General features: G+C 40.6%; 3 protein-coding genes across 8 annotated transcripts in view; all 3 read right to left on the bottom strand.

Moving 5' to 3' along the window:
* LOC133608508 (uncharacterized) overlaps positions 1 to 3,635 on the bottom strand; it is a 69,549-nt gene extending 65,914 nt beyond the window's left edge. For both annotated transcript variants that reach the window (XM_061963778.2, XM_061963779.2), the window contains exon 1: positions 3,475 to 3,635. In XM_061963778.2, the coding sequence (XP_061819762.2) occupies positions 3,475 to 3,477 (3 nt within the window). In that variant the 5' untranslated portion in view covers positions 3,478 to 3,635. The remainder of the gene's footprint in view (positions 1 to 3,474) is intronic.
* A 21,088-nt stretch (positions 3,636 to 24,723) lies between these two features.
* On the bottom strand, positions 24,724 to 63,634 carry slc9a5 (solute carrier family 9 member A5). Of its 2 annotated transcripts, XM_061963777.2 has the most exons (16): positions 63,370 to 63,634; positions 51,887 to 52,189; positions 50,033 to 50,196; positions 43,331 to 43,409; positions 43,089 to 43,266; positions 42,794 to 43,014; positions 42,488 to 42,690; positions 39,229 to 39,318; positions 39,005 to 39,075; positions 36,180 to 36,306; positions 35,979 to 36,097; positions 32,203 to 32,329; positions 31,983 to 32,132; positions 31,846 to 31,915; positions 25,511 to 25,630; positions 24,724 to 25,452 (listed from the first exon to the last, which is right to left on the bottom strand). In XM_061963777.2, exons 1-16 carry the CDS (start codon positions 63,632 to 63,634, stop codon positions 24,911 to 24,913), a joined length of 2,829 nt encoding a protein of 942 aa, XP_061819761.1. In that variant the 3' UTR covers positions 24,724 to 24,910. The 2 variants fall into 2 exon arrangements, with proteins under 2 accessions (XP_061819761.1, XP_072769446.1); XM_072913345.1 differs by lacking the exon at positions 51,887 to 52,189.
* Positions 63,635 to 70,003: 6,369 nt separating this feature from the next.
* The window catches only part of fhod1 (formin homology 2 domain containing 1), a 53,225-nt gene continuing 51,139 nt past the window's right edge, over positions 70,004 to 72,089 (bottom strand). For all 4 annotated transcript variants that reach the window (XM_061963774.2, XM_061963775.2, XM_072913344.1 and 1 more), the window contains one exon: positions 70,004 to 70,500. In XM_061963774.2, coding sequence (XP_061819758.2) covers positions 70,424 to 70,500 — 77 coding nt within the window. In that variant the 3' untranslated portion in view covers positions 70,004 to 70,423. The remainder of the gene's footprint in view (positions 70,501 to 72,089) is intronic.

Raw genomic sequence — 72,089 nt, 5'->3', positions numbered from 1 at the left:
TCTAAGTCACAGCAGCTCAGACGAGGCACCAAGCAGTGTGGGTGGGGAGCGTTTCCACAGTGTTTTCAGAGCGGCCAGCCTGAAATGCGGGTGTCAAGGAGATTTTTACAACTAAAGCTTAGTGATCAGATATATCAGATTGTCGTTCATATTTCGCTGTTTGTTGCGTTTTGCTTGATTGTAAAATATGTCGATCGAGAGGGGGTGTGACGTTCATGTTGTCAATATTCAGTGTTTTATTCTTCATAGTTAATATTGTAAATCCCACATTCTTTATCCTCATGTACAGTCTGGGTGTCTTATTCAATAAAAAAATAAAAAAATTCCATTCCGTTTTTAAGGCGGTTTGTCATAACGTTTTTAGCATTCAATCAGACATTATTGTGATGTTTTGTATTAGTGTTCCTAAAAATCAAATATACCGACCCCCAGACACATGTTTTTCTCTAAATTTGCCCCACTGTCAAAATAATTGCCCAGGCCTGCTTTAGCCAGGTTTAATAATGATGAACAATTCGCAATATGAATCAAATAAAACAACCTAGAACAGGGGTCGGCAACCCGCGGCTCCGGAGCCGCATGCGGCTCTTTGATCACTCTGATGCGGCTCAGCAGCTTACTTGCCGAACCCCCCGATTTTCCCGTGAGACTTCCGGAATTTAGTGACTCTCGCAGAAAACTCCCGGGATTAATATTCACCGATTTTCCCCCCTTACATCTATAATAAGGGCGTGCCATGATGGTACAACATTTGACGCCCTCTACAATCTGTATTAATAGTGTGCCAGCCCAACCACTTGTTATACAGTATGCATCTTCTGCTTGCACACATACGTAACAGCAATGCATACTTGGTCAACAGCCACACAGGTTACACTGACGGTGACCATATAAAAAAACTTTAACACTCTTACTAATAATGCGCCACACTGTGAACCCACACCAAACAAGAATGACAAACACATTTCGGGAGAACATCTGCACCGTAACACAACATAAACACAACAGGACAAATACCCAGAATCCCATGCAGCCCTGACTCTTCCGGGCTACATTATACACCCCTGCTACCACCAAACCCCGCCCCAACCCCAACCCTGCTCCCTCATACATCAACCCCCCCCCCTCCCTCTCTCTGTGCGTCGGTTGAGGTGGGCGGGGTTTGGTAGCGGGGGTGTATAATGTATCCCGGAAGAGTTAGGGCTGCATGGGATTCTGGGTATGTGTTCTGTTGTGTTTATGTTGTGTTACGGTGCAGATGTTCTCCCGAAATGTGTTTGTCATTCTTGTTTGGTGTGGGTTCACAGTGTGGCGCATTATTAGTAAGAGTGTTAAAGTTTTTTTTTTTATACCGCCACCGTCAGTGTAACCTGTGTGGTTGTTGACTAAGTATGCCTTGCTGTCACTTACGTGAGCAAGCGGAAGCCCACACTACGTGTGGCTGATCAAGCACGCTGGTTGTAGTGGGTGTTATATGCTTTACCATCTCGGCACGCATGACGCTGACAATCGCCATTCATATAAAACCCGCGTGCCGCACCAGCATTCAAATTCCTTATTAAGGTGTGGGCAGCGTGTCTGAGACCCCTAGTTTATACATAGCACAAAGCAAAAAAAAAAACTTCGTATGCAGTGTTATTTCATTTTAAATTTCAAAAATTTTTTGCGACTCCCATTGTTTTCTATAATTTGTGAAACTGATCAAAGTGGCTCTTTGACTGGTAAAGGTTGCCGACCTCTGACCTAGAATAATCTAAAATTCCTTTTGAGTGTAATATCATTTAATTGATGCGAAAATACTTACACCAGCAATCTGGCGACCCTATGATGACAATGTTGAACTGCATACTGTAAATAATATTCCAAAAAGCCAGAGAAATTAAACACGGGCCATGGCTTGAATGCTCCGTGCGAGTGCTGGCCAGTGGGGTCAAAGAGACGAAGGGTGATATGCAGATGGCCTAATAGTGTGAGTGCGCGTTTAAAACATCTAATTTGATTTCAGTGAACAGACAGAGATGATTGCCACCAGGCAGAGCTCATCTGTGCATTGTGGAACCTACCGTGTCCATCTGGGGACGGGTTGCTGGGGGTCTACAGGAGGATGCAAAATAACCCAATCAGTATTAGGCCTTTGACAAGAGGTCATGCGACTGTGGTCAAGGTTCCACAGTACATATTCCTTGTGTCAAAATGTCAACATCAATCCATGCAGCAAGGTTGAACTGGGTCAGTCACTTTAGGACTCCCAAGGGAGTCCTTCAGGTGTGAGTGCTTTCCCAGACAGACTGGGGCATGGGGGAGGAGAAAATTAAGGGTGGTGTCAGCTTACAGGATCATGGACAGAGTCCAGTCCTCAACAAGTCCCAGTCTTGAGGAGCCATGAACAACTCTATGGGTTCTGTCCCCTGACCTTTAGGCCCACACAAAGTGTTAAATGTGAGACAGATGTACACAAATGTCTCCGCTACTTCAAGTCCCCTCAAAAGTTTCCGTCTGGTCCGGTTCACGTGTTTTCTTCATTTTGTTGAGCTGCTACTTGTGATGCTCTAATCTATAAGAATGTTTCCACTGCGGGACTATAAAAAAAAAAACGGAGGACTGTGTTTAGGTTACTGAAGGTCCAAAAGTAACAGCTGGAAAAGAGTTCCAAGTGTGTGTGAGGTTTGAACATGTTGGAGCACATGAAAGCAGGTTGCAGTGGACAAGGTGCTTGTGAAGACAAAAGTCTACATGTTGGGACAAGATCGTTACCCTGCATGCCAAGCAAAAGCACCCGAGCCACTTCATTTGTCAAAGTAAAGTCAGGAGATGACACCGCATGATAACTCTTTAGCGAGAAGGCTGAAAAAGTCCTCTGCTTTGATTGCTGTATCGTCCTTCAGTATCATGAGTATCGTCCATACCTCCCCATTTAGTCCCAGCACATGGCTCAGCACACCTACCAATCACTGTTTACCAACACTGTGTAATTTGATGGAAGTTTATCTTATTTTTACGTGTGCTTGCTGTCACCGACGACTTCCACTGACATGTTCCAGATGTACATGAGCTTTAATGACTTACTACAAGGCTTCGCCCACAAACTGATAACGACGCCAATCAGCAGCATCCCTTCCTGTGTTCACACCAACGCAAAACAAACAAGTAGGGTGACGATGAGGCCACTGTGAGGACAGCATGAAGACCATGGGGATATTGCAACGACCAAAGTGTACATATTTTCATATCACGTGTCATGAAGTCAAATATCAACATGGAAAAAGCTGCAACAGTACTAATTCACACATCTGCACATTTTTACACACATGTAGACCAATGTTGGGAGGACTACCCCTTGGTGGGAAGCATGCACCTCCCCCAACACAGCAAATGGTTTTAGCAAACACACACAACTGCTCTACATGTGGTCAAAGCCAGAGGGAGTTAGTGACAGATGTGTGTGTGTGTGTGAGAGAGAAAGAGATCCTATACCATGGTGCAAGTTGCATGTCCTCGGTTGTTGTGTAATCCGGTTACTAGTTGGAGGAGTCCTGCATTCCAGTGTATTCCATTAAAGAGCTACATAGTCCGGTCAGGAGTTGTGTATTCCATTTGGACAACAGCATGTCTTATCTTGTGTGTGTCCATTCATGTCTGACTCTGCTGTAGTTCTTGTACTCTCACATGGGAAGCTCTGCCCCCCCAGCTGTCAGTCATTATTTGGTACAACCCCCTTATTTTAGCCACGCCTACTTCTGCACTCTTCATGTTAGAGGACTCTTCTATATGTGCTAACTAATGTTGTCCCGATACCAATGTTTTGGTACCGGTACCCAAATGATTTCGATACTTTACGATACTTCTCTAAATAAAGGGGACCACAAAAAATTGCATTATTGGCTTTATTTTAAAAAAAAATCTTACCGTACATTAAACATATGTTTCTTATTGCAAGTTTGTCCTTAAATAAAATAGTGAACATACAAGACAAATGTCTTTTATCAGTAAGTAAACAAACAAAGACTCCTAATTTGTCTGCTGACGTAGGCAGTAACATATTGTGTCATTTATCATTTTATGATTTTGTCAACATGAGGGACAAACTGTAAAAATGAAATATTAATCTACTTGATCATTTACTGTTAATGTCTGCTTACTTTCTCTTTTAACATGTTCTGTTAAAATGTAATAATCACTTATTCTTTTGTTGTTTTGATACTTTACATTAGTTTTGGATGATACTTTGAGTCACTAGAGAAAAGCGCTATATAAATATAATTCACAATATACCACAAATTTGGGTATCTGTCCGATACCAAGTAGTTACAGGATCATACATTGGTCATACTCAAAGTCCTCATGTGTCCAGGGACATATTTCCTGAGTTTATAAACATAATAAAAGAAGATGTTGTGATGCCAAAAAATATCGACGTAATCATATTAGTATCGACTAGATACGCTCCTGTACTTAGTATCATTACAGTGGATGTTAGGTGTAGATCCACCAATGGCGTTTGTTTACATTTTGACACCGGTGAGCTACGGTGTGTAGTGAAGCATGTTTAGCTATTCCTCGTCCTGCAGGGATGATACTTGTAAGAAACTTTATTTGTCGCCATGGAGACAAGGATTAGTCATTTAGAAGTAGCTAGCCATGTCTTAAAGCACCTCTTCCTGAGGGCGTTTCAGTGTTATAATTTCACCTTTATCTTTAGTTTTCAAGCCAAAATGCGTTCGTTCTCCCTTTTCTGTCTACACACTGTGTCGGTTTGTAAGTACTCCGTGATTGTGTGCCGCCGAACATGCTCGTCTGCTCCTTAACCAGCAATGACACGACGTGGCGACGACTAGGGTGGCAGACCGGTACTTTTCAGAGGCTGTATAGTACCGAATATGATTCGTTAGTATCGCGGTACTATACTGCTACCGGTAAACCGTACAACCCTAGTGCTAACATTACAATGCAGTGTGTGGGGTGGGTATCAGTAAAGTAAACCATGCACTAACACGGCTCGTTAATAATGTGTCGTTCGCGAACGATTCGTTCGAACGAACAAATCTTTTGAGTGAACGTACTGAACCGAATCACTTCATGAACTGATTCGTTCCTTTCTCAGTTCAGTTGAGCTTCGCCGCGACCATGCCGGTGTGAGTAAAACTGGCGCATTCTGTGACTCACTGAACCCTCGACGTCGGCGAACGACGCAGCCAGCTACTCATCATGGGGGCGGGGGGAGGGACTGAGCGAACGATTCGTTCACCGCGGATTAACGACATGAATCACTCAGTGAACGACAGAATCAGGACTCGCGAACCTACTGACACAGAGAACTGACTGTGTCGCGGAGGAGGACGTCACATTGAGGCTCTCGTTCAGTCACTGTGCGCGTCGTTCATTGGGTGCTGAGGGCTTGTGTCGTTCGCGAACTGACACACACCGAGATCTGCCGCCGGGGAAGCTGTTTTTGACTGACTCATGATTCGCCGACCTGCACACAGAACTGCTGCTGCAGAAGTGATCCAGGTTCACGTACTGAACTGTGCTGACTGTGGCGCTGTGTCAGTCACTCACTGCCTGGTGTACTGCATGCACAGAGCTGTGTAGGGACTCGAGTTCACCCTATTTGCTGCTTCTCCCGCGAATGTCTGCACTGTACTGTACTACGCACGCCCCCCCCCCTCCTATTTTTTTTGGGGGGGGGGGGATTCGGTGAACGAATTTATTGAACGACTCAATTTAAGGAACTGATTCTAGTGATTCAGTACAGTCAAAAGAACTGCCGATCCCATCACTACGGCTCGTGTGGGCAAGAGAGATGATCTCTGACCCCCAGTAGAAAATCCCTTTTTCACAGAGGTTCATTAGCATTACGTATTCAAAATGCACAAAGTGACCTTCTGTTGTAAGCTGGGAACAAGAACTCAGTGATGTCCAACACAATGCCTCAGCTGCATGTCTAACAAGGACCAGTGGACAGGTCCTGTAAGGGACATCAGGTTACTCAAAACAGACCACCTGTAGAGGTCAAAGGTTGGCAGGGGTCTCACCCTTTCAAGTTTGGATGGGGTTTATCGAAATGACCTCTTAGTGACTAGTGACATGACTTCTGACTGGAATGGATGGTATGTCCATTTAGTTGGTAGCTGAAAGGCTAGTGCTAGTCGAGTTCATGTGGTATTCTAATCATTTCAGAACATGAGAGCGAGAAGAGAGTGCCGGCTGTGTGGCCGCCGGGAGTCAGGAGTGCTAGAAGAAAAGGGGTGCTAGCTTTCACTCGGTCACAGCAGGAAAAAAGAGGCCACTGGCACAGTCACAATGTACTAACGTTTCAATGGCTGACATTTTGTATTAAACGCTTGTCCTCACTTTGCCCCTTCTCAACGCCAGCCCTCGGAACACTTCCTGTCAGAGTGCAGACTGCATTCTTTCAGGAACATTCTGGTGCGCTGTCTTACAACTCTTCAACAGCGCCACCAGCAGGCCAATGTTGCCATTCAGTGTAGCAAGGTTGCAACATGTCAGTAGCTTAACTTCATTTAGCATGTATGAACCTGACATCTGATATTTCATACCTGGATGAGGACCACAATCTGCTTCAGACAAGATGTCCTTTGATCTTTAAGTAGGATCTGTGCCTTTCCTCTTCAACAGGGTCTGCTTTAATACTATGAGGTCAAAGGTCAAGACAGTCTAATCAGGCTGAAAGCTCGGGAGACACAAGGTCATTCACACAATTGACAGAAGAGAATCTTCAGATGGAGGAGGCTCTGCAGCTGTACATGAAGAGGAGCAAGACCTGATCCATCATTTGAAGTCTTCCCACTAATCTCTAGGACATTTCTGAAAAAATGTTGACATCCCGGTCCATGTTTCTACTATTAATTCCAGTCCAAGCTTTGACTTCCTGGTCTATGTACCTGTACCTAAACCCAGTCTAAGCTTTGAATTTCTGGTCTATGTTCCTGCATCTACACCCACTCCAAGCTTTCACTTGCATGTCCATTTTCCTACTCTTAAAACGAGTCCAAGCTTTGACCACCTGGTCCATGTTCCTACTCTTAATCCTACTCAGTCTAAGCTTTGATTTTCTGGTCCATGTTCCTACTCCTAAACCAAGTCCAAGCTTTGACTTCCTGGTCCATGTTCCTGTTCCGAAACCCAGTCCGAGCTTTGATTTTCTGGTCCATGTTCGTACTCCTAAACCGAGTCCAAGCTGTGACTTCCTGGTCCATGTTCCTGTTCCGAAATCCAGTCCAAGCTTTGATTTTCTGGTCCATGTTCGTACTCCTAAACCAAGTCCAAGCTGTGACTTCCTGGCCCATGTTCCTTCTCCTAAACCCAGTCCAAGCTTGGACTTCGAAGGCAATGTTTATATTTCTAAAACAAATCCAAGATTGAACTTCTTTGTCCATTTTCCTACTGTTGAAACTAGTCCAAGGTTTGACTTATTTGTCCATGTTCATACTCCTAAACCCAGTCTATATTTTTGACTTCCTTGTCCATGTTCTTGCTCCTAAACCCAGTCCAAGTTTTAAATTGCAGGTCTATGTTTCTGCTCCTAAACCTCGTCCAAGTTTTGAGTTGCAGGTCCATGTTCCTGCTCCTAAACCCAGGTTAAGCCTTCATCTTCTGGTCCATGCTCCTATTCCTAAAGCCAGTCCTCATTTTGACTTTCTAGTCTATGTTCCTGCTCCTAAATACAAGCGGACGAATTGAGTTTCCTCAGAAGGGTGGCTGACATCTCCCTTAGAGATAGGGTGAGAAGTTCAGGTCGCCCGAGAGAGACTCGGAGTAGAGCCGCTGCTCCTTCGCTTGGAAAAGAGCCAGCTTAGGTGGTTCGGGCATATCGTGCGGATGCATCACGAGCGTCTCCCTAGGCAGGTCCACGTTGCACGTCCCACTGGTAGGAGATCCCGGGGCAGGCCAAGGACCAGATGGGGGTTTTACATCTCCTCTCTGGCCTGGGAACGCTTCGGGAATCCCCCAGGAGGAAGTTGCTAATGTTGCTCTGGAGAGGGAAGTCTGGGGGTCCCTGCTGGAGCTGTTGTCCCCGCGACCCGATTCCGGATAAGCGGTTGAAGATGGATGGATGGATGGTCCATGTTCCTGCTCCTAAACCCAGGTTAAGCCTTCATCTTCTGGTCTATGCTCCTATTCTTAAACCCAGTCCTTATTTTGACTTTCTAGTCTATGTTCCTGCTCCTAAACCCATGTTTATACTCCTAAACCCAGTCCATAATTTGACTGGTCTATGTTCCTGCTCCTGAACCCAGTGCATGCATTCATCTTCTGGTCCTGAACTAAACCGAATCCAAGCTACGACTTTCTCGTCCGTGTTTCTACAGTACTCCTAAACCCAGCTTTGACTTCCTTGTTCATCTTTCTATACCTAAACCCAGTCCGTGACTGTTTAATGTGATCTAAGATCTAAATAAAAATGACAAGAGGTGTTTTCTGTGTCTGAAACGCTGCTCAGAGCGAAGCGTCTTCGCTCAGACGACATTTTGATGACAATGTTGAGACATGTTAAGCATTTCAGGAGCCTCTTGTCGAAGAGAAAACATACACACGCAGCAAACGGTGGAGGGAACGTTCTCGAAGAAGAACACGGCCAAGCAAGCAAACATTCCAACGAGGACACACCTGAAGTACATCCTGCTCTTTTCTAATGATCCACCATGTCCTGTTGACCTTTGAACTCTGTGAGTTAACATCCATCAGCTCTGCCGCTCAGTCATCTCACACACACACACACACACACACACACACACACACACACACACACCGACAAGCAGCCACCTGCACAAGTTCCCCCCCCCTCCAGCAAACTGGCCTCCTCACATTCTTTACAAACCTAGCTGAGCGTGCCCGTGTGTGTGTGTGTGTGTGTGTGTGTGTGTGTGTGTGTAGGAGAGCGTGAGAAATATTTTCACTGATATAGCATATAAGGTAAAACATGTTGACACGGAGAAAACCTGCACACACATCCTCATCTTCAAGTCTGATGCTGACATTGAAACGGTTCTTCAGACTGCTCTGATAAAGACCAATAAAATGATAAGAATTCCAGCATCAGTGAGTTATGCAGAAGGAATTCCTTCATGTCTTGATAAGCAGCTTTGTTTTACAGCACAAGCAGCTCCACCGACTCACACGCACCGGAATTCCTGAGGACTTTTCTGGAACAATCCCACATAAAACACGACCGGCGAGTGGAAACATGGAATGCGAGCGTGCAAAACTGATGTTACACACTTCACTGTGACCAACGACAAAAACAACAACTTACCCACGGCACTCACTGGTCCACACTAGAAATATTCCAAGATGAATCTGAGCACGAGGCAGCCAAGTTCACACAGACACACGCACACCTAGATAGAGGTCAGAGAGAAAATCCAGCATGTGTTCACACAGAAGCTGCTTGACAAAATATCAGTCTGCGCCCTCAGACAGCGAGGCCCCCTTTTTCTCCCTCTCTCCCTCTCTCACTCACTCACACACACACACACACACACACACACACACACACACACACACACACACACACACACATTCTTGTACTTGTCAACTTCTTGAGACCTCCGAAAAATGCCTGCCTCTTTAGGACCACCCTTTCTAGATATATAAAGATTTGTATTTTCAACATTAATAATATATACATACTATGCAAAAATAAAAAAGCTTGTTGTGAAAAATTTGTTGGAATTTCACAATAAAAAGGTCACAATTTCACAAGAAAAACTTAAAATGTTGGCAGTATTATAATAAAAGTCGTCATTTTACTCGACGCAAGTCAAAATTATACAAGAAAAACTGAACATTTGTGCATTATTATGATAAAAGTTGGACTTTTACTCAATAACAGTCGCAATTTTACAAGAAAAGCTTAAAATGTTGGCAATTTTATGAAAAGAGTCAAAATTTTACTCGACAAAAGTCACAATTTTATAAGAAAACTTTAACATTTTTGCAATATTAGAATAATAATCGTAATTTTACCCAGCAAAAGTCATACTTTTACTGAAAATATGTCAATATTTTACAAGATCAATAATGCCATTTTTGTTGTTCTTGTGACTTTTATCACAATATTGTGATAAAAGTCGGAATTTTATATGACAAATATCACCATTTTGCATTAAAAAGTAATCATTTTGTATATAAAGAAAAAAATTATAATTTTACGAAAAAATATTGCATTACAGAAACAGAGAACATGAGAAATGTTTCCTAATTTTATAAGAAAAAAGTCGACACATTGTGAGAAAAAGACTGCTTTTACTTAATTTTAATTTTTTGTTTGTAATTGTTTTTTAATCTTCATTATTTACTTTGTTTTTACAGTATGTCTCTATATACATATTTATTTTATTTTTGTAATTAATTTTGGCCAAAGGGAGCGCATTTAAAAAAAAATATTTTTTTTTTTTTTTTTAATTGACATCCAGCATCAGACCTTCCAATCCATTACATTATATTCACATAAATCATATATCTATTGTCTGTCCTAAATGTCAAAATATTTTTGTTTATATCCCATCCATACCACCCCCCAAAAAGAAAGAAACAACAAAAAAAACAAAGTAATATCCAACAACTTCATTTCAATTTCTTACACACACTTGTTATTTCATATGTTGGCCAGAGGGGCAGCACTTTTAAAACCGACACACGGTCAATTTGAAAAATCCCTCCTTTTTGGGACCACCCTAAGTTTGATATATTTCACCACCAGGGGTGCAAATGAGACATTCTCTATTAGATGCAATGGTTTTCCGTATTGGGACCATGATTTATGTCCGTCCTAACTTGTTCACCGGTCCTCATATGGAAGGTACTTTTCCTTGCTGATGTCTCAAGAAGGGTAGAAATACAAGAACACACACACACACACACACACACACGCACTCGCACTGTGTTGGCAAGAGTGAAGAGGACATTCTTTAGAAAGCAGAGCAGATCTTTTAATAGTTCCATCAGAAATAAACCTGACACTAATTCTTTTGTTCATCCTCATAGACACAACAAGCATCCAGGTTCCTGCTCCTAAAGTCCAATCTTTGACTTCCTGGACCACGTTTGCACCCCTAAACCCAGTCCATGATGTGACTTCTTGTCTATGTTCCTGCTCCTAAACTCAGTCCAATCATTGACTTCCTGGACCACGTTTGCACCCCTAAACCCAGTCCATGATTTGACTTCTTGTCTATGTTCCTGCTCCTAAACCCAGTCCAATCTCTGACTTCCTGGACTACGTTCGTTCACACTCGCAAAACGCGTCCATGATTTGATGTCTTGCTCCTTGTACCTGCTTTTAAATCCCCACTTAAGAACTTTCAGTTTTGGTTGATTTTGACGGCACCAGTGGAACAAAAATGATAGTGTTTTGCCAGAAAGAAAACCATATATAGCGGATGTCCGCTGTAATATTGGCACAAATATTACGTCACTGATGGCTATCTTGCTGTTAAATAGCCGACACTATCAAGAAATGATCTTGGATTGCGCTAAAACATGACGTGACTACCAAGAATGCATCGGGGCGGATGCAGGTCCGAAGCAAAGAAAGACCGGGGGAGATTTTTCTCGAAGTAAGTAGTCGTGAAACTATCACGCTGGTGGCTTTTTATTGCTTCCGTGCAAATTTCCGATAGCTAACATTAACATAATAATTTTGATTTGAGCATTGAAAGCCATTTACTAGTCCAGCGGTAACAGACCGTAGGCAGCATTGGTCTGGAATTCCTCGTCTTTGAGCTCACGCCAGCGAGTGAAAGCTGGGGCAATGTTGATCCTGACTGTCCTTTCATCCGGGTAAGCGCCATTTTGTCTCCTCAGACAACATTTTTTGTTTCTTTGGTTGTTTTTGGAGCTTCGGCAATGATAGCAGTAATTGCACGTATGCCTTTTGATTGATTGATTGATTGAGACTTTTATTAGTAGGTTGCACAGTGAAGTACATATTCCGTACAATTGACCACTAAATGGTAACACCCGTATAAGTTTTTCAACTTGTTTAAGTCGGGTTTATATACTATCATATATACTATCATCATAATACAGTCATCACACAAGATAATCATCAGGGTATATACATTGAATTATTTACATTATTTACAATCCGGGGTGTGGAGGGGGTAGGTTTGGTTGTTATCAACAGTCATCAACGATTGAGAACAGAGAAATGGATATTGAAACAGTGTAGGTCTGACTTGGTAGGATATGTACAACAAGTAGTGGACATAGCGCGAGAGAGAGAGAGAGAGAGAGAGAGAGAGAGAGAGAGAGAGAGAGAGAGAGAGAGAGAGAGAGAGAGAGAGAGAGAGATCAGAAGGCATAAGAAAAGTATCTACATTTGATTGTTTACATTTGATTATTAACAATCCGAGGAGGGTGTTAGTTTAGGGTTGAAGTTCCCTGGAGGTGTACTTTTATTGCGGTTTTGAAGGAGGATTCTTTTATACCTGTTGGGAGTGCATTCCACATTGATGTGGCATAGAAAGAGAATGAGTTAAGACCTTTGTTAGATCGGAATCTGGGTTTAACGTGGTTAGTGGAGCTCCCCCTGGTGTTGTGGTTATGGCGGTCATTTACGTTAAAGAAGTAGTTTGACATGTACTTCGGTATCAGGGAGGTGTAGCGGATTTTATAGACTAGGCTCAGTGCAAGTTGTTTTACTCTGTCCTCCACCCTGAGCCAGCCCACTTTGGAGAAGTGGGTAGGAGTGAGGTGGGATCTGGGGTGGAGGTCTAGAAGTAATCTGACTAGCTTGTTCTGGGATGTTTGGAGTTTAGATTTGAGGCCTTCCTCCTCTCCTTCTTTTTGTTTTCTGGTGGCATGTCGGCTTTCGCATCAACTTCCGTTTTCTTAACGAATGGGGAAAGTCAGCACATTGGTAGTTTTTTGTGTGGCAAAGTCGCTAAGTGCCATGTAAATGAGCTTGGGCTTTCAAGATGATTGACAGGCCGGACGTTAATGAAGAAGAATCCAAGTCAATTAGCAGAGTGTGTCATGAAGAACCTCTCACCCTGGACATCTTCAGAAACTGCTGAGCTCCTGTGTGTGTATGATCTATAAACCCCCTTTCATGGCGTGGCTTGCGTAACCTTTTTCAGAGTGGTCCATTACCCAGAATGCCTCGCTGCCGGGACACTTGCTGTGCCAGCTGACATGACGTCTATAAAAAGGCGGAGGTGGATATATACTGTTGTTGCGTGATGAAGCACGGCTCATCTCACAAGAATGTTTCCACCTCACAGGACCATTTGAAGCGGACCAATCAGGAGCCTCTCTGCCACACACAGTGTAGAGACTGACTCCTGCAGGCCAGCAGAAGAATGACAAGAAGCTGACAAGCATCTTTTAAAGTATGGCTATTTTGTGTGTGTCCTTAGCAAAACATCAACATGATCCTGAACATTCCTAAGAGACAGAGGAAAATGGAACACATATTTTAGCCCCAATGGAAAAAGAATATAGTCAGAACTAGACCAACTTATTCTGCAAAGGAGGGACGGCCTCAGTAACAGCATTTATCCACATTTACATCAAGTAATGAGACAAAAATTGTCACGTTATCACAGGGGTGTCTAAACTTTTTCCACGGAGGGCCGCTCACTAAAAATAAGTCAAAGGATGCAGGGGGCCATTTAGATATGTTTCTATTTTAAAACTAACACAATATATAGATGTTTAACACCTTCGAGCTCCCCTCAAGGTTAGTCACCCAAAATGGTCTCAGTCATAAAAGTTTTAAAAGTAAGTCATATAACTATATTCTTTTTTCACTTTCAACACTTAAATAATCTCTTAAGCAACTGCAGATGTATCCTTTGATATAAACTTTTTTTTTAATAAAAATGTCAACGAAAACCCTCTTTTTAATGGCAAAAACACCCACAAAATATGCAATATTTGAGATGAAGTGATTGGACCCTTTAATAGGTCAATAATTAATAACGTCAATTTTTATTAATTATTATTTTTCAAGTAATGTGTTTAAAAAAAAAAAATCACACTAAATGGTCTCAAGGATCCAAACATAAAAGTGTTAAAAATAAGTCATATATGTATATTTTTTACCTTCAATGCTTGAATGTCGAGATCAACTTTCAGATTATATTTTTGTCATTATTTTTATGTTGTTTTTTTGTTTTTTTTAAATAATGACAGGTAAAAAAAACGATTCTGTTCATAACTTTTATGGACATAATTTCTAGGCGCAGTCAAGGCGTTGAGGGGATCTGGTTTGGTGGCTGCAGGATTAGGTCTCTGCTTTTTGCAGATGATGTGGTCCTGATGGCTTCATCTGACCAGGATCTTCAGCTCTCACTGGATCGGTTCGCAGCCGAGTGTGAAGCGACTGGGATGAGAATCAGCACCTCCAAGTCCGAGTCCATGGTTCTTGCCCGGAAAAGGGTGGAGTGCCATCTCCGGGTTGGGGAGGAGATCTTGCCCCAAGTGGAGGAGTTCAAGTACCTCGGAGTCTTGTTCACGAGTGAGGGAAGAGTGGATCGTGAGATCGACAGGCGGATCAGTGCGGCGTCTTCAGTAATGCGGACGCTGTATCGATCCGTTGTGGTGAAGAAGGAGCTGAGCCGGAAGGCAAAGCTCTCAATTTACCGGTCGATCTACGTTCCCATCCTCACCTATGGTCATGAGCTTTGGGTTATGACCGAAAGGACAAGATCACGGGTACAAGCGGCCGAAATGAGTTTCCTCCGCCGGGTGGCGGGGCTCTCCCTTAGAGATAGGGTGAGAAGCTCTGCCATCCGGGAGGAGCTCAAAGTAAAGCCGCTGCTCCTCCACATCGAGAGGAGACAGATGAGGTGGTTCGGGCATCTGGTCAGGATGCCACCCGAACGCCTCCCTAGGGAGGTGTCTAGGGCACGTCCGACCGGTAGGAGGTCGCGGGGAAGACCCAGGACACGTTGGGAAGACTATGTCTCCCGGCTGGCCTGGGAACGCCTCGGGATCCCCCGGGAAGAGCTGGACGAAGTGGCTGGGGAGAGGGAAGTCTGGGCTTCCCTGCTTAGGCTGCTGCCCACGCGACCCGACCTCGTATAAGCGGAAGAAGATGGATGGATGGATGGAGGTAAAAAAAAAATCATGCTAAACGGTCTCGAGGATCTAAAAAGGGCCCACACATAAAAGTGTTCAAAATAAGTCATACATATATATTTTCTTACGTTCAATGCTTGAATCTCTGGATCAACTTCCAGATTCTGATTGTTTTTTGTTTTTTTAAATAATTTTTTTAAGCAATGACGAATTAAAAAAATAAAATAAAATACACTAAAAGGTCTCGAGGATTCAAAAAGGGCCCACTCACAAAAGTGTTAAAAAAAAGGTCATACATAAATGTATATTTTTTACTTTCAATGCTTGAATCTCTAGATCAACTTCCAGATTATACTTTTTCTAATTTTTTTAATTGTTTTTTAAGCAATGAAGAGTTTTAAAAAAACACCTTTTTTATTTTGTTTACAGTTTTATGCCATTTTGGTCTGAAATACCCTTTGTTTTTTTATCGCAAACACACAATATATGCAAAATTTTTCCCCAAAACTATTTCAAAGTGGAATATTTGATTTAATTGGAGCATTGAATAGTCAATATTAGAAACATTGACTTTGATTTATTATTATTTTTTGAGAAACTACAGTTTTAAAAATAAAAAACACCTGTATGGCAGCTTTGTGTTATCAGGGTCAACATTTCAACTTTCTATCTTTAAATTACACCTGTTCGCCCTTTTATTCCACTTTGTATGGTTTTTTTTTGTAATTGTATTTTTAGAATGTGCTGTAGGCCGTTTGAAAATAGCTGTGGGCTGCAAACGGCCCACGGGCAAAACCTTGGACACCCTTTTGTGTTATCAACTCTTGAGAATGTTGCACTAGTCGGCCAGCAGAGGCCGAAATAACATTAACAACAATAATGAATCAATTTTGATTCATTATTATTTTTTAAGTCATGATGTATTTAAGAAAAAAATCACACTAAATGGTCTTGAGGATCTAAAAGGGGCCCACTCATAAAAGTGTTTAAAATAAGTCATACATATATATTTTTTTACTTTCAATGCTTGAATCTCCAGATCAACTTCCAGATTCTAATTGTTTTATGTTTTGTTGTTGTTGTTTTTAAGCAATGACGAATGAAAAAAAAATAAAAATACACTAAAGGGTCTCGAGGATCCAAAAGGGGCCCATTCAAAAAAGTGTTAAAAAAGGTCATACGTAAATGTATATTTTTTACTTTCAATGCTTGAATCTCTAGATCAACTTCCAGATTATAATTTGTTGTTTTTTTTAATTGTTTTTAAAGCAATGAAGAGTTTTAATAAATTATATTTTTCATTTTGTTTAATGTTTTATGCCCTTTTAGTCTAAGAACCCCTTTGTTTTCATATGGCAAACACACAAAATATGCAATATTTTTCCCAAAAACTATTTCAAAGTGCAATACTTAATTTAATTGGTGCATTGAATAGTCAATATTAGCAACATTAACTTTGATGTATTATTATTTTTTGAGAAATGCCAGTTTTAAAGAAAAAAAACGCCTGTATGGCAGCTTTGTGTTATCAGTGTCAACATTTCAACTTTTTATCTTTATATTACACCGGTTCGCCCTTTTATTCCACTTCGTATGTTTTTTTTTGTAATTGTATTTTTAGAATGTGCTGTAGGCCGTTTAAAAATAGCTGTGGGCTGCAAACGGCCCAAGGGCAAAACTTTGGACATCCTTGTGTTATCAACTCTTTGAGTATGTTGCACTAGTCGCCCAGCAGAGGCCGCCATAACAGCATTAACAATTATTTTTGCCGATGGCCGCTTTCCGCCACTAGATGGCAGTGTTGTATCACTCAGGTACAAGAATGCTGAATAATAAATAATGTTTTAATAATAGGGACATTATTGTCCAAGTATGTTCACAGTCTGCTTAATATCGTATTGTTAGGTTTTCGTGACGTCACACGAGGGGCAATTAGGTAAATTCATAACAATAATTCAAGTGAAAGCAGAATGAATATGCCTATGAAAATCAATCCAAAAATAGATTTTGGAACAATATTAAAATGTCATAACATCCTATCTTGCTGATTGTATTGTACCATATTTCCCGGCAAGAAATCTGCGTTCTAAGAATGTGAGTGTGAATGTTGTCTGTCAATCTGTGTTGATTGATTGAGACTTTTATTAGTAGGTTGCACAGTGAAGTACATATTCCGTACAATTGACCACTAAATGGTAACACCCGAATAAGTTTTTCAACTTGTTTAAGTCGGGGTCCACTTGGCCCTGTGATGAGGTGGCGACTTGTCCAGGGTGTACCCCGCCTTCCGCCCGAATGCGGCTGAGATAGGCTCCAGCACCCCCGCGACCCCGAATGGGACAAGCGGTAGAAAATGGATGGATGGATAAATAAACTTTGATTATCAAATTATAATGATTTTGTTATCCTTATATTTACCTATTTTTTCATTTAGTACTTTGGAATTAATTGATTAAAAATAACTAACAGTATTGATACATAATGAAACATTCGGGTTCTCTGTTTAGCAAGCATTCCAATGACACCAACCTTTTAAAAATGGGGTAAATATAAAGAAAGCTATGACATTTTGAAAAGTCGGATTTAAAAATGTCACACTTAAAATCTTGATCTCCATTGACTTTGTATGAAGAAGTTGACCAGAAATGAGTGCATTTACACCGGTTCTAATTAGGGATGTCCGATAATGGCTTTTTGCCGATATTCCGATATTGTCCAACTCTTTAATTACCGAAACCGATATCAACCGATACCGATATCAACCGATATATACAGTCGTGGAATTAACACATTATTATGCCTAATTTGGACAACCAAGTATGGTGAAGATAAGGTACTTTTAAAAAAAATTAACAAAATAAAATAAGATAAAATAAATTAAAAACATTTTCTTGAATAAAAAAAAAGTAAAACAATATAAAAACAGTTACATAGAAACTAGTAATTAATGAAAATTAGTAAAATTAACTGTTAAAGGTTAGTACTATTAGTGGACCAGCAGCACACACAATCATGTGTGCTTACGGACTGTATCCCTTGCAGACTGTATTGATATATATTAAAATATATTGTAGGAACCAGAATATTAATAACAGAAAGAAACAACCCTTTTGTGTGAATGAGTGTAAATGGGGGAAGGAGTTTTTTTTGGGTTGGTGCACTAATTGTAAGTGTATCTTGTGTTTTTTATGTTGATTTAATTAAAAAAAAAAAAAAAAAAAAAAACGATACCGATAATTATAAAAACGATACCGATAATTTCCGATATTACATTTTAACGCATTTATCGGCCGATAATATCATCTCGAGTTCTAATAATACATAACTTTGTTATTATTAGAGATGTCCGATAATATCGGGCTGCCGATGTTATCGGCCGATAAATGCTTTAAAATGTAATATCGGAAATTATCGGTATCGGTTTCAAAAAGTAAAATGTATGACTTTTTAAAACGCCGCTGTACGGAGTGGTACACGGACGTAGGGAGAAGTACAGAGCGCCAATAAACCTTAAAGGCACTGCCTTTGCGTGCCGGCCCAATCACATAATATCTACGGCTTTTCACAAACACAAGTGAATGCAAATGCATACTTGGTCAATAGCCATACAGGTCACACTGAGGGTGGCCGTATAAACAACTTTAACACTGTTACAAATATGCGCCACACTGTGAACCCACACCAAACAAGAAAGACAAACACATTTCGGGAGAACATCCGCACCGTAACACAACATAAACACAACAGAACAAATACCCAGAACCCCTTGCAGCACTAACTCTTCCGGGACACTACAATAGACACCCCCGCTACCCCCTATCCCTGCCCCTCCCCCCACCTCAACCTCCTCATGCTCTCTCAGGGAGAGCATGTCCCAAATTCCAAGCTGCTGTTTTGAGGCATGTTAAAAAAAAATAATGCACTTTGTGACTTCAATAATAAATATGGCAGTGCCATGTTGGCATTTTTTTCCCCATAACTTGAGTTGATTTATTTTGGAAGACCTTGTTACATTGTTTAATGCATCACAACAAAATTAGGCATAATAATGTGTTAATTCCACGACTGTATATATCGGTATCAGTTGATATCGGAATTGGTAATTAAGAGTTGGACAATATCGGATATCGGCAAAAAAGCCATTATCGGATATGTCTCGTTATTATTTATATACTTGCATAATTGGAACCGTCTTAATAAGACATGTCTGATAATAATGGTTTTATGTAAATCAATTAAATACATTTTTAAAAAATGCATATACATGCCTACATCATTGTCTCTCTCATCGGCGTGGTTCTGTTGATAGAGCGGCCGTGCCAGCAACTTGAGGGTTCCAGGTTCGATCCCCGCTTCCGCCATCCTAGTCACTGCCGTTGTGTCCTTGGGCAAGACACTTTACCCACCTGTCACCAGTGCCACACACACTGGTTTAAATGTAACTTAGATATTGGGTTTCACTATGTAAAGCACTTTGCGTCACCAGACAAAAACGCTATATAAATATAATTCACTTCATTTAAAAAAATGCTGAGCTCTTTTTAACCTACAACACAGTCTCAAGTGTACAAAACTATAGTAAATGAAAGCTTATTTACAACTTGCTAGCTTCAGTGTAAATGTTTCCAAACAACGAAGATAAGCTAATTTCATCCCTGCCATGTTTCACGTTAGCACATAGAATTACAACCTTAGCAGCCGCATATAAACTCTAACAGACGCGTCTAGTTTAAACCAACAGATACGTAAAATTACCAACGCGTGCGTTAACGCCAAATTAATCCAATTTTGGGTAATTTACAGCTTTTGCCAGACATTGCGTTTAGCTACATGCTAGCAGCTAAAGCTAGCGAACAAAATGCTAGCTGAGTTGATGTCAAAACATACGTTTCATGTCAAATTATATTACTAATAAGACTAATAATAATAGTAATTATCAATAAAAAAAACATTATGAATACATGGGCGTTGCCATTACTTACTTTTAAGATTCCATTTATTTTACATGCTGATGCAATTTCAATTATTGCCCAATATTAATGTGTTATTTAACAATAGTGGCGGTTGGTGTGTTATTTTTTTATTTATTTAAAATATGTAATTTTTTAAGTTTTACGTGGTTACCTTGGCAACATAGTTTGGTCCGGGCTTGGGTGGTCTCGTTCAATTGAAATCCAATCCAGGTTAAATGGAGGGTGAGCCGGCTAATCCTGATACGTGAAACAGAACCCGTTTCACTCCCAGAATGTTAAGAAGGATTATCATCTTATTTTTGTTCTTTAAAAAAAATTTTTTTTAATGCGCTTCGATTTGCCTTCACGACAAGAACTGCGAGACTGGATTGCGTTGCAGGTGTAAATGGACGATGTGACGTTCATGAACGAGTCGAGTCTTTTGAACGGTTCTTTTAAGTGAACGATTAGAATCGATTCGCAACCCGACTGGCAACTGGACTGAAAATAAACTTTTTCAAATATTTTTTATTTGGGATTGTTTTTTAAAAGGTTTATTTAGTTACTTTTTTATTTGGATTCACGTTTATGGTTCATTGTTCTGGTGTGGAGGTCCATCCATCTTCTTCCGCTTATCCGAGGTCAGGTCGCGGGGGCAGCAGCCTAAGCAGGAAAGCCCAGACTTCCCTCTCCCCAGCCACTTCGTCCAGCTCTTCCCGGGGGATCCCGAGGCGTTCCCAGGCCAGCCGGGAGACATAGTCTACCCAATGTGTCCTGGGTCTTCCCCGTGGCCTCCTTGGAGGTTAAGTGTACAAAATACAGGAAAAACACGCACTCTCCAAAAAACGTCATAAAACAAAAAATAAAGAAGTGTACTTAAAGAAAAAGCAAGGCCAGCAACACTCGTGTCCTTTTAATAATTTTTACTAGAAACTGCACAGAATCTACCAAACACAGACCAGTTTAGACAAGGTCTTTGTCAGCGTGCAATTTTTTAACAGGAAGTGATGCACTTAAATCATGGGTGTCAAACTCTGGCCCGCGGGCCAAATTTGGCCGTGTAATTTCAGTTGGCCCTTGAGGCCATATCAAATTAACACTAGAGCTGGCCCGCCGATTATATACAGCGGCGGTGCCGCGGTAACACCGCATTCACCGCTAATTCTAATACTTGCCAACCCTCCCGGGAGACTCCCAAATTTCAGTACCCCTCCCGGAAATCGTCACGTCCGCTTTTCATCCAGTCCAACGAGTGCTGGCCCAGTCACATAATATGTGCTGCTTCCGGGACGCTACAAGGTGTGTGTGTGGGGGCGGGGGGGTTTGGTGGTAGCGGGGGGTGTATTTTGTAGCGTCCCGGAAGAGTTAGTGCTGCAAGGGGTTCTGGGTATTTGTTCTGTTGTGTTTATGTTGTGTTACGGTGCGGATGTTCTCCCGAAATGTGTTTGTCATTCTTGTTTGGTGTGGATTCACAGTGTGGCGTATATTTCTAACAGTGTTAAAGTTGTTTATACGGCCACCCTCAGTGTAACCTGTATCGCTATTGATCAAGTATGCGTTGCATTCACGTGTGTGTGCGTACAGAAGCCGCACATATCTTGTGACTGGACCGGCACGTTGTTAGAATGGACGTGACGACAGCTCGTAGAGTACGTTAAAGGCAGTGCCTTTAAGGCACGCCCCCAAGACTGTGGTCCGGGTGGACTACGAGATATAATGACTGATGAACACCTTCGTTGGATAATGAAGGTTGCCTCAGCTCAAAGCCTGAGCCCCGACATTAATGAACTAGCATCCAAGAAAAGATGGCAGGTATCTGGCTTGGGCACATCAGATTAGATCAGTGTGTTGCAAACTGAGCAGTTTAAAGTCCTGAATGGTTGGTTTATTCATTGTTATTTTATTTTTTCAAATTTATTAGCCTGTGGAAAAAGTTAATGTTGATATTTACCTCAGAAGGCTGCAAATAGAAAAGAGGCATTACATTTTTATTTAAATTGTATTTGATATGCCATTGATATTTTTTATTATTATTATTATTATTTGAAACTGGATTTTGCATGTCACTATACAGTTATATAAGCCTTGCTTGTTCAATATTCAATGCAAAACTTGTTTGGGTCCCTATTAAAAGGTTAATTTGTTCAACCTTGGCCCGCGGCTTTGTTCAGTTTTAAATTTTGGCCCACTCTGTATTTGAGTTTGACACCCCTGACTTAAATAGTCACAGCTGTGGTCAATCAATTGATATAATAACTCAAGAACAACTTCAAAAATGAAAGTGCACAAATAATAGACAAAATGGAAAATTGTACAAAGTAAATCAAAGATTCAGTACAGCAGTGTTTTTCAACCTTTTTTAAGCCAAGGCACAATTTTTTTCATTGAAAAAATGTGGAGGCACACCACCAGCAGAAATCATTAAAAAATGAAACTCAGCATCTGCTATTGACAATAAAAAGTTGTTCTCGCAAGTGTTGGATAAAAGAATTCAAACCATAACCAACCATGCATGACTATAACTCTTGTCTCAAAGTACTGTCACATTGCGCTGTGACTTATTTGGAGTTTTTTGGTGTCTTCCTGTGTGTAGTGTTTTAGTTATTTTCTTGCACTCCTATTTTGGTGGCTTTTCCTGTTTTGTTGGTATTTTCCTGTTGCAATTTCATGTCTTCCTTGAGCGCACACCTGCTTTGTTTTAGCAATCAAGACTATTTAAGTTGTCGCTATCCTTCTTTGCGGGGACATTGTTGATTGTCATGTCATGTTCGTATGTACTTTGTGGACGCCGTCTGCTCCACACGCTGTAAGTCTTTGCTGTCGTCCAGCATTCTGTTTTTGTTTACTTAGCAACCAGTTCAGTTTTAGTTTCGTTCTGCATAGCCATTCCTATAAGCTTCAATGCCTTTTCTTGGCGGCACTTGCATTTTGTTTATTTTTGGTTTAAGTATAAGACACCTTTTTACCTGCATATTGTGATCACGACAAACCATGTTCCTGACATCTAGAAAGCAAGCCCCGCTTCCATCTACTGATATGGAAGATTATTACACGGTTACTCTGCCGAGCTCTAGACAGCACAGACACTCAACAACGGCACATTTGCAGATTATAATTACCGGTTTGCCAAAAATATTTTTAACCCAAATAGGTGAAATTACATCATCTCACTGTACTGCACTGTGGTTGAAAAACACTGCAGTACAGTATCATAGGAAAATTAAATAAAAAATGTGTAGACAATCAATATAATAAAACATTTTTTATTTTTTTGTATTACTTTATTTTCATATGATGAGTCTTTTATTTATTTTGTACAATTTTCCATTTTGCCTATTATTTGTGCACTTTCCTTTTTGAAGTTGTTCTTGATTTATTATATACATTGATTGACCACAGCTGTGACTATTTAAGTGCATCACTTCCTGTTAAAAAATTGCACACTGTGCAGTTTATATTAAAATTATAAGAAAGACACGAGTGTTGCTGGCCTTGCTTTTTCTTTTTCTTTACACGCACCAGATAGGGTAGTAGAATTTTGTATTTACATTTTTATTAGGTCCGGATTTGTGTTCTAGTTTTATTTACATATTATTCTTACTTTTTTGTGTATTTGTATCTGTATTAGGTTAGGTCAGTGATTCTTAGCTGTGGTATCAAATCATCACTTAATTAGATATTTAAACACGTCGTTACTGTTCAAACTGTGTGCGATGTTAAAGTGGCCAAACATTTTTTAATATACTTGTTTAATACAACCTCTGCCTTGTTCTTAATGAATACTAAGGCCTAATACGCTACTGTATTTTTTAATGTTGGTACTTGGAACCACTGGTTTAGGGAAAATTCTAAATAGTGATTTCATCATTAAAGCATCCTTAAAGTAATAATTACAGTAAAAACTAAAATAATACATATTCGGACAGCTCCGGATAGGCTAACCTCCTCCAACCTCCGAGGACAAAGCTACGAACATGGGAGACCGGGCTTTCTGGAACGCTCCACCTGACCACCTGAGGGCACCACAGACTGTGGATGCTTTTAAAAAAGGCTTATAGCTCGGTTGGTAGAGTGGCCGTGCCATCAACCTGACGGTTGCAGGTTCGATCCCCGCCTACGCCATCCTAGTCACTGCCGTGGTGTCCTTGGGCAAGACACTTTACCCACCTGCTCCCAGTGCCACCCACACTGGTTTAAATGTAACTTAGATATTGGGTTTTCACTATGTTAAGCGCTTTGAGTCACTAGAGAAAAGCGCTATATAAATATAATTCACTTCACGCTTAAAAACCCTTCTTTTAAAAAAAAAAAAAAAGCCTTTTTTTATATATATATATATATATATATATATATATATGCATACTAGTTCTAGCTACTTGGCTGTTGTATTTTTTTTTATTTTATTATGTTTTTATTTTATTTTTTTAATACACTGTAGCACTTTGAGGTTATTTACTCAATGTAAAGTGCTTTTTACAAATAAAATCTATTATTATTATATAAAAAAGCCAACATTCAGAATAATTCATTCCAGTACAGTAATATTTGTGTAAATTTAAATTATTCTGATTTACATTTTATCTTATAATAGCTACCGATGATTGTTTTGTTGCTTAGGATAAAAAAGAACTATAATAACATAATAACAAGCCAGTCCTTTAAATGGAACGGCTACCTTCACAGATCCATGCATATCTGGTGTCAATCATCATGTTGATGCAGTTCACACACACTCTGAAGTGTTTATTTGACAATATTAAAATAGATACGGCTATAGGTGTGACTAGTGTAGTGTTTCAGCAGTCACATACCTGACATGTGGTCATAGTAAAGGTGATCACATGACAATTTGAGCGAATAAGCACACAGATAAAGCTGCTTTATGTTTGTGTTGCTGTGTTCTGATGCGCCTAAAGCTGGGTGGGGCCTCGGGTGTGCGGCTCGTCGGTGCCACTAGGCGGCGCAGTCACCAGGCTCCTCAGGTACACACATGGTTTCCTTTGCCTCCCTGAACCGGAGGCGGGACCCGGTAATGGCAGAGGGGGCGGCGCGGTGCTGGGAGGTCTCAGAGGTGACATGAGCGGCTTCATCTCCTGCGACGCTTCGTCTTCGCCCTCCTCTTCCTCCTCCTCTCTGCTTTTGTCGGAGAAACGGAAGGAGGCCAGCGTGGGCGCCTTGGAGGCGGGGCCGACCCACGTGCTGCTGGGCGGGGTGTAGGAGGCGGGACGGGCGGCTCTCGGCCTGGGGAGGGCGGCGATGCGCGGGTGGAAGGGCTCGGCGGGGGCGGGCGGGGAGGAGATGCTCTCCAGGGAAGAGATGCTCTGATTCCAAGCCTGCTGGAGGTCCACTGGGATCACCTTGGTGGCCTCCAGGGACACGCAGGGAGGGGGCGAGGACACGCCCCCTTTCCACGGCAAATGGCTGTCTCCAATGGTGGGCGGGGACATTGAAACTGAGGAAAGACAAGGGTCATCTTCTACGACGATGGAGTCCGAGTGGTGTGTGTGTACCTGAGAAAGGTCGGTGTTTGGGCGTTTCCACTTTTCCAGCGATGAAGGTGATACCGACATCTTCCTCCTTGTCAGCTTCACCTTTCTCCTCCTCCGACTCCACAGGAACCACCACGGGATCTGTGCGTGCGCACACACACACACACACACACACACACACACACACACACACACACACACACACACACACACACACACACACACACACACACACACACACACACACACACACACACACACACACAGTAGTTTTGTATCCATGCTAATGCTAACACCCGCCCTTTACATTGCAAATATGAATTTGTTTGTGCCGAAAAAAAATTGTGTGTGCCGTTAGTGTTTTTGAGTTATTCTAAAATACATCTTCTGACTGGTGATGTCATCCAGACCCCCAAACATTTGTGCTGTTAACTAAGTGAATCCCAAATTGCGGTCATCCACATCATTTTATTAAATATTCAAACACAGTGTTACTGTTCAAACTGTATGTAATGTTAGTGGCCATAGGTTTTAAATAAACCTCTGCCTGTCGTGACGGGGGGGGAGGATTGTTCTCCAGGGATGCAATCGGACTATACTGGACACGGCCTTGAAGGTAGGAACATTATTTAATTATTCAAACTCAAAGTACTACAAAAGGCGCTCAAGGCGAAGGCACAGCTTAACGCAGGAAACAAAAGCTAAGACTTAGCATAAACTATGGACATGAAACACATACTTGCCAACCCTCCCGGATTTTCCGGGAGACTCCCGAAATTCAGCGCCTCTCCCGAAAACCTCCCGAGACAAATTTTCTCCCGAAAATCTCCCGAAATTCAGGCGGAGCTGGAGGCCACGCCCCCTCCAGCTCCATGCGGACCTGAGTCCGCTTTCCCACGATATAAACAGCGTGCCTGCCCAATCACATTATAACTGTAGAATGATCGAGGGCGAGTTCTTGGTTTCTTATGTGGGTTTATTGTTAGGTAGTTTCATTAACGTCCTCCCAGCGCGGTAACAACACACAACAGCAGCAGTCACGTTTTTGTCTACCAGCAGTTCGTCTGCCGTAAACAGCAATGTTGTGACACTCTTAAACAGGACAATACTGCCATCTATAACATCAATAACATATACGGCTTTTAGAGAGTGCAGTGCACAACTGCGCACACAACAAGGAGACGAAGCAGAAGAACGAGGAAGATACAGCCATGGCGACGCCGACGACGAGTAAGATGAAGAAATACGCTTTGTTGCACCTTTCCTGCCTGAGTCCGGCGATTAGTTGCAAATCTTGCTTTATTGATTGCTTGCACACAGCCAATCCAACACAAAACAAACTAGTCCCTCTCCCTCTCTTCTCTCGCCCACACACTCACTGACATCACTCACCTCACATGCTCACCTATTAAAGGGCCACACACACACATACACTACTCTCATAACAGCTTGTAAGTTCCAAGCCGCAGCTGCGATTGGACCTGGATAGCCTCCGGGAAGAAGTAGTGGACTACCAAGTGCTTGGCACTAAAGATCTTCCTCAGGAAGCAAAGATTGACCGGTTTTGGGCCATGCTAGGGAGAGATGGAAGATTCCAGACTCTAATGCATTTGATGAAAGCACTTTAGTGCGTGCCACACATCAATGCACCATCAGAGAGGGTGTTCAGCATGGTTAGAAAAATAGTGACAGAGAATAGAACAAGGATGGACAATTCAACCCTTAACTCAGCAATGAGTAGATGAGTCTTATGTGTGTGTATATGTGTAAATAAATGAACACTGAAATTCAAGTATTTCTTTTATTTATATATACATATATATATATAATAAAATAAATATATATATATATATATATATATATATATATATATATATATATATATATATATATATATAGCTAGAATTCACTGAAAGTCAAGTATTTCTTAGATATATATATATATATGTATATATATATATATATATATATATATATATATATATATATATAGATATATATATATATATATAGATATATATATATATATATATATGAAATACTTGACTTGGTGAATTCTAGCTGTAAATATACTCCTCTCCTCTTAACCACACCCCTAACCACGTCCCCGACCCAACCACGCCCCCCGCCCCACCCCCGACCACGCCTTCCCACCCCGCACCTCCCGAAATCGGAGGTCTCAAGGTTGGCAAGTATGATGAAACATGAAACTAAAAACATGAAAAAACTCACTAAACTGTGGCTTGAAACAAATAGCAAGAACTATGGACATGAAACAAAAAGACTTACCGGACACGGCATGAATCAAACAGCATGATCTATGGCAAGAAAAGTCAAAACAGGGCAATGTCGCCAGGACGACTAACTGGCAAAACAGGCTTAAATAATAGTCTCTGATTAGAGCAGGTGCGTGATCCGAACACATGAGACAGGTGAAACTAATCAGTCGTCATGGAAACTAAAACAAAAAAGGGAGCGCAAACAGGAGCTAACAAAAAATAACAAAACATAACCCAGACCACAGAACATGACAGTGCCTTGTTTGTAATTAATACTTAAGCTTACTACGCTATTGTATTTTAATGATGGTCATTATTGTGGTACTTGGAGAGCCAAGTGTTTTCTGAGGTGGTACTTGGTGAAAAAAGTTTGAGAACCACTGGTCTAACTATTATAGTTTTTTATGTTATTAACTATTTTAGCTTTTTTGTTATATTGTATACTATAGCCTTTAAATAGACCCCCTTTTTAGACCAGTTTCTCTGCCGTCTCTTTTCTGCTCTGCTCCCCTCTCCTGCGTGAAAAGGATATCAGGTGACCACAGATGAGGCACTAGCTGTTCAAAGTCGGGACCCGGGGTGGATCACTCATCTGTGCATCAGTCGGGGGACATCTCTGCGCTGCTGACTTGTCTCCACTCAAGATGATCCCCTGCTGGCCCCACTATGGACTGGACTCTCACACTATTAACTAGATCCACTCGACGTCCATTGCACCGGTCGCCCAGGTGGGGGTTCCCACATCTGCGGTCCCCTCCAAGGTTTCTCATTGTATCCCATTGGGTTGAGTTTTTTCTTGCCCTGATGTGGGCTCTGTACCGAGGATGTCGTTGTGGCTTGTGCAGCCCTTTGAGACACTTGTGATTAAGGCTATATAAATAAACTTTGATTGATTGATTGATTGAACGTGTTATTAATAACCAGACCCACCACCTTGTTGATCGCTCCCCAAACTTGTCCCAAACATTTGTTCTGCAAACATTTTTTGTCTATTATAGTTATGTTATTAACTATACTTGTTGTGTTATCAACATATCGTTATTCATAACTAGTTCCCCCCCGACACACACACCCCTTGACAAAATATCCCCAAACTTGTCCCAAACGTTTGTGCTGAAAACATTTTTAATCTATTATAGATTTTATGTTATTAACTGTTAAGTTTTTATGTTATTGATCATTATAGTTTTTATGTTATTGATCATTATAGTTTTTATGTTATTATCGTTTATTATTCAAAACCAGCCCCCGCCTTGTCAAAATCTCCCCAAACTTGTCCCAAACGTTTGTGCTGCAAACATTTTTAGTCTATTACAAGTTATTATCTATTATAGTTTTTATGTTATTAATTACTATAGTTTATATGTTATTAACTATTATAATTGTTACGTTATTTACGTTTATTATTCAAAACCAGCCACCACCTTGTCAAAATCTCCCCAAACGTTTGTGCTGCAAACATTTTTGTCTATTATAGTGTTTATGTTATCAACTATTATAGTTGTTATGTTGGTAACGTGTTATTATTCATAACCAGGCCCCCACCTTGTCAACATCTCCCCAAACGTTTGTGCTACAAAAAAATGTTTTTTTTAACTATTATAGTTTTTATGTTATTAACTATTGTAATTGTTTTAAATGTCAACAATGTGTTATTATTCATAACCAGCCTCATAACATAAAAAGTATAATAGTTAAACAAAAAACTATTGCAGCAAAAACGTTAGGAACAAGTTTGTTGTAGATTTTGACTAGGTGGTGGTGGGAGGGGGCTAGTTATGAATAATAAAACGTTATCATAAAAACTATAAAACGCGAATAACAAAAAACTACACTAGACAAAAAACTTTTGTAGCACAAACTAAAAAGATTGGGCAGAGTTTGACAAGATGACATCACTAGTTAGAAAATGTATTTTAGACCAGTGTCAAAGTCAAGGCCCGCGGTCCTGATCTGAATGATCTATGGATGATATTTGATTACGGTAGTATTAGAAGCGGCCCGCAGGTCACAGCCGCCTGCTGCTGTTTTGCACGCGCCAATACTCCATCAGTGTTGGTGGTAGGAATTTTCAAAATGGGCTCCCAGGGACCCCATTAGGTCATAAAAATGGGGTCCCACAGTATATTTTTGGGGTCCTGCTTTTTTGTAACCGTTTTGAAAACAAATGATAAATAATAATAATAATAATGGATTAGATTTTATATCGCGCTTTTCTTTTGTTAGATCCTGTTATATCTCACATTCTATATTGTGGTTTGGAAAAAAGTTGTCATAAACGTTACTTAATTCATTAAAAAAAACCAATACAAAAGAAAACACATTTTTATGCATATGTAAATGTATTCAGTTATAAACATTCATTCACTTTCCTTCATGGATCTAAACTTTACCGCAGCCGGCATTTTTTTCTATATTTTTATTGTAATATTTTCAGAATGTGTTTGTTCTATTTTTGGCCAAAGTAAGACAAAGAAAACAATCTGAAGTTGACTTTATTTTTTAGTTTTAATGCCATGATTTTAATAGTCCGGCACGTGTGTGCACAGATTTTCCTCTATGCGGCCCCTGAGCTAAAATGAGTTTGACACCCCTGTTTTAGAATAACTTAAAAACTGAAATGGCACAAACAAACATTTTAAAAGGGGAACATTATCACCAGACCTATGTAAGCGTCAATATATACTTTGATGTTGCAGAAAAAAGACCATATATTTTTTTAACTGATTTCCGAACTCTAAATGGGTGAATTTTGGCGAATTAAACGCCTTTCTATTATTCGCTCTCGGAGCGTTGTGACGTCACATCGGGAAGCAATCCGCCATTTTCTCAAACACCGAGTCAAATCAGCTCTGTTATTTTCCGTTTTTTCGACTGTTTTCCGTACCTTGGAGACATCATGCCTCGTCGGTGTGTTGTCGGAGGGTGTAACAACACGAACAGGGACGGATTCAAGTTGCACCAGTGGCCCAAAGATGCCAAAGTGGCAAGAAATTGGACGTTTGTTCCGCACACTTTACCGACGAAAGCTATGCTACGACAGAGATGGCAAGAATGTGTGGATATCCTGCGACACTCAAAGCAGATGCATTTCCAACGATAAAGTCAAAGAAATCTGCCGCCAGACCCCCATTGAATCTGCCGTAGTGTGTGAGCAATTCAGGGACAAAGGACCTCGGTAGCACGGCAAGCAATGGCAGTTTGTTCCCGCAGACGAGCGAGCTAAACCCCCTGGATGTCTTGGCTCACACCGTCCCTTATGCCACCGAAGATGATCAAGAGAAGAATATCGACCCTAGCTTCCCTGGCCTGCTGACATCAACTCCAAAACTGGACAGATCAGCTTTCAGGAAAAGAGCGCGGATGAGGGTATGTCTACAAAATATATTAATTGATGAAAATTGGGCTGTCTGCACTCTCAAAGTGCATGTTGTTGCCAAATGTATTTCATATGCTGTAAACCTAGTTCATAGTTGTTAGTTTCCTTTAATGCCAAACAAACACATACCAATCGTTGGTTAGAAGGCGATCGCCAAATTCGTCCTCGCTTTCTCCCGTGTCGCTAGCTGTCGTGTCGTTTTCGTCGGTTTCGCTTGCATACGGTTCAAACCGATATGGCTCAATAGCTTCAGTTTCTTCTTCAATTTCGTTTTCGCTACCTGCCTCCACACTACAACCATCCGTTTCAATACATGCGTAATCTGTTGAATCGCTTAAGCCGCTGAAATCCGAGTCTGAATCCGAGCTAATGTCGCTATAGCTTGCTGTTCTATGCGCCATGTTTGTTTGTGTTGGCATCACTATGTGACGTCACAGGAAAATGGACGGGTGTATATAACGATGGTTAAAATCAGGCACTTTGAAGCTTTTTTTAGGGATATTGCGTGATGGGTAAAATTTTGAAAAAAACTTCGAAAAATAAAATAAGCCACTGGGAACTGATTTTTAATGGTTTCAACCCTTCTGAAATTGTGATAATGTTCCCCTTTAAAGCACGAAGGAATGGCCGTGTTATTTTAATATTGATCTAATATTTGCAATGATAACATGTTGTAATGTTGTGACGTTCACGTTTACCTTTGTCCTGCCAGCTGACGTTCCTCCTGGGTTTGTCTCCAGCGTCCTCCTTGACGTCAGATCCTCGCCGCTGTCCGAGCACAAGTCAGTTAGTTGGTTAGTAGAATCACTGAGACAAGAGGACGAGGAGGCGACACCTTCTTGAGACTGCGCTCTTTCTTGTGCCGTTTGGGTCGTCCCGACTTAAACGTCTCCATGCGGCTCTTCATGTTCCTCTGGAACACCTCGCGGTCCTGACGCTCTTTCTCGCCCGCCGACATGAAGTGACGACTGTAGTGTGAGTGGTACTACGCAAACACACACACACACACTGCATAAAACACACAAACACAGAGTACGTGTGTGTGTGTGCGCTACCCGTCTTCTGGGTTTGTAGAGGTTTTCAGCGAGGACATGGTGCGTCTCCATCTCCTCTTCCACTTTGCCTCCGGGCACAATGTTGATCACCTGCAGGTCCAAACAAACACCGCTGCCGTTCTCACGCCTACAACAACAAACAGTGTTAGTTGGACACTGCGCCCCCATATGGCGGCTCGTGGTATTAGCCAGCTTTAAGAAGCAAAGCATTGTAGATGGTTTCTGTTAGAGCAGGCCTGGGCAATTGTTTTGACTCAGGGGGTCAAATTTAGAGAAAAAAATGTGTCTGGGGGCCAGTATATCTATTTTTAGGAACACTAATACAAAACGTCACAATAATGTCTGATTGAATGCTAAAAACGTTATGACAGAACGCCTTAAAAAATGCAATGGAATTAATTTTTTTTTTTACAGAATGAGACACCCAGAATGTACATGAAAATAAAGAATGTGGGATTTACAATATTAACTATGATGGATAAAACACTGAATATTGACAACATATGAACGTCACACCCCCACTCGATCAACATATTTTACAATCAAGGGAACGCAACAAAAATGCAACAAACACAGCAAAATATGAACACGAAGAGTAAAAAATAAACCATACTTGCCAACCTTGAGACCTCCGATTTGGGGTGGGGGGTGGGGGGCGTGGTCGGGGGTGGGGTGGGGGGCGTGGTTGGGGGCGTGGTTAAGAGGGGAGGAGTATATTTACAGCTAGAATTCACCAACTGGAGTATTTCATAAACATATATATATATATATATATATATATATATATATATATATATATATATATATATATATATATATATATATATATATATATATATATATATATATATATATATATATGTATGAAATACTTGACTTTCAGTGAATTCTAGCTATATATATATTTATTTATTTTATACTTGAATTTCAGTGTTCATTTATTTACACGTATACACACACATAACACTCATCTACTCATTGTTGTACTTGAAAGTACAATGCAATACAATTCCGGGGCAATGGCACCTATCAAATACACAGTAATGAAAACACAGTTGTTCTACTAACTGTACTGTGTGTTATGAGAGTAGAGTATGTGTGTGTGTGGCCCTTTAATAGGTGACAGCATGTGAGGTGAGTGACGTCAGTGAGTGTGTGGGCGAGAGAAGAGAGGCAGCGGTAGTGTGAGTGCGGGGAGGGACTAGTTGGTTTTGTGTTGGATTGGCTGTGTGCAAGCAATCAATAAAGCAAGATTTGCAACTAATCGCTGGACTCATCATTCACCCTAAAGTCGTCCACTGTGGAGACCCACTGCCGGGTAAGGTGAAGGGTGTTGCCCCGAGCATACATCGCCCCTGGAGAAGTGTCTCCCCTGCGCTCTTCGACTACGGTCTCGTTCTTCTGCTTTGTCTCCTTGTGTACGCACACTGGACTCAGGTCCGCATGGAGCTGGAGGGGGCGTGGCCTCCAGCTCCGGCTGAATTCCGGGAGAAAATGTCTTCCGGGAGGTTTTCGGGAGAGGCGCTGAATTTCGGGAGTCTCCCGGAAAATCCGGGAGGGTTGGCAAGTATGAAATAAACCCACCTACTATCTGATGTATCACTAAGCTTTAGAACTTTGTTGTAAAAATCTCCTTCCGCGTCTGTCCCTGACACCCGCATGTCAGGCTGGTCGCTCTGGAAACACTCTGTGGAAACGCTCCCCACCCACACTGCTTGGTGCCTCGTCTAAGCTGCTGTGACTTAGAATACCATAGTAACTGGTATATCATGCAAAAGCGCAGATTCCAACCATTGAAATACTTTGTATAGTTCAAGACTTACGGTCATTTGAAAACATCACTGCACTGTCATGATCTGTGGTCTGGATCATGTTTTTTGTTATTTTCTGTTTGTTTAAGACTTCATTAGTTCCTGTTTTTGCGCTCCCTTGTTTGGTCACCATGGCAACTCATTGGTTTCACCTGCCTCATGTGACACACGCACCTGGCTCTAATCAAAGAGACTATTTAAGCCTGTCGTTGCCAGTTAGTCGGCCTGGCGACATTGCTCTGTTGATGACCTTTTCATGCTCTGTTCATGCTGGTATTCTTGCTATTGCTCTTCTCATGCTTCATGCCATGCCAAGTAAGTTTTTGTTTATTCATGCCACAGTTAGCGACTTTTGTTTTATGTCCATAGTTCAGTCTAAGTGTTAGTTTTTGTTTCCTGCGTTAAGTTGTGCTTTCGCCTTGTGCGCCTTTTTGTTTTCACCTTTTTGAGTCAAGATTAAATAATGTTCTTATCTTCTACCGGAAAAGTCCGTTTGCGTCCTGGGAGAACAATCCTCGCAGTAAGCTGCGAAAAACTACTCGTCTTGACATGCACATCATAATGGCATCTACAGTTTCCATCCTAAAGATCTAAAAAAATGATTTGGGAATGTTGAAAAGCTTAGCGGGCCGCATGCGGCCCCCGGGCCTTAATTTGCCCAGCTCTGTGATAGAGGAATATTTTCCACCTTTAAGCAGAATAGAAAGCCTTTATAATCACTTACCGTATTTTTCGGACTATAAGTCGCAGTTTTTTTTCATAGTTTCGCCGGGCTCCAGTGCGACTTATATATGTTTTTTCCTTCTTTATTATGCATTTTCGGCAGGTGTGACTTATACTCCGGTGCGGCTTATACTCCGAAAAATACGGTACTAGCTTTGGCCTTTGTTCTGACTGAAGACAAACACATGATAAGCTCACTTGTTTTTCATGCACTCTCCCACACATATACCGAAAATTCCGGACTATAAGACGCTACTTTTTTTCTCCCTACGCTTTGAACCCTGCGGTTTTTAAAACGGTGCAGTCAATTTATGGTTTTTTTTGCCGACAGCCATATAGCAAATAGTTTAAATAAAAAAATAAATAAAACAATAAAAAACACTGAATAGGTGTGTTATTGTTTGTGCTATGGCACCATCTTTTGGATGAGCTCGCTCACTGCAGGTGTTGCAGTGCTGCATTGCCTTTCTGTTTAGACTGAGCTTTCAACTGGAAGTAGAAGTGTATTAGCGTCACTCCAAGCTACCTCTCTTTTTTTTTATGTTGAATTTTTTTTTTGCTGCAGCTGTGTTACATATACTGTAATATTGTACATGGTAATTGAGATTTGTTATATATATTGTATATATTATATACTCTATATATAATATGTAAATATTACATATGTTATATTTATTTTGCTACTATGGTACATTTTGAGTCTACTTTATACCTTTTTGTTTTCACTCCCTTTTTGTGCCCTTGGGTGCATTATCCTTTCCATCCTTTGTAACTGAGCTACTGTGTGGAACAATTTCCCTTGTGGATCATTAAAGTTTGTCTAAGTCTAAGTCTAAGTTTGTCATTTTTACAGTATAACTAAAACCAGTCTTACTTACTAGTGGTGTGAGGGAAGGAGGAAAATGTGTGCGCTAGGTACACACGTCAAATTAACTTTCAGTTTCGATTCCTGTTGTAAAGGCATGGCAGATTGTGTGGTCAAAAGCATGAGAAAAAGGGGGAACATTGTAGAGGCTGCTTTAACCTTTTGATAGCTCGGTTCACTCTCTCAACAGTGCTGATATCTCTATTGTTTGTACGTGCTCCGGTTTTGTAGAATAAATTGTTAAACTTCAGTTCTAGTCACATCTTATCATTTCAGGCAGCCTTAAAACTAAGGAGTCTGGGAGGACTCACCCCTTCCTAAAAGGTGGGGTCTTAATATTTCCGAGTTAGCGTGTTGACAATAGTCATGTGACTTACAAGTAGTTGGTGACGTTGGTGGCCTCGGCGAAGGAGGTCCTGCTGGCCATGGAGGGAAAGGAGGACCTGCTGGCCATGGAGGGCAGCGACAGTCTGGCCGGAGTCAGCAGGTTTCCACCCTTCATGGACACACACACACACAGGTTACAGGGTAATGACTGCACAGTGATAGGCAGCGGCTCAGCTTCGCCTCCTTCCTACCTGGTCGATGACGCTGATGGCGTCGCGGATGTTGATCTTCTGGTATGCCTCCCACAGCTCGCTCTTCCTGTATACCGACTTCCTGAGCAGCAGCTTGCTCAGGTAGTTCTTGTCGAACTGCTCCCACCTGAACAACATCGTCATCATGCACATGTATTATTCTTTAAATGTAGATTTAACCGTAGTTTGTGCACAGCTGGGACAGCTTTTTTTTAGCAGCAGGCGTCTTTGTAGGCTTTCAAAACACTGTCTTAGCGAGGCTGGCTTTTGAGTTAGCTGACAAGGTTTGACAGGGTTTCTGCTAATCTAATTCAATCCTTCTTCAAGCAACTTGAAATAAAAGTAATGCCCATGTCCTACTGCAGATTGTTATTATATATAGTCAAAAGCATACAATTATCTGTATGAACAAAATTGGAAAGTTGCCAAATTAAGCATAAATTAGGGCTGTGAATCTTTGGGCACCACACAATTTGATTCGATTCGACTCTTATGGGTATTGAGTCGATTCAAAATCAATTCTCGATTACAAAACATCCTTTTTAATAACATTGGATACCAGCTCTATGACAAACTACATTCCTCCATAAAAAAGACAAACAGCTCTGACACATTTTTTAAATATGTGCAAAGAGACAGCAGCCTAATGAAACACTTTTATACACCATTTTTTGGTGGTTAAGAATAACTATAGTCAATGACCAATCATTTCATTGCCATACAACAAATCAAATCAAATCAAATCAACTTTATTTATAAAGCACATTTAAAATTTACCACAGGGGTAGCCAAAGTGCTGTACAATGAGCAGGTTAAAAGATAAAACGAGTACCGAGCAAACACAACACAACACAAACAGAACACGATAAAAAATAAATAATTAAAATAGAATTAATAAAAACATAAAAACAGGATCACAGCAGGTGTATTATGGGGCGCCATTGCAGGATGGATATCACTCAGTGTTAAAAGCCATGGAATAAAAGTATGTTTTTAAGAGAGATTTAAAAACAGGAAGAGAGGAGGCTTGTCTAACACTCAGGGGTAGGTCGTTCCAGAGCTTGGGAGCAGCAACGGCGAAAGCTCTGTCACCTCTAAGCTTCAGCCTTGTGTCAGGGACCGTCAACAGCAGCTGATCGGCTGATCTTAAGGATCGGGTGGGGCAGTAAGGCTGAAGGAGGTCGGAGAGATAGGTTGGCGCGAGGTTGTTTAGACATTTAAAAACAAATAAAAGGAGTTTAAAATGTATTCGGTAACGCACAGGGAGCCAGTGAAGGGACGCTAAAATAGGGGTGATGTGCTCACGTCTGCGGGTCTGTGTTAGCAGACGAGCAGCAGAGTTCTGCACGAGCTGCAGGCGGGCGAGGGAGGCCTGGCTAATGCCAACATACAGGGCATTACAGTAATCAAGACGAGTCGAGATAAAAGCGTGGATTAATTTCTCAAGATCATGTATTGATAGAAGCGGTTTCACTTTCGCTATTTGGCGTAATTGATAAAAGCTTTTTTGAACGACGCTGCTGATTTGTTTTTCGAATTTAAAATCTGAGTCAAACTTTACCCCCAGGTTTGTGACAGAGTCGCTGAGATACGGGGTCAGAGTGCCGAGGTCAACACTATCACAGCTATTAATTATATGTCACAATTCAAACAACCTTCCCTAGTCATGGTGCAGGAAAAAAAAATGTCAACCACCACAAAAAGTCAACAAACATGGTCATACATTACACAACCTGCTCACTGTACTTTGTGGATATTACAACAAAAACGCCCTATCTCCATAAATAAAAAAAAAGAATCAAAATTACACTCATTTAAACACATCATAAGGGATCATGGGAAAAAAAGAAAAAAAAAACTCTCTCCACACTTATCCATGTTTGGTGCATTTTAGCTGCTTGATAATAATGATTGCAAAACTTTAAGAAGGTCATCACAGAAGTAAACAGGGTAGGAGTTGAACTTTCACATACTCTTAATAATCAATTATAATTATATATGTATTATATTATGTACACATATATGTATAGCAGGGGTCTCAGACACGCTACACATTATTTTGAGTTTTATATGAATGGCGCTTGACAGCGTCATACTTGCCAACCCTCCAGATTTTTCCGGGAGACTCCCGAATTTCAGGGCAACCATTCTCTCGAATGTCTGCCGATTTTCACCCAAACAACAATATTAAGGGCGTGCCGTGATGGCACTGACTTTAGCGCCCTCTACAACCTGTACAAACAGCGTTCCAGCACAGTCACAGGTTGTATTTGGCTTCTGTACACACACGGAAGTGACTGCAAGACATACTTGATCAACAGCTACACAGGTCACACTGAAGGTGGCCGTATAAACAAGTTTAACATTGTTACAAATATGCGCCACACTGTGAACCGACACCAAACAAGAATGACAAACACATTTCGGGAGAACATCCGCACCGTAACACAACATAAACACAACAGAACAAATACCCAGAATCCCATGCAGCCCTAACTCTTCCGGGCTACAATATACACCCCCGCTACCACCAAACCCCGCCCCACCATCAAAGTATAGCCGACATCAAAGACATGCCCAGTAAGGATAATTTTTTAACCCGAATTTAAAAAGATGTGTTTTCATGCGCTACAATCCGAATCACTATCAGAATAAACCACCCGTCTTGATCGGAATAAAATTTTGGATCCGAAAGTGCGTGATCGGGTCAGAATATTCCGAATGGCGTGTTTACATAAAGCATTTTTATTCCGGATAAGCTTTTAATCAAATTAAATGTGTCCATGTGAACATAGCTTCTGTCATCATCCTTATTATCATCTTACTTGTCTCTCCAGTGGTGGTAGCCTTGAAGTCCTGCGATGTCCTCCACCGCCGTCAGAATGTGATCGAACGCCTGCAAACACAAAGCCACACATCATGATCTGGCCTGTCACTTAATATGGCATAAAAAGAGACATCACAAGGAGTGTGTGTCTTTTTTTATGTGTGTGTGTGTACAGCACAGGTCATGGTTCATGATGTGAAACAGTAAAAGATGAAGGCCGACCCTCTCGTGGATCTCCTCATTGATGGTGGGCTTTCTGTTGGTGGAACGAGGAACTTTGAGCCACTCCACCAGCGGTTTGATGGTCAGACCCTATAACACACACACAAACAAACACACGTATACACACACACAGAAACGTGACTGCTTTGCTCTGTGTGGTGTAAGATGACTAAGCGCTCTTGAGGAAAGGTCAACGTCTCCATGGCAACAGGATGTTTAGACTGAGTTGGAATAAACACGTTCCTCACACTGAGACTGCATCTGCTGGTCCACTGAAGGTGTTTACCACGTACTGTAAGTGCTCCATCATCTTGTTACGTGAAATAATTTTAATTAAAACATCCAGCAGGCGTGACTAGGAATGGCTATCGTTCACATTTGAACCTATACAGTACCATGGGATTCGGTAGTTTTGTGTGGATTAATAAATATTGATTGTTTTTGGTAAAACTATCTCCTTTTTTTATTGCAACATTTAAAAATGAGCTGATCGATAAATGCTGTCCAGTAGTCATATCTTGTTTTATCACATTTCTGGGTGTTACAGGTACGACATAATGTTGCAACTACAGTTGCAAGTCCAAGACATTAGATGGCAGTAGTGTATAGTTTATGCTGTGTTTTTTTTTTTTTTTTTTTTTTTTTGTTGCGCCCTAAAAAGTGTTAATACTGTAAGTATTTATTATGATCCTTCATGACTATTTTGGTTTTGTTTTCAACTTCCTGTGTTTAGGGATCACTTCTTGTCCTGGTGCTCTTGTTTTGTCAGTATTTCCTGTTTTGAAGCACCTTTACTTTCTGCTAAATGCCCTGCCAGCACACATTAATCACACATTCTCATTAATCAGTTCTATTTTGTTCCACCCGGGTTCCGCCTTCAGGGCTGGATCATTGTATTTGGTAGTCCGCTTGGTGTGCTAGAATTGTGTGTTCCCTGCTCTTTGTTTGCCATTAAATCTAGTTTTACTTGCAATCCGCCAGCCGTTCTCTACATCTTTGGGGTCACGCTGCAAACAACGTTCACCAGATCGTGACATTATTGGGCTTCTTACGCACTAGCTGTTTGATTGTAACGTGCATCTTAGTTGTAGTTTTCATTAACAAGCCTTTATTTTGGGTTTTGTTGGTGTTCTTCTGTGTTTCTGTCCTGCGCTCTTATTTTGGTGTCACTTCCCATTGTGTTGGTGTTTCTTCACAACTACTTTACACATGCCTACAAGCACTTATTCCCACACCTGTTTTCTGTTGGTGATTAAGACAATTTAAGGTGAGTGTGAACCACCATTCTTTGTCGGGACTTTGTTTGGAGATGATAATCATTCATGTGGACGCTCGTTCCTCCTACCGTGAGTTTTTGCCATAGTCCAGCATTTCGTTTTGTTGCTTCGCACCTGTCAGTTTTAGTTTCGTTTTTGCATAGCCTTCCCTATGCTTCGGTGCCTTCCCAGCGGCACTCATCTTTGTTTGTTTTTGAGCTACATTAAATACTTTTACCTGCACATTGCCCCCTCGATCTTCTGCATCTTGGGAACACGACACTAATCGGCGTCATGCGACCCGAGCGTCACAGTATGAAAGTGTTGAAATTGCCATGTAAAATCACCAATGCTAATCAGTAGCATGTCAATAGCAAAGCTTATGTATAGAGATGTCCGATAATATCGAACTGCCGATATTATGGGCCGATAAATGCTTTAAAATGTAATATCGGAAATTATGGGTATCGGTTTCAAAAAGTAAAATATATGACTTTTAAAACGCCGCTGTACGGAGTGGTACACGGACGTAGGGAGAAGTACAGAGCACCAATAAACCTTAAAGCCTACGGCTTTTCATACACACAAGTGAATGCAATGCATACTTGGTCAACAGCAATACAGGTCACACTGAGGGTGGCCGTATAAACAACGTTAACACTGTTACAAATATGCGCCACACTGTGAACCCACACCAAGCAAGAATGACAAACACATTTCGGGAGAACATCCGCACCGTAACACAACATAAACACAACAGAACAAATACCCAGAACCCCTTGCAGCACTAAATCTTCCGGGACGCTACAATAAACACCCCCACTACCCCCTACAAACCCCCCCACCTCAACCCCGCCCACCTTTACCTCCTCATTGTCAGGTTTGTCACTGACAGTTTAGTTATGTTTTGAGTTTTTCCTCTGCCTGTCTTTATTTCCTGTAAGCGCTCTTATTTTGGTTCTATTTCCTGCTCTTCTCCCTGAGTGCTGTGCCCCCTCAGCTGTGGCTGATTGGCACCTGGCCACACCTGGTGTCAATCAGCCAGCTACTATTTAGTCCCGCTTTGCCCTCCAGTCAGTGCTGGAGTACTGATTGTCAATGTCATTAATACTTGTCGTTGTAGCTGTGTCTACTTCTGTTCACTCTGCTCATGTCATAGTTCATTCGTGTCACAGTGTTTTTGTTTCTTGTCCACAGTTAGCCTTTGTGCTAGTTTTTGTTCATAGTCAAGTTTGTTCTCCGCCTTGTGCGCGCCTTTTGTTTGTACCCTTTTGTTTGTTCTTGTTTTAGTGTTAAATTAAATCATGTTTTCCTGCACCAATCCTGCCGTCTCTGCATCTTGGGGTTCGTCACCTACACCTTGTGACACTCATGCTCTCTCAGGGAGAGCATGTCCCAAATTCCAAGCTGCTGTTTAGAGACATGTAAAAAAAAATAAAATGCACTTTGTGACTTCAATAATAAATATGGCAGTGCCATGTTGGCATTTTTTTCAATAACTTGAGTTGATTTATTTTGGAAAACCTTGTTACATTGTTTAATGCATCCAGCGGGGCATCACGGCAAAATGAGGCATAATAATGTGTTAATTCCACAACTGTATATATTGGTAGCGGTTGATATCGGAATCTGTAATTAAGAGTTGGACAATATCGGAATATCGGCAAAAAAGCCATTATCGGACATCTCTACTTATGTATATTGGCATCAAGCTAGCGCATTTTTGAAAAAGTGGAGCCTTACTTATGTTGGAGCGTTTTTTGAATCAATATTTTTGTTGGCAGTAAAAATTGCAACATTATCAAGACATAATTTGGCGGAGTCCGCACTTTGGCACTTGGCGATCACTCCAGCAGCACTGAGAGCAAAGATCCGGCTGAGTCAGCAACCGGGCGTAACAGGTACCGTAACATAGCACCATTGGATTTTACGTAAATTTGGTGCGACCAGCAGGATTTAGTCAGTGCCAAAAAAAAGTACTGGATTTCAGTACCCATTCCTACCTGGAACATGACGGTGAAGAAAACCACCACGATCGTGGTGGCCACGAAGTAATCCTTGGCTTTGACTCTCTCGCCGTCCAGCAGCACCACCAGAGCGAAGGCCACCGCCCCCCGCAGGCCGCCGTAGGACATCACCACCTGGTCTATCTTCTCCAGCGGGACCAGACGGAAGCGGTTTAGTATCCACGTCTGACCCACCACACCTGGAGAGGGAAGTTTACCAAAGATCACAAGAGGCCAGGAGCATGTTTCTTTCAACGAGGACGAAAGCATGCATCGTCGTCATCGCTATGGCGACGGACCGACCCATGGCTCTGAATATGAAGATGAAGACGAGCGTGCAGGACACCAAGCCCGTGTCCCATGCCCACTTGGACTTGTCCACGGCGGAGATTCCAAGGAAGATGAAGATGATGGTCTCGGCGATGCTGGCCAGGGTCTTCATGGTGTACTTGACGGTAGTCCGGGACTTCTGGGAAATGTTGGCCTCCACGTACTTGTTGGCACCGATGCCGCAGAAGGTCATCCTAGCGAGGGGGGAACATCGCAACCAAACCGCTGAATTCTGGATCGTTCCAAAGGACTAGTGCGGTGTACTCACGACAAGATGGACGACAACGAGCAGAGCTCGGCGGTCAGGTAGGCGAGGTAGACGAGGAGGAACACGAAGAGGGGCTCGATGATGCGGACCTTCTTGGTGAAGCGCGTGATGAAGCCCAGGATGACGGCAAAGACCAGACCCACCAAAGTCCCGCCCACGCTGACAATGAGGAACGAGGCTGCGCCAAAAGAGGGTCTTTTGTTTCTCGTTAAGGCACGCGATAGTGACGCCTCCTCTCTTACCGACTCCTTTGAAGTAATCCGCCGTCTGCACGTTCTCTGGTCCCACTTCCACGAAGGAAATGTACACTTTGTACAACACCTGGAAGACACAAAGAGAAGCTACCGGTTAGCCATGTTCAAGGAATATGTTTCCCTCCTTTTGGCAGGACAAGAACCATTTTGAGAAAAAACTGACAAATATAAGTTGGAACTAGAGATGTCCGATAATGGCTTTTTTGCCGATATCCGATATTGTCCAACTCTTAATTACCGATTCCGATATCAAGCGATACCGATATATACAGTCGTGGAATTAACACATTATTATGCCTAATTTTGTTGTGATGCCCCGCTGGATGCATTAAACAATGTAACAAGGTTTTCTAAAATAAATCAAGTTATGGAAAAAAATGCCAACATGGCACTGCCATATTTATTATTGAAGTCACAAAGTGCATTATTTTTTTTAACATGCCTCAAAAAAGCAGCTTGGAATTTGGGACATGTTCTCCCTGATAGAGAAGGAGGAAGTTGAGGTGTGTGTGGCGTGTGGGGGTAGCCGGGGGTGTATATTTTAGCGTCCCGGAGGAGTTAGTGCTGCAAGGGGTTCTGGGTATTTGTTCTGTTGTGTTTATGTTGTGTTACGGTGCGGATGTTCTCCCGAAATGTGTTTGTCATTCTTGTTTGGTGTGAGTTCACAGTGTGGCGCATATTTGTAACAGTGTTAAAGTTGTTTATACGGCCACCCTCAGTGTGACCTGTATGGCTGTTGACCAAGTATGCATGGCATTCACTTGTGTGTGTGTGAAAAGCCGTAGATATTGTGTGATTGGGCCGGCACACAAAGGCAGTGCCTTTAAGGTTTATTGGCGCTCTGTACTTCTCCCTACGTCCGTGTACACAGCGGCGTTTTTAAAAGTCATAAATTTAACTTCTTGAAACCGATACCGATAATTTCCGATATTACATTTTAAAGCATTTATCGGCCGACAATATCGGCAGTCTGATATTATCGGACATTCCTAGTTAGAACTGTACGCTACTTTATGTTAGAAATGGCAACAGCGGAGGATGAATGCCCCACAACAAGAGGACAGAGAAAAAGGAGCTTATTGACTTTAGCGAGGACTACAATTACGGACACGCGCTAGTTTTCGGGACTTATGCAGATCCCAAACACACATCAGCAGGTACCAATAGGTAAGAAAAGTTGGTTTTGCATAATATTGCGAAACAAAATGCTGGATAATGTCTCCTCTTAGATGCCATTTTGGGGTCCTTATACACACACCATAATAATACCCGTATGTTGAAGCACAGTACGTCTGACTATGGTACCTGTAATGTGCCAACAATCCATCAAGCAGTGCGGCTTCATAGCTTACGAAAGTCGAACTAAAACATTTTGACAGATTTTTTTGTCTTGTGTAATGGTCTATATTGTCATGATCTGTGGTCTGGATGATATTTTTGTTATTTTCTCTTTGTTTTGGACTCTTTTAGTTCCTGTTTGCGCTCCCTTGTTTGTTTAGTTAGCATGGCGACTTATTAGTTTCACCTGCCTCGTGTGTTCGGGACACGCACCTACTCTAATTAAGAAACTATTATTTAAGCCTGTCTTTGCCAGTAAGTCGGCTGGCGACATTGCTCTTTTCATGCTCGTTTCATGCCATTGCTTCATTCATGCCGCAGTAAGTCTTGTTCGTTCTATGCCATAGTTTGGTTAGTTCTTTTCTATGTCCGCAGTTCAGTCTAAGTGTTAGCGTATGTTTCCTGCTTTAAGTTTTATGTTCCTTAGCCTCTCGTGCAATCGTCACGCTTTCCTTTTGTTTTAGTTCCTGTCTTTTGTCCTGTGTAGTTAGATTAATAATAAATATGTTCCTACATGCTACCTTTGTCCGGAAAAGTCCAATTGCATCCCGGGAGAACAATCCTCGCAGTAAGTTGCGAAAACCCCCTCGTCGTGACATATATTCGCAATTACACATCAAAGTTTTGGTGTTGCTTGCTTACGGGTACTTGCTAGCATCATTTATTTACCGGGCGTCAGCCTGAGGTCCACGCGTATTTTATGTGTGACTGCCATCTACTGGTTACACTTGTCATTATATCATGTACCAAATAGAATTGTTTTGAGGTGGGTAAACACAACCAGTATTAATCCGTACATTAGACGCACCAGGTTATATAAACGCACTGTTGATTTTTTAGAAGAATTAAAGCATTTTAAGTGCGCCTTATACGAAAAATACGCTATACTAGATGAGGCAAATCCTGAAGGAATTGCGTGTATATGCTCCAAAGCTGAGGTTGAACCAAAATCCTGGAATTTTTTTTAGAATTGTTGAAGTAGAGCACACAATTCCCAAACAGGCTGAATATTTTGAAGTTGGAACAGTTTGAATGATATGAAAAATGTGGGAATTGTGGAACTTTGAAGAATGTCCCATTGATTTCAATAGGAAGTTCCAAAAAATTGGGGAAATTCGGGAAAAGCGGATTTTTTTTTTAAATGGTAAAAAACTTGAATGGTCTGAATGAGTTGAAATGGTTGGTGTTGGAATTTTTCAAATCGGCCGAGAACTGCTGAAGTAGTAACATGTTGCATTGAAAAATGGTATTACGGAATTCTGGGAAAACCGGGAATTTTTCCAGTTCAAAAAACAACTTTGTTTTTTGTCCTGATTAAGAGGAATGTTTTGATGCTGCAACGGTTGAAATACGTAAAAAAAAAATGTGGAAGGAGTAGTCGCCAGAAAAAAGGGTGGAAATAGGGCTTTGGAAAACCAGGAATTCTGGAAATTCCTGGATTTTTTTTTAACTTGGAAACTAATTACTTTAAATTTCCAGGATGGTGGAATGTGTTGAAGGTGGAAGGGTTTGAATCGGTTGAAAAATGGGGAAATGGTGGAAGTTTGCAAAATGGCCAATTCATTTTGAATGGGGGAAAAATGTCCCGGAAAACCTGGAATTCTGGGAAATCTGGGAATTTTGGGAATTTGTCAAGGGAAAGCCCGCGATTCCTGAATAGGCTGAACAGTTTGAAGTTGGAACGGTTTGAATCGGGTAAAAATGTGGAAGGTAGAGCGCGCCAAAATCTGAAGAAGAATTTGAAGAAGTTTAATAAATAGATGCATTTTGGTGTAGAAAACCATATGTGTGAAAGCTTTGGAGCATTCACACAATTATTGTCTCTTGTTTATTGCCGTTATGAAGTACCAGCCCGGAGGGAGTGTGGGGGAGTGTGTGTGTGTGCTCGGCACACACGTCAAGTTAACCTTCAGTTTTGATCCCTGTCAAGGCGTAGCAACCAAGGTGGACAAAAGCCTGATAGACACGGGCGACCATTTCAGCGGTCGCTCCGACCTTTAGATAGTTCAGCTCTCTTGTTTGTACTTACTACTTCTGTGGAGTGGAATAAATTGTTCAACTTTAATTCTGGTCACCTTTCATTATTTTAGGCAGCCTTTGAACAAAATAATCTGGGTGGACTCTTCTATGACGTCACATTAGTGCCAAAAATCCGAGCGCATAAAAACTGTTATCGCGCGCTGATTCTCCACTTCGTGCGCGCGCGCGGTGCCTTTCTGTGCGCGCGCGGTGCCTTTCTGCGCGCGCGTGGTGCCTTTTTGTGCGCGCGCGGTGCCTTTCTGCGCCGTCTCGGTCTGTGCGCTGTCATGTTTCGTTTTGGCACTTTGGGGGCGGGTATGCTTAGACGGCCCCTTATTTCTGATTGGTCAGGCGAAAAATGCTCAGAGCCAATCAGAAGTATAGCAGGGCGGGTCATCGTCAATATCATTGGCGTTGTTAGGCCTATTTTAGGGGGCCTCAAACCCCCCTAAAATATTCTTAAGCCCCCCTAAATAATTTGGTGTTATTTTTTTATTTATTTTTTATTTTTTTACAAATACATATTCATTATAAAGTGGCCCGAATATGAGTTTAAATAAATAATCATATAACCTGTTATTATTCACTCAGTTTCCCCTCACTTCGTAGCATAAGGTAGAGAGCCCCTTTAGTGCGTCGGTATCCAATCCATTCCACTTGTTCATATAGAAAATGCCCACATCACTCAAATTCCAGTCCGCATTTTCTCTGCGACCTTGCTTGCGGTCCTGCAGGTGTACGAAGCACATTATCTTCTTTTACAATGAGTGAAGCTGCACAAAACCTTGTGTGTGCAATTGTAAATAATTCAGTTTTTAAGTTTTGTGTTTCTTGTAGAATCTATATAAAGTAATATACATTAGCCTATTGTTAAAATAATGAAAAAACATCATTAAATATATTTGTCTTATTGTATAGCTACATTAATAGCTGTTGTATTATTATAGGATGGCTTGTTAAACATTTCATAGGATTTTCAAAGGGAGGAAAAACCAAGACATTTAATATAAAATGCAAAATGAATAAATACCTAAAAAGAAAAAAAATGGTTAAAAGCCATCGTCCCGGGGAGCATTTCATTTCGTCCCGTGCATTTTTTAAAATAATAATAACAACAATGAATAATTTCCAAGTCTTTGTTAGCCGTTTGTGAAGTTTTGTGCTCGTGCGTAACGTTCGCTCGCATCCTGTGCATCTCCTGGGTGCTAAGCCCCCCTGTCCTTAAAAGCTAGTGACGCCCCTGATCAATATGTATCAAGATTTACGGAGGAAGAAGTGGATAAAAAAATGTTGCGCGCTGATGAAGGTTATTTCATACCACATAAACACAATACAGGGTAATACAAAATGTGACCCAAATAAATAATAAGACAACAAACACCATAATCACATCTTTCAGACAAAACTGGTCCACCAGCAATAACATCCAACCATAACATCATTTTATATTTTCACTTCTTCTTGAACATTTGTTTTCTAATTTATGGAATTTCTTTTGATTCAGCCATAAAATGAATGAAATAATCTTTGAATTTTGTTTTTAAAATGTTAAAAATAGCCTTTTAATAATGTATTCTGAAACAGTTTAAAATAATCAGAGAACTGACTAACACTGACCCTACACAACTATGTTGCACAATGAAGTAATTCTTTTTAAAGCGAAAGAGGTAATTTCAACAGGTACAGCATCCTATGTCATATCTACATGTAATAAGATTTGTAACAAGGCAAACTGTTTGTAAATTGGTCGAAAATCGAGCAAGTTATGGTAATTTAATTAGTACATGTACCATTGACATCAATGTAATGATTGATGCTAGCTGTCCGAGGTAAGATGGCTACAACATTGCTACACTGGAGAATCATTGGTCATATGAAAAATGCTCAGAGCCAATCAGAAAGGAGGGGCCGTCTAAGCATACCCGCCCCCAAAGTGCCAAAAAGAAACATGACAACGCGAGGAGAGATGCCAGGAGTACACAGAGAGCTCACAGACCGAGACGGCGAAGTGGAGAATCAGCGTGCGATAACAGTTTTTATGCGCTCTGATTTTTGGCACTAATGTGACGCCATACTCTTCCCTCTTAAAGTCAGCGCTTAAATTATTATTTATAATTTTTTTAATTACAATAAAATTAAATAAATAAAATTTAAAAATGTACCGTATTTTTCGGACTATAAGTCGCAGTTTTTTTCATAGTTTGGCCGGGGGTGCGACTTATACTCAGGAGCGACTTATGTGTGAAATTATTAACACATTACCGTAAAATATCAAATAATATTATTTATCTCATTCACGTAAGAGACTAGACGTATAAGATTTCATGGGATTTAGCGATTAGGAGTGACAGATTGTTTGGTAAACGTATAGCATGTTCTATATGTTATAGTTATTTGAATGACTCTTACCATAATATGTTACGTTAACATACCAGGCACCTTCTCAGTTGGTTATTTATGCCTCATATAACGTACACTTATTCAGCCTGTTGTTCACTATTCTTTATTTATTTTAAATTGCCTTTCAAATGTCTATTCTTGGTGTTGGGTTTTATCAAATACATTTCCCCCCAAAAATGTGACTTATACTCCAGTGCAACTTATATATGTTTTTTTCCTTCTTTATTATGCATTTTCGGCCGGTGCGACTTATACTCCGAAAAATACGGTAAACATTTAAATAAACAATAAAGAACTAAAAATGTTAAAATTTAAAAAAAATTGGCGCTTGTGTGCTCGTGCACGAGAGGTCAGAAAGTGATTTGTGCACGTGCCGGGTGTCAGAGCGGGTCATGGCAGCACTTGTTGGCGGGATTAGCTCATATTCAGAGTGCTGATGCGGATTAGCAAAGGTGGTTAATCTGCTGCAACAAGTTTAATCTTTAAACTCCCATGAGAAACCAATACATATTTTAGGAACGCCGTGTAGACCGTGTCCAGTTTAGTGGTTTTAGGAGCTCATCTCCACTAGATGAGGATAACGGCGTCCTGAGGGCTTGTGAATAATCCGCACCTGTAAATCACAGTGGAGGTAGTTTGGGCATTCTTTTCCCTCGTCTCCCTGGTGAGGTGTTCATGTGCGACCGGGAGGAGACCACATGGCAGGCAAAACTAAAGACCCACTGGGGGCGGGAGACTATGTCTCACGGCGTGGGAACGTCTCTTTGGCCCTCACTATGTCATGACCAGAATAAATGGAATTTTGGAAAAATGGAATGTTTCTGCTTCGCAACTTCAACATAAATCTGCTGGTTCTGACCCGGGTCTAGCTCACTACACGCGTGTGTGTGTGTGCGTGTGTGTGTGTGTGTGTGTGTGTGGGCCTTTTCTCACCACTGTAACGGCGTCATTGAGCAGCGACTCTCCAAACACGATGATGAAGAGCATGTCGTTGACGTGGACTTCCTCAAACACGGCCAAAACCGCCACCGGATCCACAGCGGAGATCAGAGCGCCGAACAACAGGAAGTCCATCAGGTCGGCCTGCACACGCTCATCTGTGTGCAAGCACGCGCACACACACACACACACACACACACACACACACACACACACACACACACACACACACACACACACACACAGCCAAGTATGTTGTTTGTTTGCTAAGATAACCATATACATATCTACTGGACAGGGTTAGGGTTATCAACAATAGCTTATACCATTTTGTCCGATCAGAAATTGGCTGAGAGACAAGGGTGTGGAGATCAAATTTGGCATATTTATAAATGATGGTGACATAGAAAAGTTTGTCAACATTATTATGCTGCAAGCAAAAATGTTTATACATAAAAAAAATGCCGATTTCTGGCTTAATGGTTTAAAATGATCAATTAAATCTTGGAAAATTGTTAACAGTACAAAAGCCCTTAAATTGATATCTTTATTGAAAACATTTAAAGTGGAGATGTCCGATAATATCGGACTGCCGATATCGGCCGATAAATGCTTTAAAATGTGATATCGGTTTCAAAAAGTACAATTTATGACTTTTTAAAACGCTGCTGTGTACACGGACGTAGGGAGAAGTACAAAGCGCCAATAAACCTTAAAGGCACTGCCTTTGCGTGCCGGCCCAATCACATAATATCTACGGCTTCACAAACAAGTGAATGCAAGCATACTTGGTCAACAGCCATACAGGTCACACTGAGGGTGGCCGTATAAACAACTTTAACACTGTTACAAATATGCGCCACACTGTGAACCCACACCAAACAAGAATGACAAACACATTTCGGGAGAACATCCGCACCGTAACACAACATAAACACAACAGAACAAATACCCAGAACCCCTTGCAGCACTAACGCTTCCGGGACGCTACAATATACACCCCCCCGCTACCTCCCAACCCCGCCCACCTCAACCTCCTCATGCTCTCTCAGGGAGAGCATGTCCCAAATTCCAAGCTGCTGTTTTGAGGCATGTTAAAGATAAATAATGCACTTTGTGACTTCAATAATAAATATGGCAGTGCCATGTTGGCATTTTTTTCCATAGCTTGAGTTGATTTATTTTGGAAAACCTTGTTACATTGTTTAATGCATACAACGGGGGAATCACAACAAAATTAGGCATAATAATGTGTTAATTCCACGACTGTATATATCGGTATCGGTTGATATCAGAATCAGTCATTAAGAGTTGGACAATATCGGAATATCGGATATCGGCAAAAAAGCCATTATCGGACATCTCTAGTTTAAAGTGATTTAAATGAGTCTTTTTGAATTTTGTATTTTATCATATTGTTTATTATTATTTTTAATACTCTTTGTATTTGCTTTTATTTTCTTTCCTTGACATGTTTTGTTAAAGTCATACATTTGCTCAACCAGTTGCGTAAAATTGTTGAATATGTTGAAAGTGCCTTGACTTTTATGTACACTGTGGATATATGTTTGTTGTTCAATAAAAAATTAAAAAATACTACAGGCGTGTCCAAAAATTGTCAATAAAGTGTACCAATACAAAAAAATCAAAAGATGTAATTGACCAGTTTTCTTTTAGATTATGGCGTGGGCCAATAAAAAAAATAGTGACCCTAAGGTCAGACTTTAATCTACAAGCTAATGTTGCTAACACATAAACAGATAATTCCAAAAGGAAGTTTCGCGGTTATGTCTAATAAGTACTTTGGCGTGGGGTATTCCCCCCTCCCCCTTCCCCTCCATGTCTGACCTATGACCCCCAGCATCTTGGCGGCGTGGAGGCCGAAGCCCGTGCAGAAGGCGTTCCACAGCGTTCCCACCACGGCGTACATGAGGATGGCTCCCAGGTTGTCGAAGAAGAGCCGGGACGGCATGAAGTATCCGGCGTCGCCCACGATGGTGGGCAGCAGGAAGAGGAAGAAGAGGGCGGGCTCCAGCTGGTACAGCTGCTTCTTATTGGCTAAGAGCACCAGGCCGCCCAGAACCAGACCCAGTAGGATCAACATGCAGCTCTCCGGAACCACTGTTGTGAAGCGCTGAGACAAGTGGAACACTGCCAAGACAACAATTATTAATGTCACTATTATTGCTATTAACACCATTATCTACATTATTATTTACATTAACACAAATACATTATCATCTACGATAAGCTCCAACTTACCTGTGACCCCCATGAGGAAAAGCGGTATAGAAAATGGATGGATGAATAGATTATTATTTACATTAACACTATTACAATACAATAACACTATATTATCTAAATTAACACTATAATATACTGTACATTAACACTATGACCTACATTAACACTATTACATTACAATAACACTATAGTATCTACATTACCACTATGAGCTACATTACGACTAATATCTACATTAGAACTATCACATTATCACTCTTATGTACATTAATACTCATTTTTACATACACATTGTTTACATAACAATAGTATAAACACTATTGTTTACATTATCACTTTTGTCTATGCAAGACTGTTTGCATTAATACTATTATTATATACATTAGTACCTACACTATTAATTACATTAAAATATAATTTACTTTATCATTATTACCTACATAATCAGTGACATTTTCTTGTAATTTTCTTGGTTTTAAGAAAAAAAAAAGATTGTACAAAATAGGCTGTTTGTTTTGCAAAAAACACATCTCATTGTGTATTATTATTATTCAATAAACCTGTAATCTGCACCATTAAGTTCTGGAATTGAATCTGATCTACTAATTGCAACACTTTTATTGCAAATGTTGATGCAAAATAAAAGAAGAGTGTCAACATCAAGGTGGTAGCAGGGTTTGGAGGGGGGGGAGTGCCACTGTATGCTACACTGGCTTTTCAACGCAGGAGAATAATCCAGGCTTTATTAGAGTGTCATAAATACACATTTTTATAGACGTCATTCAGCATTTGCAAGACTGAAAATTAATGGATTTTTTTGGTCAAAACAATGTTTTTTTAATTTAAATATAATTTTTTTTTTTAAATAGGTAATTTATTTCAGCAAAACACTTCTCTGATTGTGTATTAATATTATTATTAAGTGTCTTGTTAAATGAATGAACCTGTAATCTGCACCATAAAGTTCTGGAATTGAATCTAATCTATTACTGCAACACTTTTTTTTTGCAAATGTTGATAAAGAATTGAAGAACGTCAACATCAAGGTGGCAGCAGGGTTTTGAGGGGGGAGCGCGAGCCAGTGTAGCATATGGTGGCTCTTCAACACAGCAGCATAATCAAGGCGTTATTAGCGTGTCATAAATAGACATTTTTATAGACGTCATTCAGCATTTGCGACACTGCAAATTTGGGGATTTTTTTTGTCAGAAAAAAAATACAAAATTATTTTGACTTTTTTTTTTTTTAAATAGGTTATTTTTTCTGCAAAAAACACATCTCTTTGTGTATTAATAGTATTATTAAGTGTATTGTTAAATGAATAAACCTGTAATCTGCACCATAAGGTTCTAGAATTGAATCCAATCTACTAATTGCAACATTTTTATTGCAAATGTTGATAAATAATTGGAGGAGAACATCAACACAAGGAGCAGGGTTTGGAGGGGGAAGAGTGAGCCAGTGTAGCATACGGTGGCTCGTCAACACAGCAGCATAATCCAGGCGTTATTAGCTTGTCATAAATAGACATTTTTATAGGCGTCATTCAGCATTTGCAACACTGCAAGTTTTTTTTTTAAATTGTTTATTTTATTTTTATTTTTTTTAATAGACCACTTTTTCTGCAAAAAAACAATCTCATTGTGTATTAATATTAGGGCTGCGAATCTTTGGGTGTCCCACGATTCGATTCAATATCGATTCTTGGGGTCACGGTTCGATTCTAAATCGATTTTTTTCGATTCAACGCGATTCTCGATTCAAAAACGATATTTTCCCGATTCAAAACGATTCTCTATTCATTCAATACATAGGATTTCAGCAGGATCTACCCCAGTCTGCTGACATGCAAGCAGAGTAGTAGATTTTTGTAAAAAAGCGTATATAATTGTAAAGGACAATGTTTTATCAACTGATTGCAATAATGTAAATTTGTTTCAACTATTAAATGAACCAAAAATATGACTTATTTTATCTTTGTGAAAATATTGGACACAATGTGTTGTCAAGCTTATGAGATGTGATGCACTATTGTTCTTTTTTTAATTTTTTTTATAAATGTCTAATGATAATGTCAATGAAGGATTTTTAATCACTGCTATGTTGAAATTGTAACTAATAAATGGGGGACGGCGTGGCGCAGTGGGAGAGTGGCCGTGCGCAACCCGAGGGTCACTGGTTCAATCCCCACCTAGTACCAACCTCGTCATGTCCGTTGTGTCCTGAGCAAGACACTTCACCCTTGCTCCTGATGGGTGCTGGTTAGCGCCTTGCATGGCAGCTCCCTCCATCAGTGTGTGAATGTGTGTGTGAATGGGTAAATGTGGAAGTAGTGTCAAAGCGCTTTGAGTACCTTGAAGGTAGAAAAGCGCTATACAAGTACAACCCATTTATCATTTATCATTTAATATTGATCCTGTTGTTGATAATATTCATTTTTGTTTCACTACTTTTGGTTTGTTCTGTGTCGTGTTTGTGTCTCCTCTCAATTGCTCTGTTTATTGCAGTGTTGCTGGGTCGGGTTTGGTTTTGGAATTGGATTGCATTGCTATGGTATTGCTGTGTATCGTTTTGTTGGATTGATTAATTAAAAAAAAATAATAATGGAAAAAAATATATATATATATATTTTTTTTTAAATCGATTTTTAAAAAATGAGAATCGATACTGAATCGCACAACGTGAGAATTGCGATTCGAATTCGAATCGATTTTTTCCCACACCCCTAGTTAATATGATTATTTTTTGGGTCAAAAAGTTTTTTTGTGTTTTTTTTTATTGTTTTTATTTTATTTTTTAATAGGCCACTTTTTCTGCAAAAACAAATCTCACTGTGTGTCAATATTATTATTTGTTGGTATATTATTAAAAGATTAAACTTGGTATCTGCACCGTAAGGTTCTGGAATTGAATCTATCTACTAATTGCAACACTTGTTTTGCAAATGTTGATGCAAAACTGGAGAACGTCAACAGGTAGCAGCGTTTGGAGGGGAAACAGTGAACCAGTGTGGCATACAGGCATTATTAGCGTGTCATTAATAGACATTTTTAACAGTTTATTTTAATTTTATTTATTTTATTTATTTTTTTAAATAGGCCACTTTTTCTGCAGAAAACCAATCTCACTCAGTATTAATATTATTATTATTTTTAATTATTTATTTTATTGAAGTATATTATTAAAGGATTAAACCTGGTATCTACACTGTAAGGTTCTGGAATTGAATCTAATCTACTAATTGCAACATTTTTTTTTGCAAATGTTGATGCAAAATTGGAGGAGAACGTCAACAGGCAGCGGCGTTTGGAGGGGAAAGAGCGAGACAGTGTAGCATACAGGCGTTATTAGCGTGTCATAAATATACATTATTTTACATTATCTACATTGTATGAACACTAATATCTACATTACAATATTATCTACATATCTAACATCTACATCATTTTTACATTAACACCACTGTTTACATTACATGCATTATCAGGATATAACGATAGTATTAAAAGCTCTATTGACGGTCAAATGTATATAATGATATGGTATAAAGTCTATAACACGCAACCCTAGTTTACATTACTATTATTAACATTGTTATGACTTTTTAGTTGAGACTTTTGACCTTTCGACCAGGTCTTTACATTCACACACACACACACGCACACACACACACACACACACACACACACACAAATGATCAGTGTGTGCTCTGGTCGCGTGCACACTGGTTAACCATCTGCGCAGCAGCAACAACACACTGATTGTGCCGCTCCACAACATTGTGTCATTGTGTCATAAAAATCGACTCCCAAGTGGGCCAGACTGGTCAAATCACGGCACGATAACTTAAAAATAAAGACAACTCCAGATTGTTTTCTTTGTTTAAAAATAGATTAAGCACATTCTGAAATTGTACAAATCATAATGTTGTTGTTTTTTTTTTTTTACAACTACCTGTTGCGGTTAATAGTATATAACCTACTCAGTGGCCTAGTGGTTAGAGTGTCCGCCCTGAGATCGGTAGGTTGTGAGTTCAAACCCTGGCCGAGTCATACCAAAGACTATAAAAATGGGATCCATTACCTCCCTGCTTGGCACTCAGCATCAAGGTTTGGAATTGGAGGTTATATCACCAAAAATGATTCCCGGGCGCGGCCACCGCTGCTGCTCACTGTTCCCCTCACCTCCCAGGGGGTGATCAAGGGTGATGGGTCAAATGCAGAGAATAATTTCGCCACACCTATTGTGTGTGTTACAATCATTGGTACTTTAACTTTATATACACTTTACATTATTTCATCAGTCAACTCACTGGTGTTAATTTCCAATCTATCAAGGTAAAAAAAATGATATCAAAATCAAATTACAGTCTGCTATTTATGTAGTTTGATCATTTTCCTCTACTGATGCACTAACATCATGTGGTTTATTTTGTACATATGTAGCATCATCTACAAAGATACAAAGAATTGCTGTTGTGACATCCAGTGGACACATTTAGAACAGCAGTTTGTTTCATTTAAAAATTTCAGGTTAAATATTATACTTGGCAATCTCATCCCGTGGGCCGGATAAAACTTGTTTGCGGGCCTGTTCCGGCCCTGAGGCCATACGTTTGACACCCCTGGTTTAAACGATTTCAACATTTAAACCATTTCCACATTCATCCTACGTTCCACAGTTCAGCGTCAGCTTTTGAACATTTAAACCATTCCAACTCGGGTTGTACGGTATACCGGTATTAGTATAGTACCGCGATAGTAATTAATCATATTCAGTACTATACCGCCTCTGAAAAGTACCGGTCCGCCGGTACTAATATGTCCCTGGACACATGAGGACTTTGAATATGACCAATGTATGATCCTGTAACTACTTGGTATCGGTTTGAAACCCAAATGTGTGGTATCATCCAAAACTAATGTAAAGTATCAAACAACAGAAGAATAAGTGATTATTACATTTTAACAGAAGTGTAGATAGAACATGTTAAAAGAGGAAAGTAAGCAGATATTAACAGTAAATGAACAAGTAGATTAATAATTAATTTTCTACCACTTGTCCTTCATAATTTTGACAAAATAATAGAATGGAAAATGACACAATATGTTACTGCATATGTCAGCAGCTAAATTAGGAGCCTTTGATTGTTTACTTACTAATAAAAGACAAGTTGTCTTGTATGTTCACTATTTTATTTAAGGACAAACTTGCAATAAGAAACATATGTTTAATGTACCCTAAGATTTTTTGTTAAAATAAAGCCAATAATGCCATTTTTTGTGGTCCCCTTTATTTAGAAAATTACCGAAAAGTACCGAAAAGCATCGAAATAATTTTGATACCGGTACCAAAATATTAGTATCGGGACAACACTAATTCCAACATTCAAACTATTCTTACATTCAATAATAATAATAATAATAATGAATTACATTTGTAACGCACTTTACATTTGTTAAAATCTCAAAGTGCTAAAAAGTATACAAAAAAATAAAAAATAAATAAAAATGGAAAGTTAAAATATATAATAGAAAATTAAAATAGAAATGAAAAACATGAAAAACACTAGATAAAACAGAAACATAGATACAAATAGAAATAAAAGCATGAAAGCATGATTCATACTACATTCTGTCTGCATTTCAGTTCAACTTCAGCATTGGAGCATTCACACGCAACTCCTTCCTCTTCTAGTTTAATGACAAAATTGTTCTTTGATTGCAATAAGAAACATAAGTCAAATGTATCGTAACATTTCCGTTAAAAATAAAGCCAATCATGAAATTTTTTATGTGGTCACCTTTATTTTGAAAAGTATCGAAATACATGTTGGCACTCCTGACAACACTACCGCACATCATTTCTCCTTTGTGCGTTAAATGAAGTACACTATATTGCCAAAGGTGTTTGGCCACCTGCCTTGACTCACATATGAACTTGAAGTGCCATCCCATTCCTAACCCACAGGGTTCAATATGATGTCGGTCCACCTTTTAAGTTAAGTTAAGTTAAGTTAAGTTAAGTTAAAGACCCCCTGGGAGGTGAGGGGAGCAGTGGACAGCAGCAGTGCCGCGCCCGGGAATCATTTTTGGTGATTTAACACCCAATTCCAACCCTTGATGCTGAGTGCCAAGCAGGGAGGTAATGGGTCCCATTTTTAAAGTCTTTGGTATGACTCAGCCGGGGTTTGAACTCACAACCTACCGATCTCAGGGCGGGCACTTTTGCAGCTATTACAGCTTCAACTCCTCTGGGAAGGCTGTCCACAATGTTGCGGAGTGTGTTTATAGGAATCTTCCACCACTCTTCCAAAATCGCATTGGTGAGGCCAATGCCCAACTCCTGAAAAACAACCCCACACCATAATTCCTCCGCTGACCCCTCTCTGTCAGTTTACGTGGCCCACCACTTCGTGGCTGAGTTGCTGTTGTTCCCAAACTCTTCCATTTTCTTATAACAAAGCTGACAGTTGATTTTGGGATATTTAGGAGCGAGGAAATTTCCCGACTGGATTTGTTGCACAGGTGGCATCCTATGACAGTTCCACGCTGGAAATCACTGAGAGCGGCCCATTCTTTCACAAATGTTTGTAGAAACAGTCTCCATGCCTAAGTGCTTGATTTTATACACCTGTGGCCGGGCCAAGTGATTAGGACACCAGATTCTGATCATTTGGATGGGTGGCCAAATACTTTTGGCAATATGTACTACCAGTCTGTGGTTGCCAGTGTTCTGTTCTACATCGTAGTGTGCTGGGGGGTCAGTACATCCAATAAGGACAGCTCCAGACTGGAGAAACTGATCAGGAGGGCCGGCTCCACGATCGGAATAAAACTGGACTTACTGGTGACGGTGGCAGAGAAGAGGACTGTGGAAAAACTAGTGAGCATCATGGATGATGCCAGTCACCCTCTGCATACCATTATCAGTAGCCAGAGGAGCCTGTTCAGTGCTACACTGCTTCATCCCAAGTGCAGGACTATCCATCCATCCATCCATTCATTTTCTTCCGCTTATCCGAGGTCGGGTCGCTGGGGCAGCAGCCTAAGCAGAGAAGCCCAGACTTCCCTCTCCCCAGCCACTTCGTCCAGCTCCTCCCGGGGGATCCCGAGGCGTTCCCAGGCCAGCCGGGAGACATAGCCTAACCAACGTGTCCTGGGTCTTCCCCTTGGCCTCCCGCCGGTCGGATGTGCCCCAAACACCTCCCTAGGGAGGCGTTCGGGTGGCATCCTGGTGGCATCCTGAGCAGATGCCCGAACCACCTCATCTGGCTCACGGGTACAAGCGGCCCGAAATGAGTTTCCTCCGCCGGGTGGCGGGTCTCTCCCTTAGAGATAGGGTGAGAAGCTCTGTCATCCGGGAGGAACTTGGAGTAAAGCCACTGCTCCTCCACATCAAGAGGAGCCAGAGAGAAGAAAAAAGAAGAAAAAAAAAAAGTGCAAGACTAATAGACTCAAAAACTCCTTTGTCCCACACGCCATCAGACTGTACAACTCCTCTCTGGGGGGGAAGAGGGGTACTAGGATGACAGGGGATGCAAAACAATAACAGTACAATACTTTTTCATAACATGGTCACTACTGCCTCGTTTCTCTTGTTATATTCTTATTTTTACTAGAGATGTCCGATATTATCGGCTGATAAATGCTTTAAAATGTAATATCGTAAATTATCGGTATCAGTTTCAACCTCCCGATTTTCCCGGGAGACTCCCGAATTACAGTGCCCCTCCCGAAAATCTCCCGGGGCAACCATTCTCCCGATTTCCACCTGGACAACATTATTGAGAGCGTGCCTTAAAGGCACTGCCTTTAGCGTCCTCTACAATCTGTCGTCACGTCCGCTTTTCCTCCATACAAACAGCATGCCGGCCCAGCCACGTAATATATGCGGCTTTTACACACACATAAGTGAATGCAAGGCATACTTGATCAACAGCCATACAGGTCACACTGAGGGTGGCCGTATAAACAACTTTAACACTGTTACAAATATGCGCCACACTGTGAACCCACACCAAACAAGAATGACAAACACATTTTCGGGAGAACACTGTAACACAACAGAACAAATACCCAGAAACCCTTGCAGCACTAGCTCTTCCGGGACGCTACAATATACACCCCCGCTACCACCAAACCCCGCCCACCTCACCACCACCCGAACTCAGAGGTCTCAAGGTTGACAAGTGTGCTCTAGTATACTCTGGACTGAAGCTGTGTGCCTTCATTGTTTTTGTAGCTGTTGTTTTGAGGCATGTTTAAAAAAAAAAATAATAATGACCTTGTGAAAGTCAAAGTATAGTATTTCCTACAGTTGTAGTGGGTATCAGGATTATCTCAGGGAGAGCATGTCCCAAATTCCAAGCTGCTGTTTTGAGGCATGTTAAAAAAAAAAATAATAATGACCTTGTGAAAGTCAAAGTATAGTATTTCCCATAGTTGTAGTGGGTATCAGGATTATCTCAGGGAGAGGATGTCCCATATTCCAAGCTGCTGTTTTGAGGCATGTTAAAAAAAATAATGCACTTTGTGACTTCAATAATAAATATGGCAGTGCCATGTTGGCACTTTTTTCCATAACTGGAGTTGAAGTTGTTCTCTATTTTGGAAAACCTTGTTTTTGATTGATTGATTGAATCTTGTATTAGTAGATTGCACAGCACAGTACATATTCCGTACAATTGACCACTAAATGGTAACACCCGAATAAGTTTTTCAACTTGTTTAAGTCGGGGTCCACGTTAATCAATTCATGGTAAAGTTACATTGTTTAATGCATCCAGCGGGGCATCACAACAAAATGAGGCATAATAATGTGTTAATTCCACGACTGTATATATCGGTATCGGTTGATATCGGAATCGGTAATTAAGAGTTGGACAATATCGGGATATCGGCAAAAAAGCCATTATCGGACATCTCTAATTTTTACTGTTATATTTTTATTCTGAATGTTGCTATTTATTTTTATTCTTATTGTTATATCTTCTATTTTATTTCCATTTATACCCCCATTATTTACTTTTCAAATGCGTTCTTCAATTCTGTACACTGATGCTGGAATTTTAATTTTCCTGAGGGAACTCTCCTGAAGGAATCAATAAAGTACTATCCATCAATCTATCTATATAGTGTACATAACCAACGTTCCCTCTAAGGTGCGCGCCTGTGCAATTGCGCACCGCTCAAGCGTCGTCTGCGCACGGCAAATCTATGCCGCGCACAAAATCAAATAAAAAAATAAGCGCATAACAATTTTCAACACGACACGGACACGACAGAGAAAACAGTTTTCGTCATCATTGTTCAAATATTGTAACGTCTGTCGAGACGCTTTGAGGACATGAATTCCATCCATCACTTTACTGAGCAAAACTCTTTATTGTCGGCCATAAACACATCACCAAAACATTAGTAAAAAAAATTATATCTAGCAAAACTGGTCATTTTCTGCAGTACAAACCAGACCAAAAGCAACTTTGTTATATCAACAGCACCCGCTCGCTCTTTCTCACTTGCGCCAACACATGCACATATGGCACTTAGCCAGTGATGCGTTTACAGCCACACAAAAAGTCGGACCACTCCAACACCACACATAAAGTGTCATTCCACGTCGTTACACTATGATTTACCAATCAAACGTATGCTTATTCTAGTGTCATTTATTAGGAATCTTAATTTATAAATATTAATCATGAAATGCTGTTAGTATATTAAATAAATACTAATACAAATATATTTTTTACAAACAGAAAGTTGCAGGAATGTACACATGATCCCCTGCTTACATCTCATTGTGCAACATGTGAATGTTTTAATGGGAACTAAATGCAATGTCTGAAAGGGGTACAAATTATTTCCAAAGCAGGACCTCCACCCAGACAAACAATACAAGTACACAGTTCATGAAAAACAATATTTTTTGTTATTGTCATTGTAAGTGGGCCTAAACACTTATATTAGAAAATAACCTCATGGAAATGACTGCTGTCATTTGATTATAATAATAAGAGAATGTTGTCTGTCTATCTGTGTTGGCCCTGCGATGAGGTGAGGACTTGTCCAGGGTGTTAAAGTTAAAAGTTAAAGTACCAATGATTGTCACACACACACTAGGTGTGGCGAGATTATTCTCTGCATTTGACCCATCACCCTTGATCACCCCCTGGGAGGTGAGGGAATCATTTTGGTGATTTAACCCCCAATTCCAACCCTTGATGCTGAGTGCCAAGCAGGGAGGTAATGGGTCCCATTTTTATAGTCTTTGGTATGACTCGGCCGGGGTTTGAACTCACAACCTACCGATCTCAGGGCGGACACTCTAACCACTAGGCCACTGAGTAGGTACCCTGCCTTCCGCCCGAATGCAGCTGAGATAGGCTCCAGCACCCCCCGCTTTCCCGAAAGGATGGATGGATGGAGATTGAACTTGTTATTTAGTCTGGTTTGGGACAGGTGTGCTGCTAGTGTAGCCACAGTGTGCACGTCTGATGGGCTCCACTGAATGCTCAGGGAGTTTTTTGCGTTTGCTCACACACATGAAAAATTAGAGGGAACATTGTACAAAACATTGCTTAATTTCTTTTCACGCTTGCACGACCGTCTTGAACATAAAGTTGAATGACCGCCACAGCTTGACCCTGGAACGGACCACGCCGCTAGAAACGGGGGGGGGGGGGGGGGGGGGGGGGAAAGTAACAAGTGTGACTTGTCCCCGCTCTGTTGCGTTAGAACAATTGTGTTTTTTTTTCCTGTGCCAACGTCCTCCAAAGACGCAAGCTGCTCTGTTACTTTGTGGCGGCGGAAGTGTGAAAGAGGCGCCATATTACGGTTTTATTGAATTATTTTGGAACATGCAGAGGGAGGGAACAGGCTGTGGGAAAGATTACTCAGCAGTTTTCATGTGTAGTCTGCGTTGACATGATGGTACTCACTCATTCATGTTCAGGGTCAAAGGTGACGTAGTCGGACATACAGTATGTAGACATTATTTAAATAAGTGTGTGTGTGTGTGTGTGTGTGTGTGTGTGTGTGTGTGTGTGTGTGTGTGTGTGTGTGTGTGTGTGTGTGTGTACTCACAAATCTTGGCCACGCTGGCCACCAGGAGCCACACGGCGATGACGTAGGGAGTCTGCACGTAGGTCCACTCCCACTGGACCACCCGGTACCCGCCACCGTGGTGCCGGTCCTCCTCCTTGACGGCGGTGGCAGGCCGGGGCAGAGGGTCGGTGGGCCCCGCGTACTCGCCGCCGGTGTGCGGGAGTTCAGGCGGCGGCCCGACGGTCGCGCTCCGGTCGGCGGCGGCGGCCGAAGCCGTCAGCAGGACGAGCACGAGCGTCAGCATCTTCCCGCGCGCGCACGTGCACAGCCGCCTCGGGTCCCCTCGCGCAAGCTTATAAAGTCCCGAGCGCGCGCGCACGCTCCGGTGACACAAGGAGGCGGGGCGCAGGACAACACGTGACCCCCCCGCGACCACCTTCGCTGTGATAAGTGAGCGTCATCGCGACGGCGTCACGCGCCCCGGATGTTACCTGTTGCTACAACGCAGGGATAAGGAAATAAACATGTTGGAACAAGTTATCCACTCGTGTTTGTTTGAAAAGAGCAAGTCCAGGGGTGTACAAAGTGGGGTCCGTGGGCCTAATTAGGCCGACTGGTTGTCTCACTACTCGATCGGTACTGGAAGACGTGATCGGTCACACGCATGCGCGAAGACCACGTCACTTCCTGGACTTGAAATGTTTACATTTAAGAATTGCTGCGTCATGTTCTGTGATATTTGAATGTTTTATTAATGGGTTTTTTTAATAGCTTACTTAGGAGTAAAAAAAAATAAAAATAAAATATGTATATAAAATTTTTTTAAATTATAGTAATAATATAGTATAGTAATAATATAGTAATAATTTGTAAAAAAAAAAAAATGTAATGACAAAAAAATAAAAAAGCAACAGTTTCCCTTGGGTGAGCGTGGCTTGATTGGTGGAGCGGCTGTGCCAGCAACTTGAGGGTTCCAGGTTCGAGCCCCACTTCCGCCATCCTAGTCACTGCCGTTGTGTCCTTGGGCAAGACACTTTACCCACCTGCTCCCAGTGCCACCCGCACTGGTTTAAATGTAACTTAGATAATGGGTTTCACTATGTAAAGCGCTTTGAGTCACTAGAGATAAAGCGCTATAATTCACTTGTGGATCATTTAATTTTGTCTATGTGGACATTCTTTTGATTGATTGATTGAAACTTTTATTAGTAGATTGCACAGTACAGTACATATTCCGTACAATTGACCACTAAATGGTAACACCCGAATACGTTTTTCAACTTGTTTAAGTCGGGGTCCACTTAAATTGATTCATGATACAGATATATACTATCAGATACATACTATCATCATAATACAGTCATCACACAAGATAATCATCAAAGTTAAAAGTTAAAGTACCAATGATTGTCACACACACTAGGTGTGGCGAAATGATTCTCTGTATTTGACCCATCACCTTTGATCAGGGGAGCAGTGGGCAGCATCGGTGGCCGCGCCCGGGAATCATTTTTGGTGATTATTTACAATCCGGGGAGGTGGGATGTGGTGGGGGGAGGGTGTTAGTTTAGGGTTGAAGTTGCCTGGAGGTGTGTACTTTTATTGCGGTTTTGAAGGAGGATAGAGATGCCCTTTCTTTTACACCTGTTGGGAGCGCACAGAAAGAGAATGAGTTAAGACCTTTGTTAGATCGGAATCTGGGTTTAACGTGGTTAGTGGAGCTCCCCTGGTGTTGTGGTTATGGCGGTCATTTTAAGGAAGTCATTTAAGGAAGTAGTTCAAACTATCATTTTTCCACATTCAACAAATTTCCAGGAATTCCCGTTTTTTTGGTAACCTATTTCCACCCTTCTTAAGTTCGACTACTCCTTTCACATTTTTCAACCCAATACCAAATTCCAATACCAACCAATTCAGCTCATTCAGCACATTCATGCTACTAATCATTTTCAATAAAAATCCCGCTTTTCCCAAAATTCCCAAATTTCCAGTAAGTTCCCATTGAAATGAATGGGACATTTTTCCAAGTTGCACAATTCCCACATTTTTCAACCTATTCAAACCAGTATATATATATATATATATATATATATATATATATATATATATATATATATATATATATATATATATATTATACACACACACACATATATATATATATATATATATATATATATATATATATATATATATATATATATATATGTATGTGTGGGAAAAAAATCACAAGACTATTTCATCTCTACAGGCCTGTTTCATGAGGGGGGGTACCCTCAATCATCAGGAGACTTTAATGGGAGCATTCGCATACCATGGTTTATATAGGGCACAGAGTGGGTGGGTACAGGCTGGCCTAGGGGCGTGGTGATTGGCTCATGTGTTACCTAGGAGGTGTTTCCGTCTATGGCGGCATGCTGTTACAATTTCGCTGCGCTTGTTGAGGGATGACAGGTCTGGACGGTAAATAATAAACAGTTTCTCTTTCAAGCATAGGTTGCATCTTTTATTACCACTATTGTAAGGTGTGCTGGATGCAAGAATTTGCCATGTTATTGAATATTCAACATTATTGTCTTTGAGGTCCCAAATGTGTTTGCTGAGTTCTGTGGTATTTCGCAGGTTTTTGTTCCTGAAAGAAGCCTTGTGATTGTTCCATCTGGTTTTGAATTCTCCCTCGGTTAATCCTACATATGTGTCGGATGTGTTAATGTCCTTGCGTATTACCTTAGATTGGTAGACAATTGATGTTTGTAAGCACCCCCCGTTGAGAGGGCAATCAGGTTTCTTTCGACAGTTACATCCTTTGTTGGTTTTGGAGTCGCTCTGTCTGGGGGCCGACGGCTCATTTGCAATTGTTTTGTTGTGGTTTGAGATGATTTGTCGTATATTGTTCATGCAGCTGTAGCACAATTTAATGTTGTTCTTGTTGAATACTTTTCTTAGGGTGTTGTCTTTGGGAAAGTGTTTGTCAATCAGATTGAGGAATTTGTGTCCAATGTTCGTTGAGACGTTTTTGCTGTATGGGGGGTTGTACCAGATGATGTCGTTCCGTTTTCTGTTCTTTTTTGGCTGGTTTCCTGGCGTGGGTTCATAGGTGAGGGTGAAATTGTATCCGCTTTCATCAAGGGCTTTTTGGTACGGGGGGGTTGCTTGGTCAAATTCAGCTTTGCTAGATGACAGCATCGATAGCCTTTTATTGATTCCGGTAGGTATTCTTTTCGTGGTGGTGGGTGGGTGGTTGCTGTCATGGTGCACGTATTGGAGTGTTGTGTTGGGTTTCGTGAATGGTTGGTAGCTGTTATTTCTGAGGTTGAAAGTGACGTCAAGGAAGTTGACGGTTTGCTTGTTGGCTTCAATCGTGATCCGTAGGCCGTTCTCTTTGAAAATTTGGCATATGCGCTTCTTGGTATTCTCGCTGCTCCTTGGCGAGGCGCGACACACTGCCAGTCCGTCATCACGGTAAATACCAAGGTTCAGATTGAGGCTAGCGAGTTGGGAGAGGAGGAAACTCCCAACGAGTTCACACGTTTCTGCTCCGTCAAAACTTCCCATAGTGACGTCAAATGTTGCATTGTTCTTTGTTTGCCATGGTGTACTGTTGTGGATGAGAATGGAGTTTTTTGCGTGGATGATGATGTTTCTTTCGTTGCCTGTGATTGAGTCGTAGTCTGAGGCGAAGTCTAGTGCTTGAGTCAGTAGGTCTTGCGTGATGGAAGGGTAAAATTCCTCGATATCAAAGGAGATAAAGTTGTGCTGTTGTTTGTCTTGGATGTTGTTGAACCATTTGATTACTGCTGCTGTATTTCTCCATTGGTTGAGTGGTGTTTTGTCCTTGATTTTTGTGTTGACTCTCATTTGACGTCACTATGGGAAGTTTTGACGGAGCAGAAACGTGTGAACTCGTTGGGAGTTTCCTCCTCTCCCAACTCGCTAGCCTCAATCTGAACCTTGGTATTTACCGTGATGATGGACTGGCAGTGTGTCGCGCCTCGCCAAGGAGCAGCGAGAATACCAAGAAGCGCATATGCCAAATTTTCAAAGAGAACGGCCTACGGATCACGATTGAAGCCAACAAGCAAACCGTCAACTTCCTTGACGTCACTTTCAACCTCAGAAATAACAGCTACCAACCATTCACGAAACCCAACACAACACTCCAATACGTGCACCATGACAGCAACCACCCACCCACCACCACGAAAAGAATACCTACCGGAATCAATAAAAGGCTATCGATGCTGTCATCTAGCAAAGCTGAATTTGACCAAGCAACCCCCCCGTACCAAAAAGCCCTTGATGAAAGCGGATACAATTTCACCCTCACCTATGAACCCACGCCAGGAAACCAGCCAAAAAAGAACAGAAAACGGAACGACATCATCTGGTACAACCCCCCATACAGCAAAAACGTCTCAACGAACATTGGACACAAATTCCTCAATCTGATTGACAAACACTTTCCCAAAGACAACACCCTAAGAAAAGTATTCAACAAGAACAACATTAAATTGAGCTACAGCTGCATGAACAATATACGACAAATCATCTCAAACCACAACAAAACAATTGCAAATGAGCCGTCGGCCCCCAGACAGAGCGACTCCAAAACCAACAAAGGATGTAACTGTCGAAAGAAACCTGATTGCCCTCTCAACGGGGGGTGCTTACAAACATCAGTTGTCTACCAATCTAAGGTAATACGCAAGGACATTAACACATCCGACACATATGTAGGATTAACCGAGGGAGAATTCAAAACCAGATGGAACAATCACAAGGCTTCTTTCAGGAACAAAAACCTGCGAAATACCACAGAACTCAGCAAACACATTTGGGACCTCAAAGACAATAATGTTGAATATTCAATAACATGGCAAATTCTTGCATCCAGCACACCTTACAATAGTGGTAATAAAAGATGCAACCTATGCTTGAAAGAGAAACTGTTTATTATTTACCGTCCAGACCTGTCATCCCTCAACAAGCGCAGCGAAATTGTAACAGCATGCCGCCATAGACGGAAACACCTCCTAGGTAACACATGAGCCAATCACCACGCCCCTAGGCCAGCCTGTACCCACCCACTCTGTGCCCTATATAAACCATGGTATGCGAATGCTCCCATTAAAGTCTCCTGATGATTGAGGGTACCCCCCCTCATGAAACAGGCCTGTAGAGATGAAATAGTCTTGTGATTTTTTTCCCACACATACATATATTGCGCTCTACTACGGTATCGAGCACTATTTTTTGGATAACCGTATTAAGACATATATATATATATATATATATATATATATATATATATATATATATATATATATATATATATATATATATTATACACACACATATATATGTATATATACACACACACACATATATATATACACATATATATATATACACACATACATACATAGATATATACATACATACATATATACACATATACATACATACATATATATATACATTATATATACATACATATATACATCATACATACATATATATATATACACACGTATATATATATATATATTATACACACATATATATACATATATATATATATATATATATATGTGTGTGTGTGTGTGTATATATATGTGTGTGCATATATATACATTTATATATGTGTGTGTATAATATATATATATATATATGTGTGTATAATATATATATATATATATACGTGTATATATGTATGTATGATGTATATGTTTGTATATATATAATGTATGCGTATATATATGTGTGTGTATATATATATGTGTGTGTGTATATATACATACATACATAATGTATATATACATACATACATACATACATATATATATACATATACACACGTATATATATATACACACACATATATATATATATATATATATATTTATATATATACATATATATATACATACATACACACACATGTATACATACATATATACATTTATATATATACACACACATACATATACACATACATATATGCATGTATAAATAAACACACACACATATATATATATATACACACATACATACATAGATATATACATACATACATATATACACATATACATACATACATGTATATATACATTATATCTATACATACATATATACATCATACATACATACATACATATATATATATACACGTATATATATATTATACACACATATATATATATATATATATGTGTGTGTGTGTGTGTGTATATATATATGTGTGTGCATATATATACATTTATATATGTGTGTGTATAATATATATATATATGTGTGTATAATATATATATATACGTGTGTATATATATGTATGTATGATGTATATGTTTGTGTATATATAATGTATGCGTATATATATATGTGTGTGTATATATATATATATGTGTGTGTGTGTGTATATATACATACATAATGTATATATACATACATACATATACACACGTGTATATATATATATACACACACATTTATATATATATTTATATATACATACACACATGTATACATACATATATACATTTGCACGCACGCACGCACGCACGCACGCACGCACGCACGCACGCACGCACGCACGCACGCACGCACGCACGCACGCACACACACACATTTAACAGGAAAAAGGCTCGGACTGGTGTGGTATAGAATGACCAACTTATTTGCATATGAAATGATCATTTATTACAAGTGTTCACCCAATAAACATTTTACAATAACTTTCAACTCATTTAAGTTAAAACACACACACACAATGTGCAGAAAAGTGCAAAAATACATGATCCAAAAAGTGAGTGCATGTGCAATACAACCTCAGAGGTGCTCTCACAGAAACACACATTTAGTGGAGGAAAATTACCGTATATTTACAGTTAACCGTGGAGCAAAGACTGTTTTCAAAACTTTTAAAATAGTTTACCTTGACGTAAAAACATTCAAGTTTTGGCATCAGAACTAAAAAAAGGACTTTCAGAGTCACAATATATGAAACTTTAAAAAAAAAAAGATAACCGATGGACGTCATGTCCACCCTGAGGTCGCCAACCGACGGTTTTTAACGTCTATTGTGTCAACGCGGTCAAACATCCTCAGTCTTGTTGAGTCCTAGAGCCTGGACCACGTCCACACTGAGACCGCTCTTCAGAGTCCTCCTCACTGGAACACAAACCATTTGTTGACATGGACAAGAGGCTAAACACAAATGAGCACACTATTCTACATGCTAAGAAATAGAAAATACACGCTAAACACACAAACTAGTCGCCACGCTAACATATAAAAAACTTGCTAAAGACACGTTAGCGCATTAGTGAACATGCCAACAAATGGAAATCACGCAAAAAAAAGGGAACGCGCTAAACCCGCAGACTGGTCAACGTGCTAACAAATGGAAAAACAGGCCTTAGCACATTAGTTAACGTGCCAAAAAATACGAAACACGCACTAGTGGACATGCTAATAAATGGAAAATTGCTAAAGACACGTTAGCAAACTAGTCAACATGCTAACAAATTGAAAACAGGCGTGATATAGCATAAATGTGAGTCAACATATTGGATGGAAAACTTGCTAAAGTGACGTTAGCACATTATGCTAATCGGTAAACTTGCTAAAAACATGTTAGCAGACTTCCATTTGTTAGAATGTTGGCCAGTCTGCTGATAACGTGTCTTTAGCAAGTTTCTATTTGTTAGCATGTCGACGAGTGTGCGTGTTTAGTGTTGTTTAGCATGTCAGCTAATGTGCTAATTCCTGTTTGGTCAGCATTCTAACAAATGGAAAACGGGACCTAGCACATTTGCTAACAAATGGAAAACAAGCATTAGCACATAATATTAGCCAAAAAATACAAAACACGCACTAGTGGACATGCTAACAAATCGAAACACGCACTAGTGGACATACTAATAAATGGAAACTTGAGAAAGACACATTAGCAAACTAAACAACATGCTAACAAATTGAAAACAGGTGTGATATAGCATAAATGTGAGTCAACATGTTACAGAAAACTTGCTAAAGTGACGTTAACACATTATGCTAATCGGTAAACTTGCTAAAAACATGTTAGCAGACTTCCATTTGTTAGAAAGTTGACCAGTCTGCTAACGTGTCTTTAGCAAGTTTCTATTTGTTAGCATGTCGACGAGTGTGCGTGTTTAGCGTGTTTCATGTTATTTGGCATGTCAGCTAATGCGCTAATTCCTGTTTGGTCAACATTCTAACAAATGGAAAACGGGACCTAGCACATTTGCTAACAAATGGAAAACAGGCATTAGCACATAAAATTAGCCAAAAAATACGAAACACGCACTAGTGGACATGCTAACAAATCGAAACACGCACTAGTAGACATGCTAATAAATGGAGACTTGATAAAGACACGTTAGCAAACTAAACAACATGCTAACAAATTGAAAACAGGTGTGATATAGCATAAATGTGAGTCAATATGCTAAAGAAAACTTGCTAAAGTGACGCTAGCACTTTATGCTAATCGGTAAACTTGCTAAAAACATGTTAGCAGACTTCCATTTGTTAAAAAGTTGACCAGTCTACTAACGTGTCTTTAGCAAGTTTCTATTTGTTAGCATGTCGACGAGTGTGCGTGTTTAGCGTGTTTCATGTTATTTAGCATGTCAGCTAATGGGCTAATTCCTGTTTGGTCAACATTCTAACAAATGGAAAACGGGACCTAGCACATTTGCTAACAAATGGAAAACAGGCATTAGCACATAAAATTA

Source organism: Nerophis lumbriciformis, linkage group LG06, assembly GCF_033978685.3.
Source record: "Nerophis lumbriciformis linkage group LG06, RoL_Nlum_v2.1, whole genome shotgun sequence".
Classification (NCBI taxonomy): domain Eukaryota; kingdom Metazoa; phylum Chordata; class Actinopteri; order Syngnathiformes; family Syngnathidae; genus Nerophis; species Nerophis lumbriciformis.
This window is presented reverse-complemented; position numbering and strand designations above follow the sequence as displayed.

What these genes read in the sequence shown, in the direction of transcription:
- slc9a5 (XM_061963777.2), bottom strand. Translation starts at nt 63,634, where the DNA reads ATGCTGACGCTCGTGCTCGTCCTGCTGACGGCTTCGGCCGCCGCCGCC. An exon ending in GGCCAGCGTGGCCAAGATTT is followed by an intron (nt 52,190 to 63,369) that starts GTGAGTACACAC and finishes TTGTCTTGGCAG; the next exon opens with TGTTCCACTTGTCTCAGCGC. An exon ending in TCGTTGTCGTCCATCTTGTC is followed by an intron (nt 43,015 to 43,088) that starts GTGAGTACACCG and finishes CCCCCTCGCTAG; the next exon opens with GATGACCTTCTGCGGCATCG.